The sequence below is a fragment of the Lepeophtheirus salmonis genome, chromosome 6, assembly GCF_016086655.4.
Source record: "Lepeophtheirus salmonis chromosome 6, UVic_Lsal_1.4, whole genome shotgun sequence".
Taxonomy (NCBI): Eukaryota; Metazoa; Arthropoda; class Copepoda; order Siphonostomatoida; family Caligidae; genus Lepeophtheirus; species Lepeophtheirus salmonis.
Genome location: NC_052136.2, coordinates 9,446,819 through 9,506,715, shown reverse-complemented (window position 1 = coordinate 9,506,715; position 59,897 = coordinate 9,446,819). Strand labels below are relative to the sequence as shown.

The following is a 59,897-nucleotide window of genomic DNA, read 5'->3' as shown; positions in this document are numbered from 1 at the left end:
TTCTGTTATTTAAGTCGTAGAACACAAAAATGACCATCAAATCATTTAACTATAACTGGTTTGGATTTTAGATTTTAGATTTTTTTTTCCAAATTACGATATTAGAGTATAATTTCATTTCAGTGTTACATTTCTACGTGAAAGTACGTGAAGTAAAATTAATAATAGAATATATAATTATATGTTGAAGCATTTAATTTAGATCATAACGCGAGTGTAGATAGAATTGAAGCTATAAAACAAAGTGACGTAACGCACATGTTAGCTTGAGTAGATTCCTTGTCATATTAGTCATACTATTAATATTAGTTTATTTCTTACACAAAACTAATGGTTTAAATAAGTTATTGGTTTGAATGAACCATTGGTTGTCTTTAAAAAAATAGAAAATGTTACTAAACTCCTATCTAATAACTTAACAATTTAAGCAGCTGGATTTGGTTACAGATCTGAATTTTCTTTTTTATTTAACCTAATATTAGGTAATTTGAATAAGATAAAATTGAGTGTAAATTTTCCTTCATGTGACCCATAAATGTGAAATTACAAATTTGTACAAGTTGTAACTGATATATGTGGTGTATGCAATACAATAAAAAAATTAAATGAAAAATTACAAATCAAGATTATTATAGTCTTTATCACAAATATTTTAGAATGATGGGGTTTTCAACAAATTATTAATACCTGTATTAAGTGAGTATTATTTTATTTTTTGATGAAGATTACAAATTGATAAGTAATCTGTGACACATTCAAATTTCCAAATGTTCAGATTATAATACTTGTAAATACATCATAAATGCGTAATTTTACTTGACCAAAATAAAATGATAATATTAACTAATAAAAGCTGATTAAAATAATGGATATTATATTTGAATAATACGTATAAATACCAAAATTGGCTACACAACTGGTAAAGATTTTCCAATTAATTGTACAGCACATATCTAAAATAAGCCTTTTTGTCAGTATAAATTAGTATAATTTAGACCAACGTTCGAGTTAGAGTTATGTACATGGCCACTTAGAACAAGTATCCCAAAAAACCATTCCCCCCCCCCAATTACTTTTTGAAAAGTAATAACAATGAGAAATTGCATGAATAGTGCAGTCAATATTATGTAATGGTATGTTTTATGGTTTACAAAATAGAAAAAATTTATGTACGCTATACATTAGTCGTCTCAACATTCGCTTAATATACTTACTCTCTTGTAAGTTACAATGAATCAAACATTCATTATATTATTGTTTATTGATAAAATTTATTAAATTGAATACTATATGAGGAGAGGTCCGAAATATTAAACATGTTTCTGTGTAATGAAAGAACGAATCATATATTATGTTCATATAAGATCCCATCGAGTCTCAGAAATAGATAAATACCGTTAAAAAATTTAGGTCCTATTAGATGTATACTTCAAATTTCAATTAATATCTAATCGGAGGAGATAGGATTCTTAAATTATTGGTGTCATAATTGGGGTCTCCTCCTCACAAGGATCTTTCCACCACCTTTTTTATGGGTCCCTGAACAGTCTGGTGTGAAACCCCTAGATCTCTTGCATGGGCCCTTATGGATTTGAGGGTATTAGCGGGGCTGTATTATTTAACTTTTCCGGGTCCAGTTCGGCCATTTTGACAGATCCCTTCTTCCTTTCCAAAGTTTCAGACTTACTGAAAGTGGAGACAGTGGTCCTAGAGACGCTCAAGTGATTGGAAAAAACTACATGGATGTGGTAGCACTTATACCGGTAGCCAAATTAAAACGCTAAATTCATCTACAGCAAATATACTCTAATTATGAAAACCCTATATCACATCGGATTTATCATTGTGGCCGTATTAGTTGATAACACCCCAGTCAACAGGAAGGTCTTCACTTATTTTCTGTGTGGCTGTATATTTTTGTATTAAATTTTCTTGCAATATACCCAGCCACATAGCTCAGTCCTTGAACATTCCAATCCAACTTTGCATTCTCAGAAATTTCCAATGATTCTGATATCTGACATACTTTTATAAGATCATAATCATTTGAAATTTCCTATGAATCAATCTGGGGATTCAGCTCATCCATATGTTTATTGATGGACTCTGGCGTTAACCAAACACTTTTAAATATCTTGACGGTAAAACAAGGACTATTATAATTTTCGTCTTCCATTTTTACACATAAAACATAGAACTGTACGTTTTTTCCAAGAAATAAGATGTTTATCATTGATTGAACTTCGACTGGTCATGTATGAGAATTGTCACCGGATATATCACAAATTCTGACAAATAGTTAAACCTTCATTACTACTTATTATTAGTATTAAAAATTGAGTTATAGTTATTTTATAAAAAATAGTTAATCAAATAGAGAAAAATTGAGTAAATTAAGAAATATTTTACTTAAAGTATGTACGTGCTAGAGTACATTTGTCTTACACTACGGGCTAAATAAATTCTCCACACAATCTTGGTTTAATCTGGCAGTCAAAATATAATTAAGAGGACCATTTTCCATTAAATTAGTTTATAAGGATTTTAAAGATTTAATTGAAATTGGTAAGCCTTTTTGCTATGGAAGATAACTCTTTAAATGTCCATCACCTGACTTATTTATAATTTTCCTAGAATGAATGAGAACTTCCATTTTCTCTAACATGTATGGCTATTCTTCCAAATGTATTCCAAGCTCACATGACATTTTCTTCTTATCGAATATTCTACGGGAATTTAAAACATCGAACCAAGAGTCAAATGCAATATTTAATTCTTCGTTTAGTTTTGCGTCTTCTTTATCAATTTTCACTAATGTAAAATATATTGCTTCAGCAGTTGTTCTTGATACTAATTGAGCTGCATATGAAACGCGCTGTCTAGCATTTCCCTTGCAATTTAAATAAATGGCATTAAGTTGATGTGCTATCTTAAGCTCACTGCCTACTTGAATTAGAAGTGTTTTTTTAATCCGACTTCTTAAGCTCAGCTGAACGTGTGACATCCCTTGAAAATGTAATAAATCCTTTATCAAATGATGACGAGCTATCTTTAATAAATGGCATGAATGGGAAAGACATAAAAATTAGGGGTCATAATAACAAAAGTCACTTTTGTTATTCAATGACAGTTAAGATATTAGAGATACTTTTCCTTTGTCTATCGTGATTCCTCGATAGCTTAAGTTTTATATACAGAACTTCTATTTTTTTTTCTTCTTGAATATGAATTGAATTAAACATCTAGGAGATTTCATTCAACAAACAAATACAAATATATCTAGATAAACTTTGCTTTAATAATATAGTGATTGATATACCCTCAAATGTATTAAGAATATGTTATTACATCATTATACAATCTTATTTCCATATGCCAGACTAATACAATGGAAAAAGGTTGATATTTTTCTCTAATAATTATTATACTTTTTCATCTTCCTAATAATCGAAAAAAAAATTAAAAATACAAATATAATTATATGATAGGAATTTTTCGTACTTACTACTTTGATTTAATTATAATATCCGCCTTTATCATTGGCATTAAGTAGAATTCAATCTAGGTGTTAGGTTTTAATTAAAACCATTCAATGAAGTTTCATGAAGGTTTATTGAAAATTTGTCAATTTATGTTGTAATAATATCAACCTTGAGCCCCCAAGATGGTGTCGTCACAAATTATATTGTAATGGATGACGTCAATAATTACCCTCCAAAGATGATCCCGATAACTATGTAAACAATATGAGCAACGCCTTCTACCAATTTATCTTATCAGACTAATCGGATCGTAAAATTATTATTGCTACAAAAAGTATATCAAAGATGGTCGTAAAAGCTATAAACTGTCAATCATTGGACTAAATAATTGACAAATATTATCCCACCCACTGCTGGTTCTGGCCTACAGACTATCCTGAAAATAGCCTACGGACGTTTTATTTTAACAATCAGGTACAAGGGCAAAACATGCACCAATATATAGTATCAATCCATAAAAATATAATATATTCTTAAGAGCATATTATAGGAAATTGAATATCAATAAGACTGGAACACACAAAATATTAGTTGACCTCTCTGGACTTATAATTCATCTATGTCAAACTTAAAAGGCGAGTTGCAACCTCTAAGAATGGATCAATATGGTTCAAACTTTATATTTCTTCATATAAGAGCAAAAAAAACAATGCATCAAAACGGTGATAATTAATTTTAATGGTTCTATATTCAAAATATTTAGTTAATTTTTGGAGTGCAAATTATTTATTTATATTACTTTCTACATTCGTTAAAATCATAACTTTCTAGGGAAGCTTTCCAATCCTTCCTTCAACGAGGCTTTCGAATAAGTATATTGAGTATCAGGAGAGCAAAACAAAAAAAGAGCTTTCAGTACACGTGGGCTTTTAGGATCGGAATTGAATTTATTGATATAAATTTATGTTGATATGGTTTTTAACCATTAGTTAATCATGCTCAATATTAAAAAAGATCATTTATTATACTCAACTATGGGCAATGTAAAGTAACATAGTTTCATATATATAAAGAGGTACTAGCAATTACAGTCATATATTACTTTCAAACACATATTACAGATGTCATAGACATCATATTTTGTCAGCAAATCAAACTTATATTAAACATTACTAATTTTCTCACTATCATAAAATAATGAGCTCTTTTTATGTTTAAATGACCTATGTATAGAATCAAATACATGAAAGCACCAATCCACAAGGAAAGGATTTGGAAAGCATCGAAAGAAAGTCGAGGCATTTTCAAAAATAAATGGCTTGAATTTTTATAAAATATAGAAACGTATTTAATGAAGGTGCTCAATCAAAATGGTCTAATTAAGGAAGGTCATCCCTCACGGTTCAGTTTTTTTATCAGCAAAGTGTGATATATATTGAGTTACTTTTGTATATTTGAAGTATTTCTTTTTTAATAAACCTAAGAGTATCCAATAAGATAGAATCTATTTAAAAGATTGAATAGCATAAAATAGGTTCTATAAAAGACAAGAAAAGTTATATTTGAAGATGTTTATAACGGAAGATGACGACTGAAAATAATCTTACATGAGGTGAAAACACGCCTTTTAACAAGGTCAAATACATTTTAAACTTCAACAAGGACAACAATTACCCTATGGATTTGCCTTTTATATTATTAAGGAGATTAATATAAAATACTGATATACTATAATACTTTTGTAATTACGCAATGACATGACGCCACGTAACGTTTTTCAAAATTATATGTCGGGAATCTATTATTAAGATTATGTTATAAATCATATTTATTTGTAGAAGCTAAAATAATCATAAAATAAAATAACTTCAATAATATTCATTTAATCAAAATGAATTTTGTTTGATTTCATGCAATATAAAAGATGTTGTAACGAAGTAATACAATTTTACACTTTTGTTTATATTAAAATATCCTCCAAAAAATAGACTTTGAATAAAATCATATTTGAATTTTCTTTATAAGGATAGTCATATGTCAATTAGTGGGCATTTTGTTTTGGAATAGACAAAATGTGACCATAGGTAGAACTAAAACAGAACTTTCCCAATTAATTGTACAACAAATATATAAGTCAATTTTTCTTATTACATAAATTAGTTTAATTCAACGTTGGAGCTCTAGTGACGTATATGGACACTAGAACAGGTGATCCAATAAACCATTGCCCCTTACTTTTTGAAAAGCAATCATTGTAACAATTTGCGTGAATAATCTTGTAGATATTATGTAAATATATAAGATAAAATAATTTATTCATTGTATGCATTAGTCGTCATTAAATTCCCATTTATTTTCTATAAATTAATATACTTACACTCTTGAATGTACTATTAATGAATAGGTCGATTTATTATAGATCTACTATTTAAAAAAACGATTAGGATTTATTCTTTTATTTTAACTTTAATTTTCTAATGGAATATTTAATACATAATTATTGAATGGTTGCATGGTATTGCGTAATATTTAAATATTAAAATTATATGCTAATGGTCATACGCAATTAATATTTTAGTGGAAAATATATTCTCCCAAATTTAAATATCTTTCATTTTATATATATATAAAACAGTTTGTGTGTGTCTTTTATGGGTGCCCAAACTGTTTGGCTAAGGAGACTAAAACCTTGAATTGGTATCTATTTTGAACCCAGTCAGCGTAGACAGAGTGCCAATTATGGTTTGTGTGTGTGTGGTTGTCATATTCTTACCCAAGAGGAAAAAAAAATGTTTTTGTAGCTCAAGGTGACTAATATCAAAAAGTGATGGTGTCACAGAAAACAACTATTTGGTATAAATATTTTCTAGTACAAAAATGAGCCAATATATGATCTACATTGAGGACAAAACTCTTGCAAGCTCCCAGTCTCGTACTATAAATCCGAAATGACTCCAAACCCCATAGAAATGTGATGAGTTTTATTACATAAAACAATAAAAAGTCTCAAAATAGAACCTACTCTATAAATGTGGCAAGGTATATTGGATATATAAAACAATAATTAAAAAAATATCTACAAATATAATATATTCTAAATAGCACAAATAACAAATCTCATAAAATTTAATTATTATACTATCACAATAGCACTGGAACCCATAAAATAAATATTGACCTTTCTGGACTCCCTGGATGAAAAAAAACAAACAAATGTCATACTATTAAATCTTTGAAACCTTGAAAGGGGAAACGCAACCTCAAAACATTACTCAATATGGCTCAAAATTTATATTTTTTATTCTTTTACGAAGAAGAGCAATGATCAATACGTTTTGATAATTCCTTTTAATGGGATTCAATAGCTTTTTCAAAATCATTCAATTCAAACATTTGGTTCAATTATTTACTTCTATTACTTTCTAAATTCGTTTAAATCGTAACTTTCTAGGGGAAGCTTTCCAATCCCTCCTTCAACAAGGCTTTCGAACAAGTATATTGAGTATCAGGAGAGCAAAACAAGGAAACAACTTTCAGTACATGTGGGCTTTTAGGATCGGAATTACATATTTTTGATGTTTTTTTTGTTTATTTTTTTCGATAGAACAAAAAAATTAATTATAAAAATATATTGATATAGACTTAGATTATCGGTCAATCATGCTCAATATTAAGAAGGCACTCAACTAAGGTTAATCTAAAAATATAGTTTTCTATTAGAGCGTACTAGAATATATAGATATATTACTTTCAAAAACCTATTGCAGATGTCATAGGTATCATATTTGGTCAGCAAATCAAACATGTATTATGCATTATTAATTTTCTCACTATCATATAATAATAAGCTCTTCTTTTGTTTAAATGGCCTACCTATAGAATCAAATATATGAAAGCACCAATCCTGAAGGAAAGGATTTGGAAAGCATCGAAAGAAAGTCGAGTCACATTTTGGATTTTCATAAAGTAAAAAAAACGTGTTTAAGAAAGCCACTTAATGACATTGGTTTGATTAAGAAAGGTTAAAACTAGGGATTTAGTTGTATTTGTTATCAAAATTTGATTTAAAAGACGAGTGTGTGATGAAGTTTATCCATGGGTTACTTAATTCATGTATAAACTTTTGTCTTTTAAAATCACCCAACATCTCTATTAGAAATATTTCTTTTTTGATTCAATAAGGTATATAAATCAAGGACTTATAGAAGTCCTTGTATAAATATATTCTTTTATGGTCAATTATTTGTTAATAAAAATTATTTTGCATATAAATTGATTATTCCTTCTAGACGTCAAATAAAGCTTCAAATTGTGTGGTTCCTTGTTGCCACTCTGGTGAAACATCTGATCTAAAGTTAAAAGATAAAAAAATAAGAACTTTTTTCCATAAAGTTCCAACATCAAACATGAAAATTATTAAAAAATGAAAATCAGTTATAACAATTAATTAGATACCTGATAAGAAAAATACTATATATTTATTTGAGTGATATTTCATATATAATAATTATGGTTTATATAGATGGTAAATTTGTTGAAAGTTAATTTTCTATTCATTTTAAACATAAAGATTTTGAAACAGAAACTAAATGAAAAAATTGGAGAATAAAAAATACAAATATTAAGAAAAAGTGTTTCACTCTCTCTAGGACTAAAATAAAAGTGACAATTAAACAATCAATGTCAATGGCTGAGGTGAGGCATAAACGGAAAAATTATGAAATATAATTAAGGTTGAAAAAGTTTTTAAGGGAAGATGATATCTCAAATTTGTCGGAGGTCAAACAAAAATTATATATCAATTACCTTATATATTATTATAAATTATATTATTTGTGTACCTACGATAATAATAGTAGTTTGAATGGAAGATGAAGTTCAATTTCTTTATATAACACAATCAGATTCAGGTATTTTGCACGACACAAAAGATTAGTTAAATGTAATTCTCTTTTTTGAGAAGATAATTAGTTATTATTTTTATTTAATAACAATATTTTTATTTAATTAATGATTGGTAACTAGTTTTAGTTCATTTTAGGTTGACCAGTTATTGAATTTATTGTAATAATTCAGAGAGGCTTAAAATATCAAATGTGAAATACTGCAAATAAGATTTTAATCAATAAGTTAAGTCAATAGTTGTTGCAAAGCGAATAAATACATTTAGTGATTTTTTAAATCTATTTACTTTTTTAATTGGACTACGAACTACTTATTGATTATTATGATAAGTTTTAGAAACAGGTAGAAATAATTATTTTTTGGTTGTCCTTATCTTATTAATTTTCAAATAGTGACTTAAGCTGACAATAAAACCATTACAAGGGTTGCTGTAAAAAGTATCAGCAACGTTCTTTGCTCAGATTTCCGAGGCAAAAGACTGAAGGTTTTAATTACCGACGGAGCTTCATATTGCATTAAAGAAGTTTTAAAACCTTAAACAACATATTCCAATGATGTTGCATGTCACTTGTCTAGCTCATGGTCTGAACAGAATAGCAATCCTCTGTCCTGATTATTTAGAAAATTCAAATACTCTCATCTCCTTATGACGCCTTGGAAGATCACCGACGACATCCCAGATACCCCGAAGAAAATACCTTGTTCTTCATTTAGACTTCGTTGCTTGCGCTTGTATGTACAGGTCGAGAGAAGTGATGTCCAATTATACCTCCATTCCTGTTGTTTGTATTGATCGGAGGATATGAGTCATGCCTAAGGGTGATTTTCTCGGAATGGTAGTTAATTTCCTTATTCGACCTTTCTTTGCAATAACGGCGTGTCCCATAAGAGACACCCATAGGTCATCACAGTTATAAAAAACGAACTATTTTAAACACAGAAGGTATTTTAAATACAAGACAAGAAGCTCAAGAGGTGCAAGAAACCCCTCACATCAAGGCAAATGGGACAGCTGGCTTGCTTAACAAAAGAAGAGGTCCAAGGGGTTTAAGCATCAAATATATGGCCCAAACCATGGTCCTAGGCGTTTTGGCCTCTTATGGAAAGAAGATACATTTGTTCTTTTTCCAGGTTGGACAGAAAATCGGCCAGGAGGCCTACTATAAGGTGCTTAGGTACACATTCTTACCATGGCTGAAGAACAACTATCTGGAGGGTAACTACGTGTGGACTCAGAACAATATCCCCTCTCAGACGTCGGCCAAGTGCCAAAAGTTCTGTGCAGATAGCATGGCTCGATTCTGGTTCAAAGAAATATGGCCCTTTCTCACCAGATTTGAACCCAATAGAATTTTCTATATAGGGCACTTTGGAGAGGGAAACCAACAGGACCTCACACCCAAATATGGACTAAAGTCCTCCATAGTGGTTGCATGGGACATCTTGTCAGTTGAGTTTGTCATCAACTCCTGCATGGTCTCAAGTACATACTTACATCTATGGAAAATGAACATATCGAGGAGTTTCCTTCGTATTCATAAGTGGACTCTGATTCGCTGTTTGGTATTATAGTGTCCTATCATAGTGAGGAAGAAGCATAACACGAAAACGGGGATAAAATTTTAAGCATAATTACCAAGTAGTCCCATTTAGGATAAACACACATGTGAAACCAAAAAATAGTGCACCTTTTCCGATATTCCCCTTTCACAGAAAGCATTTGCAATATAATTACGGAAAAGAGAGAGGCAGTTTCTATGGAAAGGACGAAGAAAGTATAATTCCAAATTGAGATTGATTGCTTCAACCTCAAAGTGGGGTTTAGGACTTGTCGACCTAGTTTTTTTTTTCTTTTTTTGGAGAACCTTGAAGATTAGCTACCTCGAAAGAATCCGTACAGGGGGTGATTTTTGGACGATATTAATTAAGTCAAAGTACAAAGAAACCAGAGGAAGAAATTTCAAGGAAAATATATTTAAAGGAGCTTTAGGCCTTTTTCAAGTGACCTCGGTACTGAAAAAGAATTTTGTAAGGGTGGTCATAAACCTTTTTATAAGTTAGCAAGATCCAATGCCATGAAGAACCCCTGAATTATAACCCAAGACCGGATACAACGAATGAATATTATTCACTACTCAATATTACCTTTGCTGGAGAACTCCGGCTTTGCAATGAACGAAGAGTTGGCCTTCCAAACTTTATAACTCACAGGAGGACTACTATGTCAGGACATCATGAAAAACCAAGTCTGCCAAAATAAATTTGTTGAGAAATTCGATGTCAATCTATACAAATATAATATATGTTCTAAATACCATTAATAACAAATTACAGAAAATTGAATATCAATAAGACTAGAAGACACAAAATATTAATTGACCTCTCTGGATTTACTTGATGCAAAATCATTTATGTCATAATATTAAACTTGTGAAAACTTAAAAGACGAGTTGCAACCTCTCAAAATTGATCAATATGGCTCACAGTTTATATTTCTTCATATATGAGCAAAATAAACAATACACTAAACGGTTGATAATTAATTTAAATGGTACTTTTCGTATGAAACAATTCAAATATTTAGCTCATTTTCGTAGTGCAAATTATTTCTTTCTACTACATTCTGTATTTGTTATAATCCTAACTTACTAGGGAAGCTTTCCAGTCCTTCTTTCAATAAGGCTTTCGAATAAATGTATTGAGTATCAGGATTGCAGAACAAAAAAGAGCTTTCAGTACACGTGGGCTTTTAGGATCGGAATTGAAATTTTCCGATACTTTTTTAATTGTTAAACATGGGAAAATTTCATAAATTTATATTTTTTTTAATATCGGTTAACCATGCTCAATATTAGAAAAGATCATTTATTGTACTCAACTATGGGCAATGTAAAGACATAGTTTCATATATGTAAAGGGGTACTAGCATATACATACATATATTACTTTCAAAAGTGTCATAGGCATCATATTTGGTCAGCAAATCAAACTTGTATTAAATATTACTAATTACATTACATATTCTCCGAAAATTAATAACAAACTCAGGGAGCAATCAATCTTTAATGACTGCTCCCACAAACCAGCGAATGGAGGTGGATTACATAATATATATAAAATATCAAAAAATACTCACCAATGTTTAAGCCATTTTGGACGTGTGGTTGTTATGTTCAAGTCGTTTGAGTTGATTTAAGTATTTTTGTGAAAAATATTTTAATAATAATTTATTTTTTTTATTAAATAAAATATTTTACATTAATTTTGTTATCCCAGTTTTTTCAGTAAAGAGCATATTATAGGAAATTGAATATCAATAAGACTGGAACACACAAAACCTCTCTTGACTTAAAATTCATCTATGTCAAACTTAAAAGGCGGGTTGCAAATTCTAAGAATTGATCAATAAGTTCAAACTTTATGTTTTTTCGTATAAGAGCAAAAGAAACAATGCATCAAAACGGTTGATAATTAATTTTAATGGTTCTATATTCAAAATATTTAGTTAATTTTTGGAGTGCAAATTATTTATTTCTATTACTTTCTACATTCGTTATAATCCTAACTTTCTACGGAAGCTTTCCAATCCTTCCTTCAACAAGGCTTTCGAATAAGTATATTGAGTATCAGGAGAGCAAAACAAGAAAAGAGCTTTCAGTACACGTGGGCTTTTAGGATCGAAATTGAAGTTTTTTGATATTTTGTTTAATTGTTAAACATACACAAATTTTATAAATTTATGTTGATATGGTTTTTAATCATTAGTTAATCATGCTCAATATTAAAAAAGATCATTTATTATACTCAACTATGGGCAATGTAAAGTAACATAGTTTCATATATATAAAGAGGTACTAGCAATTACATACATATATTACTTTCAAACACATATTACAGATGTCATAGGTATCATATTTGGTCAGCAAATCAAACTTGTATTAAACATTACTAATTTCCTCACTATCATATAATAATGAGCTCTTCTTATGTTTAAATGACCTATGTATAGAATCAAATACATGAAAGCACCAATCCTGAAGGAAAGGATTTGGAAAGCATCGAAAGAAAGTCGAGGCATTTTCAAAAATAAATGGCTTGAATTTTTATAAAATATAGAAACGTATTTAAGGAAGTCGCTCAATCAAAATGGTCTAATTAAGGAAGGTGCATCCCTCAGGATTCTGTTGTTTTTATCAGCAATGCCTGTTATATATTGAGCGACTTTTGGATATTTGAAGTATTATTTTTTTTAATAAACCTAAGAGTATCCAATAAGATAGAATATATTTAAAAGATTGAATAAGATAAAATAGGTTCTATAAAAGACAAGAAAAGTTATATTTGAAGATGTTTATAACGGAAGATGACGACTGAAAATAATGTTTCATGAGGTGAAAACACGCCTTTAAACAAGGTCAAATACATTTTAAACTTCAACAAGGGCATCAATTATCCCATGGATTTGTCTTTTAAACACCTAAATAAATTAATATAAAATACTGATTTACTATATTACTTTTGTAATTACTCAATGACATGGCGCCACGTAACGTTTTTCAAAATTATATGGCGGGAATCTATTATTAAGATTATATTATAAATCCTATTTATTTGTAGAAGCTAAAATAATCGTAAAATAAAATAACTTCAATAATATTCATTTAATCAAAATGTATTTTGTTTGATTTCATGCAATATAAAAGATGTTGTAACGAAGTAATACAATTTTACACTTTTGTTTATATTAAAATATCCTCCAAAAAATAGACTTTGAATAAAATCATAATAAAAATTTTTTATTAAGATAGTCATATGTCAATCAGCATTTAGTTGTTTTGGAATAGCAAATGTGAGCATAGATATAACTGAAACAGAACTTTTTCAATTAATTGTACAACATTTTATAAGTCAATTTTTCTTATTACATTTTTCATTCAAACGTCAAACGTGGGAGTTCTAGTGAGATATATGGGCTATTTAGAAATAATTGAATAAGCCATAAAATACTTTTTTGCAATAAAAGTAACAAGAAAAGTTATGAATAATCTTGAAGATATTTGTAATTATATAAGATAAAAAAATTAATGTTATATTAATCGTCAAAACAATTTATTTTTAAACAATTAATATATTTTGAAAACTATTAATGAATAGATAATTATTAAAGATCTACTATTTGGATTAGATTTATTCTTTCAAGGAGATTAGATAGAAGGTTGAGTTATATATAAAAAAGTGATGGTGTCACAGAAAAGCAACTATTTGTTATAAATATTTGCTAGTACAAAAATGAGACAATATCAGAACTACATTGGAACAAAAACTCTTGCAAGCTCCCAGTCTCAAACTATAAATCCGTAAATCCAAACCAAATAGAAATGTGATGAGTTTTATTACATAAAACAATAAAAGTATATACAAATAAAATATTCTATATATAAAACAATAATATAAAAATATAATATATTCTAAATAGCACAAATAACAAATCTCATAAAATTTAATTTATACTATCACAATAGCACTGGAACACATAAAATAAAACCTTTCTGGACTTCCTGGATGAAAAAAAAAAAAAATTCATACTATTAAATCTTTGAAACCTTAAAAGGGAGACGCAACCCCAAAACATTGCTCTTCAAAATTTATGGATTTTATGAAGAAGCAATGATCAAAACGTTTTGATAGTTCATTTTAATGTAATTCTATAGCTTTTTCAAAATCATTCAATTTCAAATATTTGGTTCAATTATTTATTTCTATTACTTTCTAAATTCGTTTAAATCGTAACTTTCTACGGAAGCTTTCCAATCCCTCCTTCAACAAGGCTTTCGAACAAGTATATTGAGTATCAGGAGAGCAAAACAAGGAAACAACTTTCAGTACATGTGGGCTTTTAGGATCGGAATTACATATTTTTAATGTTTTATTTTTATTTTTTATGATAGAACAAAAAAATTATATATTGATATAGATTTAGATTATCGGTCAATCGTGCTCAATATTAAGAACGTATACAACTAATGGCAATCTAAAAATATAGTTTTCTATTAAGATCGTACTAGAATATATACATATATTACTTTCAAAAACCTATTGCAGATAGGTATCATATTTGGTCAGCAAATCAAACATGTACTAAACAATTATTAATTTTCTCGCTATCATATAATAATAAGCTCTTCTTTTGTTTAAATAGCCTACCTATAGAATCAAATATATGAAAGCACCAATCCTGAAGGAAAGGATTTGGAAAGCATCGAAAGAAAGTCGAGGACATTTTCAAAAATAAATGGCTTGAATTTTTATAAAATATAGAAACCTATTTAAGGAAGTCGCTCAATCAAAATGGTTTAATTAAAAAGGTCATCCCTCAGGATTTAGTTGTTTTTATCAGCAAAGTGTGTTATATATATTGAGCTCCTTTTGGATTTTTGAAGTATTTTTGTTTTTTTAATAAACCTAAGAGTATCCAATAAGATATATTCTATTTAAAATATTGAATAAGATAAAATAGGTTCTATAAAAGACAAGAAAAGTTATATTTGAAGATGTTTATAACGGAAGATAACGACTGAAAATAATGTTATATGAGGCGAAAACAAGCCTTTAAACAAGGCGAATACATTTTAAACTTCAACAAGGGCATCAATTACCCTATGGATTTGGTACTAGATACTAGAAGGAGACTGCATAGAAGGTTGAGTTATATATCAAAAAGTGATGGGGTCACAGAAAAGCAACTATTTGGTATAAATATTTGCTAGTACAAAAGTGAGACAAAATCAGAACTACATTTGGAACAAAACCTTTGCAAGCTCCCAGTCTCAAACTATAAATCCGAAATGAACAAATAGAAATGTGATGAGTTTTATTACATAAAATAATGAAAAGTTTCGAAATAGTATCTACTCAATAAATGTGGCAATGTATATCTGATATATAAAACAATAATTAAAAAAATACATAAAAATATAATATATTCTAAATAGCACAAATAACAAATCTCATAAAATTTAATTATTATACTATCACAATAGCACTGGAACACATAAAATAAATATTAACCTTTCTGGACTTCCTGGATGAAAAAAAAAACAAATGGCATACTATTAAATCTTTGAAACCTTGAAAGGGGAGACGCAACCCCAAAACATTGCTCAATATGGCTCAAAATTTATATTCTTTCATCTTTTATGAAGGGGAGCAATGATCAATACGTTTTGATAGTTCATTTTAATGTAATTCAATAGCTTTTTCAAAATCATTCAATTTCAAATATTTGGTTCAATTACTTCTATTACTTTCTAAATTCGTTTAAATCGTAACTTTCTAGGGAAGCTTTCCAATCCCTCCTTCAACAAGGCTTTCGAACAAGTATATTGAGTATCAGGAGAGCAAAACAAGGAAACAATTTTCTGTACATGAGGGCTTTTAGGATCGGAATTACATTATTTCGTTGTGTTTTTTGTTTATTGTTTTTTATAGAACAAAAAAATTAATTATAAATATATATTGATATAGATTTAGATTATCGGTCAATCATGCTCAATATTAAGAAGGTATCAACTAAGGGCAATCTAAAAATATAGTTTTCTATTAGATCGTACTAGAATATATAAATATATTACTTTCAAAAACCTATTGCAGATGTCATAGGTATCATATTTGGTCAGCAAATCAAACATGTACTAAACAATTATTAATTTTCTCGCTATCATATAATAATAAGCTCTTCTTTTGTTTAAATAGCCTACCTATAGAATCAAATATATGAAAGCACCGATCCTGCAAGAAAGGATTTGGAAAGCATCGAAAGAAAGTCGAGGCACATTTTCAAACGTAAATGGCTTGGATTTTCATAAAGAATAGAAACGTGTTTAAGAAAGCCACTTAATGACATTGGTTTGATTAAGAAAGGTTCAAACTAGGGATTTAGTTGTATTTGTTATCAAAATTGGATTTAAAAGACGAGTGTGTGATGAAGGTTATCCATGGGTTACTTAATTCATGGATAAACTTTTGTCTTTTAAAATCACCCAACATCTTTATTAGAAATAGTTCTTTTTTGATTAATAAGGTATTTAAATCAAGGACTTCTAGAAGTCCTTGTATAAATATATTCTGTTATGGTCAATTAGTTGTTAATAAAAATTAATTTTGCCTATAAATTGATTATTCCTTCTAGACGTGAAATAAAACTTCAAATTGTGTGGTTTCTAGTTCCCACTCTGATGAAACATCTGATCTTAAGTTCAAAGATAATAAAATCAAACCTGAAAATTATTAAAAAATTCAAATCAGCTATAACAATTAATTAGATACCTGATAAAAAAAATATTATATATTTATTTGAGTGATATTTCATGGGTGCTTATATATAATAATTTTTTTATATAGATGGTAAATTTGTTGAAAGTTAATTTTCTCTTCATTTTAAACATAAAGATTTTGAAACAGAAACTAAATGAAAAAATGGAGAATAAAAAATACAAATCTTAAGAAAAAGTGTTTCACTCTCTCTAGGACTAAAAACAAAAGTGACAATTAAACAATCAATGCCAATGGCTGAAGTGAGGCATAAACGGACAAATTATGAAATAGAATTAAGGGTGAAAAAGTTTTAAGGGAAGATGATATCTCAAATTTGTCGGAGGTCAAACAAAAATTAGATATCAATTACCGTATATATTATTATAAATTAAATCAATTATATTATTTGTGTACCTACGATAATTATAGTAGATTGAATGGAAGATGAAGTTCAGTTTTTGTATATAACGCAATCAGATTCAGATAAAATGCACGACACAAAAGATTAGTTAAATGTAATTCTCTTTCTGAGAAGATAATTAATTATTAATTTTATTTAATAACTATATATTTTTTAATTTATGATTGGTAACTAGTTTTAGTTCATTTTAGGTTGTCCAGTTATTGAATTTATTGTAATAATTCAGAGAGGCTTAAAATATCAAATGTGAAATACTGCAAATAAGATTTTTATCAATGAATTAAGTCAATGGTTGTTGGAAAGCGAATAAATAGATGTAGTGAAGTTTTAAATTTATTTACTTTTTTGAGGACTAAGTATGAGGTGGTAAAAGAAATATCTGGAAGTAAAAGTTGAACGTGCTGTCAGAATAAATTATCAGAATCAATTTATACTGAAATAAATATCGACCCAACTTCATTATGTACCATGTCTTTAGTTTGAGTATTGGCAATAATAACGATTTCTTGAATTAAAACAGGCAAAATATGGACCTACTCATCCTTAACATGTTGAATAATCCACACTTATGTTCTGTATAAGTAATGTAATTTAAAACTCTGGAATTAAAGGTACATATTCAAGAAGATATGTATATACAGGGGAAGATGATGTATCTTCCATATTAAACTCTTCAAAAAATGGACCACAAAGATAATCATATAGGAAATAAAATCAGATACATTATTTTAACACTTTTAATGAATTAGAAAAGGGAGATCAAATCCAAACACAGGCGGTGGGACAAGAATTACTTAATGTGAAGTCATCTATAGATGAAAACAGGTTCATTAATAGACGTTCTTCTCCAATACAAGAGAAATATGATGAACTACCAAGTAACTGACAATCTCATAACCAGACATAAATAATGTATGTTCTCAAAAGCGTGACCGACTTTTTCCAGGTGTTAATCCTTATGATACTAGATGTTGCCATCTTAATTTTTTCATCCTTGAGGAGAAAACATATCAAAATTCATAATCGTTAATCATATATAATAAGTAACCTGTAACTACAAACTACTTATTGATTATTATGATAAGTTTTAGAAACGGGTAGAAATGGTTATTTTTTGGTGTTCCTTATCTTATTAATTTGGAAATTGTGACGTAAGCCGACAATAAAACCATTACAAAAAAGTAAAAAAGTATCAGCAATGTTCTTTGTTCAGACTTCAAAGGCAAAAGACTGAAGGTTTTAATTACCGATGGAGCTTCATATTGCATTAAATAAATTTTAAAACCTTGTACAACATATTCCAATGATATTGCATGTCACTTGTCTAGCTCATGGTCTGAACAGAATAGCAATCCTCTGTCCTGATTATTTAGAAAATTCAAATACTCTCATCTCCTTATGACGCCTTGGAAGATCACCGACGCCATCCCAGATACACCGAAGAAAATACCTTGTTCTTCATTTAGACTTCCTTGCTTGCGCTTGTATGTACAGGTCGAGAGGAGGGATGCCCAATACTACCTCCATTCCTGTTGTTGGTTTTGATCAGAGGATATGAGTCATGCCTAAGAGTGATTTTCTCTGCATGGTGGTTCATTTCCTTATTCGACCTTTCTTTGCAATAACAGTGTGTCCCATAACAGACACCCATAGGTCATCACAGTTATCAAAAACAAACTATTGTACTAACAGAACGTATTTTAAATACGAATTAAAAATTGGAATTACGACTTACATGTTGCTCCTAGGCTAATCAAAGGGCATGAAAGACAAGAAGCTCAAGAGGTGCAAGAAACCCCACACATGGATCAAGGCAAATGAGTCAGGTGAAAATTTTATTGGACAAGAAGTTTTTACATTTGATCAATTCCACAACCGTCAGAACGACCGCTGGCTTGCTAAACAAAAGAAAAGCTCCAAGGGGTTGACGCATCAAATATCCGGCCCAAACAATGGTCCGAGGCGTTTTGGCTCTTATGGAAAGAAGATGCATTCGTTTTTTTCAAAGCTGGACAGGAAATATTTCAGGAGGCCTACTATAAAAAAAAAGTTCCTTTTAAAATACATTGTTCATATTTTATCCATGGAAAAAGAGAAAATCTATTTAAAGGCTTTAGGTACTTTGGAGAGCGAAACCAACAGGACCTCACACCCAAATGTGGACTAAAGTCCTCCATATTTGTTGCATTGGACATCCTGTCAGTTGAGTTTGTCATCAACTCCTGCATGGCTAAAGTACATACTTACATCTATGGAAAATGAACATATCCTTGAGTTTCCTTCGTATTCATAAGTTGACTTTACATCGCCGTTGGGTAGTATAGTGTCCTATTATAGTGATGAAGAAGCCATACACGAAAACGGGGATAAAATTTTAAGCATAATTACCAAGCAGTCGAGGGGTTAGTCCCATTTAGCATAAACACACTTGATAAATTATACATATGAAACCAAAAAATAGTACATCTTTTGCGATATTCCCCATTCACAGAAAGCATTTGCAATATAATCACGGAAAAGAGAGAGGCAGTTATGAAATAACAAATTAAAGAAAATTGAATATCAATAAGACTAGAAGACACAAAATATTAATTGAACTCTCTGGATTTACATGATGCAAAATCATCTATATCATAATATTAAACCTGTGAAAACTTAAAAGACGAATTGCAACCTCTCAAAATTGATCAATATATAGTTTATATTTCTTCATATATGAGCAAAATAAACAATACACTAAACGGTTAATAATTAATTTAAATGGTACTTTTGGTATGAACCAATTCAAATATTTAGCTCATTTCCGTAGTGCAAATTATTTCTTTTCTACTACTTTCTGTATTTGTTATAATCCTAACTTTCTACGGAAGCTTTCCAGTCCTTCCTTCAATAAGGCTTTCGAATAAGTGTATTGAGTATCAGGATTGCAGAACAAAAAAGAGCTTTCAGTACACGTGGGCTTTTAGGATCGGAATTAAAGTTTTTTGATACTTTGTTAATTGTTAAACATACACAAATTTTATAAATTATTGTTGATATGGTTTTTAATTGTTAGTTAATCATGCTCAATATTAAAAAAATAATTTATTATACTCAACTATGGCAATGTAAAGTAACATAGTTTCATATATATATAAAGAGGTACAGGCAATTACATACAAATATTACTTTCAAACACATATTACAGATGTCATAGGCATCATATTTGGTCTGCAAATCAAATTTGTATTAAACATTACTAATTTCCTCACTATCATATAATAATAAGCTCTTCTTATGTTTAGATGACCTATCTATAGAATAAAATACATGAAAGCACCAATCCTGAAGGAAAGGATTTGGAAAGCATCGAAAGAAAGTCGAGGCATTTTCAAAAATAAATGGCTTGAATTTTTATAAATATAGAAACGTATTTAAGGAAGTCTTTTAATCAAAATGGTATTATTAAGGAAGGTACATCCCTCACGATTCAGTTGTTTTTATCAGCAAAGCGTGTTATATATTGAGCTACTTTTGGATATTTGAAGTATTTTTTTTTAATAAACCTAAGATTATCCATTAAGATACAATATATTTAAAAGATTGTATAAGATAAAATAGGTTCTATAAAAGACAAGAAAAGTTATATTTGAAGATGTTTATAACGGAAGATGACGACTGAAAATAATGTTACATGAGGTGAAAACAAGACTTTAAACAAGATCAAATACACTTTAAACATCAACAAGGGCATCAATTATCCCATGGATTTGTCTTTTAAGCCCCTAAGGAAATTAATATAAAATACTGATGTACTATATTACTTTTGTTATTACTCAATGACATGGCGCCACGTAACGTTTTTCAAAATTATATGCGGGGAATCTATTATTAAGATTATGTTATAAATCATATTTATTCGTAGAAGCTAAAATAATCGTAAAATAAAATTAACTTCAATAATATTCATTTAATTAAAATGTATTTTGTTTGATTTCATGCAATATAAAAGATGCTGTAACGAAGTAATACAATTTTGCACTTTTGTTTATATTAAAATATCCCCCTAAAAATAGACATTGAATAAAATCATATTTCAATTTTTTTTAATAATTATATGTTGAGGCATTTCATTTTAGAATAGTCAAAGTAAGAGCATAGATATAACTAAAAAAAACTTTCCCAATTAATTGTACAACACATTTATACGTCAATTTTCCTTATTATGTAAATTAGTCTCATTCAAACGTTGGAGCTCTAGTGACATACATGGGCACTAGAACAGGTGGCCAATAAGCCATTGCCCCCCTCCACTCTTTGAAAAACAATAATAGTAAAAAGTTGCGTGAATAATCTTGTCGATATTATGTAATTACACAAGATAGTGTAATAATGTATTCGTGTTATACATTAGTCGTCATAGCATTCACATATATTTTCTATTAATTAATATACTTACTCTCTTGAATGCACTATGAATGAATAGGTTTTGATTTATTCTTTTAGGTTAACTTTTATTTTCCAATGGAATATTTAGTACGAAAGTATTGTATGGTTTCATGAAAATATTTCTAAATTAAAAATAATTACTTCGATTATTTGCTAATAGTAATAAGTAATTAATTCTTTAGCCGCAAAGATATTAGCCAAAATTTAAATATTCTTCACAGAGTGCCAATTATTTTTTTTTTTATGTGTGTAGAGGTCATATTCTTACCCAAGAGGGGAAAAAAGTTTTTAGATCTCATGGAGGCTAGATGGAAGGTTGAGTTATCAAAAAGTGATGGTGTCACAGAAAAGCAATTATTTGGTATAAATATTTGTTAGTACATAATTGAAAGATAAGTCCAAGGTTATTTAATTAAATATTTTCTATAAATTTTGTTTTCTCTGTTTTTAGTCATCCATATTTGTTTATTTATTTTTTGTCAAAATATGTTTTTCTTGCCCAGCAGTCGGTACGATACATTAGATTAAGAATTCCAGCAAGCCAGATTATATAATGGTCTAACCTATTAGCTATCTATTAATCTATTAGTCTTGTAGCAGTGTACTAGTTATAAGCACAAGCCTGTAATTTTTTATTAATACGACTATATTATTATTTATTATATCAAAAGTATTTATATGATTTACATCAAAGACCACTCTATATAGTGCACCCTGTATACATGTTGGATGGACTATCCACACACCTGCAATATTATGTAAATACGACTACATTGTTATTTCTTATTTCAAAATATGTCTACAATATATGCACATCATGGAGTACTATATAAAGCACACCCAGTAACTTTTTGTGTAATATAAAAACAATCATACATTCAAACAGACGGAAAGACAATCTTTGCTTTATTAGGCGGTTATACATTTCAGCGTGATTTTTTCAGCAGGGTTCTTTTGGGTGCACTTCTTAGAGTACAGCTTCTTTTCAGAATAAAAGAGCACGCCTTTGTTGATTTTTTTTTTCTGAGAACAAACTTAATCTCCGTCAAAAGTTCCTAAGTATTTTTCGAACATATTGCATCAATCATCAAATCCAAGAAGAGTCAGAATTAGAAATAAATTCTTATTGTGTTTAAGTATGATATAAAAATAAAAATGATAATAAAAAATTATTGATGTTATTACACAAAGTGGAAATGGCTGCTCTTGCCTAGTATTTTGCAAATGATTGTCCGTCAATCCAAGAATCTTGTCCAATATGAATAGTCCATTATGTCTTCTAATGATATGGTAATTAATAATGGAGAATTAAGTGATTAGCACTCCTTCCATTGGAATCACTGTCGTGTTTGTTTATTTTTCTTTTCTCTTATTATATATTATATTGGTGATAGATATTATATCAATTTAAAAGAATCTTGCCATTTTTTCCATTAAGACACTTTTCCTTTTTTTTATCTTGCCATTTTTTCCGCTGCCATTTTTTCCTAAAATCAATTAGGTGTCGACAAACATACACTTTTTCCTGAGTTAAATAAAAGATAACTCCCAACGAATGATTGATGTTATTCTACATTTATTCATGAGGACACTCACACGTAGCTACTCAATTTATACTTCGACATTCTCTCCTCAAGAATAAAATTAAAATAATAACAGCTTACAAAAATGATTTAACATGATTGGATAAGCCTCCGCCCTTTAGCTTGTTACTAGATCTCATCTAAAGTCACATTTATTCTTTAAATATTATATAGAGAATTTTTTTTTTTCTTTTTAAATAAGAGTTGAATTCAACGTCTTAGAGATTTCATTTATTTTATTCATTTATATTGTCCTTATTTATTTATTACCCAAAACCAATTTGTTATGTATTTCATATTTCCTTTCATGTTTTTATCTTCTTGTATATTCGTTTATGTATTAAAGTACTATGTTTTACGTATTATAAATAGTCTCGTATTTTGTAAATAAATTATAGTATAGTTAGAATACACATGATCTTTTAATAAGAGTAGTCTTATTCCTCCACGCCATTTCTTTTTCTCATTTGTCTCTCGGTCATCCCGGATCTCTCCTACTATAAATAAGATTGTGTCTCTCCCTCGTCAAGACACAACACAATTATTTCAAATAAACCATGACAAAGCCTCCAAGTATGTTCCAATTTATGACGTCAGTGAAAACGGCTCATGGAAAATCCCATTAGCAATGTAAAATTTGGGAGCAACGCCATCTACCAAATTTCGAATAAGCTTGATGGGCGTTTAAGTTATGATGAATGCAAAAAAAAAAAACTCAAACATTATCTTTAAGGTTTTATGTTTTACATTTTAATTTTTTTACAAGGTCGATTTTGATTGATATTGTAATATATTGTCATGCAACCTAATTAGCTTATTTTATAAAAATTTATTAATAAATATTAAAACAAAATAGACTAAAACTCAATCAAAGTTGACCTTTTTTAAATGTAATTTAAAAAAAATTAAAATGTCAGATCTATTCTATAACTTCAGCTAGAATATAAAGCTCTTGAAGAAAAAGTAGAAAAGCTATTCGTTTCTAAGCAAGATACTTTATTTAATCGATTTTTTAGTGGTTAGTGGTTATATACATTTTTTATTAGTTGTAATCAAGATAAGTTAACAAATAATTCATTTCTTAAATACTCAATGTCTGTATTATTTTGTTATTTACTTTGATTTTCATCAATATAAGTATTTTATGTCAAAATATGGCACTGAATTGTAGTTATAACCTAAAAACTTGATTTGATTTTTTTTGGTATACACATAATTCCTCTACAACCTTTTTGTTACATTTTGGAATTATACTAGATAAAAGGCAGGGCAATTTATACTTTGGACGCTTTAAATCAGGAACATCATTTTTATGGAAGATACCCTTAAACAATGCATCTTCTTGCATAATTGCAGATTCTGATAGAGAATGAAAGCTGATAGAGAATGAAAGCACTGTATAACACAAGAGGAACAATTCTCAAATTGTATAAATCAATACGTTTTTGTAGAGATAAATGACACCATTTTTGGATCTGTTTGTTGACCATCATATTTAATTGTACCCAATTACCTCCAGATACGATATATATTATTATAGGACTATCCAGCTTCCAAGATCCAAGGGGAAGGATGGCGGTTTTCCTTAGATTAATTTCTAATCCAGAATTGACCTTAAATTTGTTAAAAAAAGTCAAAAGAACTTTGATCCTATATCGAAGTTGAATTCCCGAATTGGCTTCAATCATTAACGTTACATCATCAGCATATAGATGTGGAGTCCCACAAAAAAAGACACCAAATCTCAAATACTTTTTCGAAATGGTCCTTGTTAGTTCATCGATGACAGATATAAATAACAAGGGGGCGACTGGACAACCTTGTCTAAAGCTCTTTTCTAATAAAATGGGTTCACTCATTTTATCATCCAACGAAATTATAGAAGAGCCGTTAGCGAGTAAAGCTCTGATAGAATTTTTTTAAAAAACGTTTGGGGAGTAACCTTTTAACAGATCTCATAATGTGGCAGTGGTGTACAGAGTCAAGTGCTTTGCAAAAATCAATTGCAATCAATACACCAAACTTGCTCCTCCTATTAAGAGATTCAATTGCTGTAGCTATATTTCGTGAAATATCCGTAATTTTTCTATTTCTCAGGAAACCTTTTTGTTCATCTTTAATGTTTTGGTTTCAAATGGGTTCAATTTGCTTAGCTAAAACACCAGACAATATTCTGTAAGTTTCATTTCAAACTGTGATGGGCCACCACTATTGAAATCAGTGTTATCGCCCTTTTTAGGTATCAGAGGTGTAAGAGAAAGGGACATTTTTCTAGACTTCTCCATGGATTTTCCTATATTTCAAAGGTATGGAGCAATTTCTTCAGGAGCAAGAGAGAAAATTCGCTCACATAGGTCATCTGTACCCGATGCTTTGGAGTCCTTGAAATCATTCTTTATATATTTTACGATGTTAGCCTAACTAAATATAACATCAAAATAGCGAGTTTTTTCAGAAGATATTTTTAAGATGAAGAAGCGATCCCTATACGAAGGGAGTTGACTTTGCAGAAAGGTTCGAGTATAGCCCTAAATGCTTTCTCACAAATTTTTCCATACCCATATTTTAAAGTCAAATCAAACACATGATCGCCATCTCTAGCTAGCATGAGTTTATGACAATCTATCAAAACTTTGAAATATTGATTATCTTCATCCTTTAAGTCACCTTCAATTGGAAGAACAATGTCATTCGTGATTCTCTCAATAGGAACTTTATTACGAGTTATTATAAGAGGGAGATGAGGTCTATCCCAATTAATACTGTGAACCTCGTTGGGATTTAATTTTAAAATATCCGTAGCAATCAAAGCAAGATTGCCAGGATGCATGTGACTTTTACTCGAAGGACTACGTTTGTCAATTCTTTGTACAAATAAACAGAAATTTTTCAACCATTCGAGTCATTAACAGTCCCATCAGACACATAATTAAATGAAGGGATATAATCTTTGTTTAAATTTGATTTCACAACTCCACTATATGACCTTGATTTTGGTGTATTGGACGTTTCCATTTTGAAGGCAGGAATTATTGACGAAGATTCAAGGAAAACAGTGTCCTTATTCTTAACATTAGGATTGGTACTATTTGCTCCAAGAATAACCGTGTTCTCACAAGCAACGGAGCCCAAATATTCATCCATTTACAATGGATAAGGTTGTCTAAAGGAGATCCCAGTTGGCATTTCTACTTTTTTATTTATTTATTCTTTCTTTCACCGGGCGTCAAGAATAATATGTGAATATAACAACAATAACGACAAAAGAGGAAGAATTAGACATTAAAGGTGAATTTACTCACCCTGAATAAACTACACCACCGAGAGAGAACTCCCGGAATTATAAACAGGTATTAAAATAGACTAGGTAAAAAAAAGAATAGAAATTCCCTTTACATGCTCCGTGACGAATCCAAAAAAGAGTCTTAAAACCTCATACAATGATAATTACGAAGGAGGAAATAAAAAAACTTCTGCACTAGTCGAATACATAAACTTTTTTTTAAAATGGCTTTAAAGACCAAGCCTGTAGAGGTTGAAAGTTTTAATGGTCAATTTCGTGTTCTACGGCTTTAATAACAACAATAATAAATACGGGTTTGAGCCTGCACACAAAAATGTTGTTGCATGGTGTTATCTTTGAATTCTATCTACCTATATAACGTAGATGAGTTCGTTCATATTTTGCCTATATATTCACCTAATAAAAGTGTCTAATTTTACAAAGGGGAGTGTCTAGAAAGTATTTCATTTGATACCTGAACTTAAAACTTTTAGTTATTATCTATTCAACAAGCTTGCAATAAAAAACGTTACTGAATAAATTTTGATTATGTTCCATTTCTTCAAATTTACAGTATTAACATGACCAGATTAAAAATCAAGTAAATAACCTATAAAGATTAAATTTTACTAGTATTATTGTCTGATGTACATTATTTTAAATAATTTATGATGAATAAAGTGTTTTTATTGTCCTAACCATACTTTATAAAAAAAAGTGAAAAGTGGAGTTTGAAAAATAATTTATCCCGTTTTACAGGTTTTAGTACTAAAAAAATCCCCGAACAACGCAGAATCCATATAACGTACATTTTTCTTGTTCCAAAAAACTGCAATAAGTGGAGACCCTCTGTACTTTATATTCTAGGATCGACAGATACACGAAGCTTTGCACATTGATTTTTATCTAGAGAATCATTTTTCCCTAGCTCATAATTGATTAATCCATTGTTTCATTTATTTTTCTGAAACAGCTATATTTGTTATTAAGCTTGGAATGCCGTACATTAATCATTTCAGTGTGATACCATGTGAAAAATTGCTCATGTGATTTCACTTTTAAATTTCGTTATTTACAACAAATTGAATGAGTCAATGGCAGTTCTACATTCAATTACTCCCAGGACATGACCCACTACAAATTCCAAGTCCCTAACATACATTAGTAATGCCTCAAAACCTCACAAAAACAGATTTGTTTTATTACACAAAACGGTGTAAGTTATAAATGAAATCTACTTTATAAATTTGGCAAAATTTATCAGATATATAAAATATACAGGTATAAATAAAAAAATTATATAGAAATATAACCTATTCAATACAGCACAAATAAAACATCAGAGAAAATTAAATTATATGTTATATAATTATTTTATAAAGTAATTATATAAAGTTTATAAAACCCTCCTCTGTATCAAAAAGGTAGAATATAGCTGAAAAGAAGTAAGTAAACCTGACAATTCCTAATTGTGTTTCGAAATATAAAAAAAGGGTGTAGAAAGAGTTGATCTCTTGGACGCAACTTCAGCTGTGTATGGGGGAATAATAATATGATGTTTAAACCTTGCAATCTATGAGAGTTAAAACAAACGTATATGCCCCTTATTAATAATTCCTTCGTCATATGAAATAATAGACACTAATAAATCATGAAACATAGAGACAAAGGCCCAGTTCCCATCTATTTTTGAGAGGATCATTGATCGAAAGTTGACAAAAGGTAACAAAGATATCCACTTCATTCTATATATTTCTTAGCTAAGACGTTGCAAACGTCCAATGTGTAAGAAAAATCAAAATTCAAGTGTCCCAGATGCATTATTAGGCTACATCTATATTACTTCTATATAATTGTCTCAATTAAGAATAGCAATATATGGGGAAATAAATAATATATCAAAACGGTTGATAATTAACTTTAATGGTACTCAATATCTATCTTTTTCGGAATTAAACCATTCAAATATTTTGTTCATTTTCGTAATGCGAATTATTTTCTTTCTACAACTTTCTACATTCGTTAAAATCGTAACTTTCTACGGAAGCTTTCCAATCCTTTCTTCAACAAGGCTTTCGAATGAGTATATTGAGTATCAGGAGAGCAAAACAAGAAAAGAACTTTCCATACACGTGGGATTTTAAGATCGGAATTGAATGTTTTTGATTTTTTGTTATAGTAAATGAATTAAAATTTAATATACTTATATTTATTATAGATTAGATTATTTGGTAACACTTCTCGGTAGTAAAAAAAACATATTTTGTACTCAACTATGAGCAATGTAAAGTAACATAGTTTCATATATATAAAGAGGTACTAGCAATTACATACATATAGTACTTTCATAAACCTATGACAGATGCCATAGGCATCATATTTGGTCAGCAAATCAAACTTGTATTAAACATTACCAATTTTCTCGCTATCATATAAGCTCTTCTTTTGTTTAAATCGCCTATCTATAGAATCAAATACATGAAAGCACTAATCCTGAAGGAAAGGATTTGGAAAGCATCGAAAGAAAGTCGAGGCACATTTTCAAACGTAAATGGCTTGGATTTTCATAAAGTATAGAAACGCGTTTAAGAAAGTCACTTAATGACATTGGTTTGATTAAGGAAGGTGCATACTCAGGATTTAGTTTTTATCGGCAAAATTGGATTTAAAAGACGATTCTGTTTATATACTGAGCTGTTTTTACATATTTTTAAGTATTTGTTTGAATAGACGTAAGTGAATCTAGCATGGATGAATTTATTTAAAAGTTTTTTTATTGTGCTACATCGAAGAACATAATATGGTTTCTATAGAAGACAAGACGACGCTTTATTTGAAGATGTTTATAATGGGAGATTGACGACTCAAAATAATGTCACATTCAACGGAGAAGAAACAATCATTTTTACAAGGTCAAATGTTAAAAACTAAACAACAAAAACTTCATGAAGGACAACTATTGTCAGATGGATTTCCCTTTTCGTTTGATTTTGATTGAAGAAAACACAGTATACTGATATATTATTTTATTACTTGTGTATAAATATTCAATGAAATAGGGCCATGTCATGTTTTACAACATAATTTACCGGGAATATTTTTTTGGATTATATTATATATTATCATTTTTTTTTTTAAGTAATCTTAAAATAAAGTCACTTCAATAAAATTGTTATCATTATTTTTTTAGTTTGCATTTAATTTGGATTTATGCTATGTGAAAGATGATTTCTTAACGATATTGCATTTTTAAAGTTTCCTTTATTTTTAAAAATACCCCCTATAAATAGACATTGAGTAAACAATTTGACATATAAAGGAGTTATGTGTTGAAGCATTTTTCAAAAAGGGGGGACTAATGCAATAAAACAACGTAATTAAACTAGTAGATAACTGGTCATATTAGTGTTAACTTGTCTGTTTGTCGACGCTTAATAATTCCATGTAATACCTAGTGCTACCGCCAGTATGTAATATATTCAACCTCGAAGAGGTTTTTATTTTCTCTAAAAATATATTTTGTGGTAATAGAATAGAGCTTATTTATTTACACTCTAGATTTGTACATTATATTCATTCATTTATTTATTATAACATTTCAGTTAACGTGTCCTAGTTAAATTAGCTAAAAGCTAATTACAAACATCTTAATTTGTAGTAGAAAGAAGTCCATTAGTTTTAAGTGAAATCAAAGGCTTTATTTAACATATTGAAAATCATTCGATTGAATTGGGCATAGTTGAGACTTGAAGAAATTAAGAAACTCCATTGACAGAAATAAAAGAATATTTATGGATGAATCATAGTTTCCTTAATTTTGAACTCAATCAATTTTTTTGGCATTTCAAATATTATCTCAAAATTGAAGAGTTGCTTAAAATACAATATGGTGTTAATATAAAATTATAACTACGACAAATGTTATAGTTTTATAATAGTACAAAGTTCAAGAATTTGACCAGCTGGAATTTCTCATAAAAAGAGATGCTTTTCCCCACATCATATTGCGTAATTGGTTGTTTGTGCTCCCCCAGATTGTATTGGAACTCATTGACTATTCCTGTTTTATTATTAATTATTTCATTACTATTTTCCTTTTCTATTTTTCTTCTATCTAAATAATGAATATGATTCAGGAAAAATTACCAGCGGTGAAAATGTTGATGGCAAATTACCAGCCACGCACAAAACATCCTACCTGCAACAGCTGACTCCGTTTACTTTCATAGTTTTCTTCACTTTGCAGCAGTATCTTCCTCTTTCATGGCGTTTCCTCGCTAATACACAAAATACAGAGTATTTTGTGTTCAGTTGTCAATGTTTTCAGTTTCTTTTGTCCTTATCAGTTTTGTGAACATTTATAGGTTAAACTCTATGTAACTCTTGATACGCTGTGAAAATGTTTGATAAATGATTGAATATTTCTTCCATAGTTGGGAATGGTTCACAGTCCAAAATCAATCATTCTATTTGAACCAATCAACGTTCTGAACACTAATGAGGCGAAAATTAAGGTAACGGTGTTAGTTGTCAATCTAATGATTTTATTTGAGGTTGAATAAAAAATTGTAAAGTATTTACAGACTCCTTCGATTTGAACAATAACATAGATTTGCATCAATATTACAGATCCAGTTTTATAGTACATACAATATATGTAAGACATGTTTGACCTTTACTTTCTCTCTTCTTCTGATACGATCAAAATATGAAGATCAAGCAGTACTGAGCAAGTAGTTATGAGTAGTGCTGTGTCAGTTCTTATTCATTCGGTCCAGTTCCGTCTTAGAATCCTTCGAACCGGTACCCCAGTTGAGCGATGTCGTCAAGGTCTGAACTTTATAATTTTTTAGGACTGATATACATCAAGACTGAGTTGGAAGGGCCTGCAGTCTTCAGTCGTAAATAAAACGGAGACAATATTAGTTATCTGGACCGGAGTCAGCATATTTGATTTATCTATAGGGAGAAATCCTAATTGATATAAAATGTTAAAAGAGCTAAGATAAAAAACAATATTGTTGTTCGAGTGAGCACTAAATCAATGAGTTGGGTTGTTTTTGAGTGTGTGTGTGTCACAGATGATTGATAACAACGTGTTTATATACTGTTCATTACTTATTTAAGAAATATCAAGCAGATTAATTTACTCGATAATAGAAAAAAGATTAACACTAAAACAATTGTGAAGTTAAATCAAGAGAAGTTTCATGATATTTTCAAACTGCCTAATGTTTCATAGACATATTTTTTTCAATTACAGCCTTTGTATTCAAATTTATGGAATGAGTTGAAATATACAAGAATGTTTACTATACTTAAAACGTTATTTGACTTTATTCGGCACCGATATAATCTAATAAATAATATTTTTTAATTATTTACTTAGTGCGATACATTTTTGGTACTTTAAGTGCAATTTGCGTGTCACCAAAGAATTAGTTAAACTAATTTGTTGATTGAATACATACGTTAAAATAATTCTTACTTTGATGAATGCACATAGTATTAGAATATATTCGGATAAATTTTCTACCTTAAGGTACTAGCCTTCGAATCTTGATAAGAGAGTACGCATGAATAAATTATATTTATTTTCCCTATTTTGAATATCATTTGTAAACTTTTCGGACAAAATATATTAAACACAGCATCAACTTGGTTTGATCTTATCGTATTAACATATTAAATCAGAGAATCTAAAATCTTGTGAATATAGTTAGCTGAATATTTTTACAAAATGTAGTGGCATACAAAAAGTATGCTTGAAAAAAGTTATAACAGAAAATCTGAATGTATAAAATTTGAAAAGAACTCTTTCTTTAGAAATTATATAATTTAACAAGAAAAAAAATTATTGTAAATATGGTACCGATTGCATTTGTAACTTTTGTAGCATTAAAACATTTCTTTCTAATATACTTTTCTGCTGAAACAGCTTAAGCCATATCGAAAATAAATTCATCAAATCTCAAAAGTTTCGATTTTAAGTAAAAAATCGAATTAAATTAATTTCATGACATAATTTCATATACAATAGTTCTTACCAATTATTTACAAAAAGACTGTAGTTTGTTAAGGGGTGTCCAAAGAGGAGGCTTGGAGGGGCTATATATCCCCAAATTTAGGAATTTTTGATTTTTACTGGAAAATTAAATATTTAAAATTTAATTTAATTTCCAAATTTTTTGCCAAAAAATTTAAATGTCTGTGAATAGCTATGGATTTTTAGAATTTTCCTCCGAAAAATTTAATATTTGAAATTTCATTTAAGAAATATTTTCTGCATCTTTGAAAAACAATTTATATTTTGAAATTTTTTTGAAAAAAAGATTTTTGAATTTTTTTTTACATAAAAAGCTATAGATTTTGAATTTTTTTTTTCCATAAAATTTAATTTTTTGAAAGTATATATAGATTTTTGAAATTTTTCTCCGAAAATTTAATATTTGAAATTTAATTATGGATTTTTGAAATTTGTATCTATAAAGTTTGTTCCTTTGAGAAAAGTCTGGATTTTAGAAAAATTTTGGAAAAAAATTTAATTTTTTTTTCAGGAAAATTTTGTTTTTCTCTATAAAAAATAATCCAAAAACCAAAGAACTTGTTTTAATTCCCTTACATATAAATTATGCAATTGTATAGACTTATAGGTAATTAAAAATTTTCGTCCACGCAACCTTACCAGATTATTATATCTACATTTTTTAACAAAAATTTTAAACTTAATTGACCATAAATCAAACAAAATTGACCTATTTTTTAAAGGCAATTTAAAAAAAAAATTAAAATATAAGGTATATTCTATACATAAGTTCAGCTATGAAATAAAGCATTTGAAGATATTTTATTAGATTTTTTGGTGGTTATATACATTTTTTATTACATGTAATTGATATAACGTATTAAATAGTTTATTTTTTAAATGCTAAAATGTTTTTATTAATATATTATTTACTTTGATTTTCAGATATATTGTTTTTTCATGTCGAAATATGGCACTGAATCTTAGGTATACCCTAAAAATTTGATTAAAAAAAAGGTTTTAAAGACCAAACCTTCATGGATTGAAATTTGTATGGTCATATTCATTTTCCACGACTTAAATAACATTAATAAGTTTGGGTTTCAGTCAGTAGACATTCCGAAACCTTCATTTGTTGCATAGTGTAATTGTTAGTAAATCTACACGCTAAGTATTTGGTATTCGGGAAAAACAAAAATCAAAAACATTAAATATTCATGGCGATAAACAAGTTTGAATATTGGGATGTTCTAACACCTCAACGACCCTTATGGGGGAGTTCGTAGAACATTTATTCTTCCTTCAACTGCATGATAGTATGTATTTTGTGTTTGTTTTTTATATCCCAAGAAGAATAACCGGTCCATGACCTTCATAGGGAAAAGAAAAATATATAAAATATTGTCTTAAAAAATTTCCTATCGATATGTAAAACAGTCAGTGTCTGCCTTTCATAAGTTTCACATTCACATACCAGTCTAATAAATAATACCAATTATGTGAGTTAAGAACGAAATAATATATATCTAAATATTTATTTAGTACTATTGAATTAAAAAGTATATCTATAATTCATATAATAATTATATATGTATATATATTTCCCCCTTAGAATGAACGAAAGTATACCTGAAAAAAATGCCAAGAGTTCAAAAGAATTTAAGATCCTGGATAGACGTTATGGAAAATCTTATGTTAAATTACTCCACGTCACAAGAAATAAGAATATCCACACTGTCAAGGAATATGAAGTGAATACGTTTTTGACCCTTGAGACGGAGGATGACTATACCGTTGTGAGAAGTTTTTTTTTATTATTTTGTATGTAAATGTTGTGGAGAGTTGAAAAATTATTTACTTGGTTCGACCCGACTTGAGTCAATGCTTTTTTTACTCAACTTACGTAGTGTGTTGATTTTTCAACTTGAAAAAAACAAACAAAAAAACGACGAGTCTACTTATTAATTGATTTAGTCGATAAGAATTAATCGCTAAGCTTCATGAAATTGATATTTTGAGTTTTGTGGCTATGTTTCCCTTTAAATCAAAATTTCTAATTAGATTTCTATAATCCCTGAGTTGAGAGATTAGACATTTGATACCACAGTTTTGTAAGGAATTGCACAATCTAATAGTTACATAAGTGTGCATAAACCAAAGGTAAAAAATAAGAAATTGGCACAAAAGTTGTACACAAACTAACTACCTACACATCTAAAGTTGTTCATTAAATGTAAATTAATACATTTGATTGGGTAACTAGTTGTGTTGAGACTCGGTTCGAGACCGAATTTAATTTTCGGCTCTGTCTTAACTGATTTTTTCAAGACGACCCAAATTAAAATATAAAAATGTTCATCAATCTCTTTTCTATTAAAAAAAAAGGAATGACGCAGAACCGCATAAAGTCCGATTTTGACTACAACATCCGTCCAAACTGATGTTGGACCGAATTAGTTAAAATTATAAAAGTCTCAGATCGGTCCAAGATTTCCAGACCAAAACCCATTACCAGTAAATACTTCATTTTTCTCTTTTTTTTTTTTTTCATTTTTATTTAAAAAGTCGAGGTGATCCTTAAATAGTCGTTTGTGACGACTCAAGTCGACACAACACTATTTTTTTTGTTTCTTTATGTACTCACTCTCATTTTCACCTTCTCCTAGGGTAACAATAAACATGTTGTGGCCACAGATTCTCAAAAGAATACGGTGTACTTATTGGCAAAGCAATTTGGAATTGAATCTCCAGAAAAATTCGCCTTGCTCCTTGTCAAGCATTTCCTCACTAAGTATGCTGGAAATGTTATTGAAGCTACAGCTGAAGTGGAAGAGTCTTTTAAGTGGAAGAGAATGCGTGGAGATCATTGTCATGCATTTAGTGCAGACTCAAGTCTAACGCGCACCTGCAAAGTGACCCAAAAGTCTGGAGAAGTTCCCCAAATATTTGTTGGGCTAAAAAATTTCCGAATTCTCAAATCCACACAGTCTTCTTTTGTCAAATTTGTGGATGATGAGTACCGTACTTTACCCTGTATGGAGGATAGAGTATTCTCAACAGTCGTTGAAGCTGAATGGAAGTACTTTCCTTCCGTTGACATGAGTGGAAAAGATTATGACAGTAAATTTGAAGAGGTAAGTTAATTCTTATCTACTATTAATAGGAGTGTGTCGGTCCATAATTTTTTGGTCCTGTCCTGTCTAGTACCAGTCTTTAAATACAATATATTGAAATAATATTAATTCATTAGGGGGAAACAACTCAATGACGTCAGGACTGATGGAGTTTTTCTTTTTTAAGGACTAAAAAGTGGGACTGGTCTTGACCGGACTGAACTAAACTACAGTCCTTGGCCCGAGATAAGGACCGACACAACACTAATTGTATATGCATCGGTTATTTTATAGATGAAATAAAAGAGAAATTTGAATTTTAAAAATCCTGTGTTGATTGTCTTAATGAATTAAAATAACTTTTATTTGAATAACTATTATTAAGATAACATAAAAACAAATAGATTAACTCAAAAAATTATTTTAATTCCTTAAGACATTTATTACAGGATTTTTTCAATTCAATTCCTTATTTTTTTCATGACTAAACTACTCTAACACAAATATATCATTAGTCGGTTAAAAAATCGAAAGAGAAAAAAGAGTAGGCTTTCCATCTAAAGAGTAATTATTAATATATGTATGTATTTTGAACTAATATCCAATTTTACATAGATAATTGAGCATATTATTGATTGGTTTGCTGGAGATTCAAAGATAGGAATTCATTCTCCGAGTGTACAAATGACAATGTATCAATGTCTTACTTCAATTTTATCAAGTATTCTTCAGATCGACTACATATATATGAAAATGCCAAACAAGCATTATTTTTCTATTGATTTATCGAAATTCCCAGAGTCCGTTGGAGGAGCAGAAAGTAATTATGATGTATTTTTACCTGTTGACAAACCCTCTGGTATCATTGAAGCCACAGTGGGAAGAAAGGACTTGAAAAAATCATGATAAACCTATCAATTCTAAGACCTGAAATTCTTAAAATTATGTTACAATTTATTATGTATATACCATTATTTAAAAAAAAAAAGTAATAAATACAAATTTAAATACTAAATAGAGTTTTGATAAATTATTATAATAATATATTATTTTGCCTATATAAAATGGAAAAATAATTGTTATTGTTCTGAACTACACCCAGGAATATATAAGGTTGTAAATCATAATCATTTTCAGTATGTTAAAAAAAGGAAATAAACCAAAAGTGAACATGATAACCATGACAATTAAAAACAAAGCCCCACTCTGTATCAAGCAAGGACATCGGTAAGAGTTGCTTCGTTCTCGATCCTCAATTCTACTCTGAGTAAAACAAAGAATTACACTTATAATGATTCAAAGCGTCCCCTGGATGGGGGACTGGATGGGAATGTAGCCCCCCAAAAAAAAAAAAGCAGCTTTTTACTAGAAAATTTAATATTTGAAATTTAATTTAATTTTTTCCCAAAAGAATTTCACTTTTCAAAAAAAAGCAGACTTTTGAAATTTTTACTGAACAGAAAATTTTAATTTTTTTCTTTGAAATTTCAAGTTCAGTTTTTGAAACTTTTTTCTAAAAATTAAAATTTTTGGATTTCTAAGAACCAAGTCTCCCAAAAAAAAAAAAAAAAGTATATATATATATATAATTCTGTGTTTGCCCCTCCAATTATTGCCAACTACAACAAAACTCGCCTTAAGAACAATCTTAGGATTTACAAGCCTATCTATACATGAGTTCCCAGTACTTTCGCCTTAAGCTATTTTTTCTTAGGACATTTTGCCTTAACATAGGAATAAATGAAGTTTATATGTCATTAATTTTTATTTTTGGTTGAAATTGATATTCTGTTTGAATTTTTAAATCAAAATATCTATTGTTTATTACTAAAAAAACGCAATAAATTCTTGTTGTTTCTTGAATTTTTAAAAAAAAAATAACACACAACTGCGTCATATGTCATAAAAATAATTTTTATGATGAAATAGTTATATTTTCATTTAAAAAAATTAGTTTAAAACCAGTTTTTTTTTTTTTTTTTTTTTTAAATAAAACTCTATAAATCTAACTAGCTATGGATTACCCCGACGTTGCTTGGCCTAAGTAGAAAGAGGGAAATCATATTGAAAATTGTCAAATTAAAAAAAGAAAATAAAAATAATATTAAGAAAATACTACTATATACTAATAATTATAATATGAATAAGATCCTGATAGCTCTAATTCTATTTCTCTTGGATTCTTCACACAAAATCAATCCAGTTAAATAAGGTAAATAGCAACTACCCCCCCTAAATACTCTTATTATTGCATCTTCTAACCTTTGCATTTTATATGCAATTTATATGCAAAACAATCTACAGACAAATTTCTACAAACTTTATTCCATTTAATTACCCCATTGTCCGTTGGAAGTTCATTTTTTTGCACCTGAAATAAACAAAATTGCAATTTTTAGTTCGTACCTTTTTTGATTTTGAAAACGTAGTAATTCCTATAGTTTCTTTCGAAACACCAATCACTTATTGGTAAATAACTTAACCCCCTATCTAGTTTCCTTGAGCTGCAAAAAAGGTTTTTGAGTTTTGGGTAAAGAATAGTCCCCCCTTATATCAGTTCCCCAAAAATCGACACTCCCGTTTTAGCCTGTCCCAGCTCAAAATAGGGACCCATGCAAAATTTCAGCTTCCTAGGTTCAATGGTTTGGTAACGTATAAAGGACATCTACAGCCACACACAATCTCTCTTTTATATATAAACAGATGATTCGTTTAGAAAAAAACAACATTTTTTATTTTATTTATTCTTTTATATTTGAGCAGTTTCCCTTTTTTTATAAATTACAAGAGATGGTAAAAATATGTTCTATAGTGAGACCTTGTTATTTGCAGTTGATATAGACAGAGCTAGGCAGCCACAAATCTTTTTCGTTTCCGTACATTTTTTTCAGAATATGGTTCCGAACCAAGTAATAAAAGATATTCTAGTCATAAATATTCAAAAAACCCTCAAATAAGAAGGCTTCAGCTAGCCAACAAAGTACTAGCTGGACGAGAAAAAGGTGTTTTTGCACAGTCCTCCATATATCCACGATTCCCAGCGGTATTTCCCCACATGGAAATTAGAATAATAAAAGAAATCATACGTACGAGAACTAAAACTAATTGAGTTAAATTTGATTCGATTTAATAGAGAAAAAAGATTTGAAATATCTGTGTGTCGGCGCCAAAATAGATTGAAGAGTGTGAGAGTTCATTAACCCGTTATGGCCAATGAGTAAATTTTTCTACGTCACTATTTAGACTAGTTAATATATTGAATATCTCTGTGAATATTTAATTTATTTGATCTTTTGTTTTTGCTTAGGATGCTCATGATGATCTAGATCAGTGCTTTTTAACTGTGGAGAATGGCGGAATTGGCAAGTGAGGAATGACATTTCAAACAAAAAAAAACATTCCTTCAAAAATTCAAACTATATTTTCAGCCAAATTTCAAATCACAACCATTTACAGACGGTTAAAATAACAAAATCAACCAATATATGAGGTATTGTAAGCTATGTTTGGGTAAAACTGACAACACTGTTGGGCTAGATATGTCAGCAGCGACTCCCCGCAAACTCTCTCCTGTCTCGTCTCTCTTAGGTGTAATAGGTGGATAACAGATCTCTCATTATTAAGTAATTACTCATACTTGAATATACTCTTATGGTTATTTTATTTAGTGTGTATGTGTTGTGATGATATTGCATGTTAAGGGTTAATATTTGTGAATGTGCAGGAAAAGCGAAGCCATTTCGAGACTGGCTGCAACAAAATGGCTTTTTCAACGTTGGTGCGAATCAGCGAGACTGCAGGTGGCGTAGGCGATGTTCTAAAGAGTGAAACTATCATCACCCTCAACACACTGCTCGACGAGTTTCAGCAACGTTTTCTAGACTTCAAAAGCAACAGCCCAATGATGGAGTTCACGAGGGGTCCCTTCAGCTTTCGAGTTGAAAACTTCCCAAAGGAAGCAGAAGGCATCGAACACCAGTTGCATTTCCCTTCATGCACCTGTATGAGTCGGTTGTTGAATTTTTGTATGTTTTTTATGGACCAACTAAATTGAGAAATAAAATAATTTAAAAAATAATAATTAATGGTCGTAAAATGGCACAAAAAAGCAAAGCTTGTATTTATTTACTAAACACTGCATGGGTTAAAATCGAATTTGTCAAAGACCGTTGCTATGGTTGGAAATAAAGAGTTGGCTCACTAAAATATAGGGAATTGGAGAGAAAAAAGGTTAAGAATCCCTTTTCTATATAATAAATAATTAATACATTTTTTAGATATGAAGTACTTTAAGAATAAATATTCGTAGCTATATTAATAAGAACAAGTTTAAAAATGTGGAGCTTGACAATAGGGCATGAACAAACTAAAAAATACATATTAGCTGCAAGGTTTAATAATAATAATTTAAGGTTAATAAAAATACAAGATTATAGTACCTAAACGCTTTTCCGATGGATATTTGACTTCCACCGCACTGACGTCATAGAGAATAACTGTTACTATGAGCTATATATCGCCATCCTTGACTATTATTATTAGAGTACCACTGATATTCTCTATGACGTCAAAACCTCCATGTCTTGCCTAGCAGTCGGTATGATATATGGAATTGAAAATAGTGAAGTAATTTTAAAGTTGTTATGAACTCAGATACAACTGTATTACCCTAGTGATGTAAAAATAAATCATTGTAAAACGCTGGAATTGCACAAAAAAAAAAAAAGACTCATTAATTAAAGTTTTTTTTTTTTAATATATATTGTATATTCTATAAAGGAACAGAAGCACAAGAACCGAGACCGATAAGCAATATATTGTGGTCTCGATTCGACTTTGTCGGTTCTGGTTATAGTGTTCTGTGTGAATGTACCATCGAACATGGATACAGGATAAACTGTATTTAGTGAGTTTTCTAGAGACATCAGTCATCACATCATATAAAAAAAATATGAACAAATATGAATTGACATAAGTATTGATAAGTTACGTCAGTGAGCTCATGAAAAATGGAGGGTTAAACAGATGATTTATTGGCGAGTTATCTTCTATATTAATAAGGCAAAATTTTGTCTTTTGACAAACACATACGCTACTAATTGATAAAAATAATATATACGTAATAAAAAAGCTCTAAATGAGTTAATCTTATTCAAATAATGAGTATTTATATTCCAAAAAATTCAACCTAGAATAACAAAGCGGAATGGACTGAGGGCTCACTGTATAATATGTACAAGTTTTCTGGTCTCAAGTCTTTGTTCCCAAGTCTTAGTTCTTGAATATTTACATTCGAATTAATGTTCAATTCCTTGAATATTTACATTCGAGTACTTTTCAAGTTCATAATTATTATTTTTTAATAGCCCATTAAGATTTTTCTTGAGTTCAGTATAAATTAATTAATACACACATATATATAAAGCATAAGTAAAGCTCAGATAAATAATTTCATAGTTAGAGGAGGTGGATGTTACATAGTAAAATATTTATAGACTAATTATAAAGAAGGTGGACAAGTTTTTTTCAGATTGAATTGACTTGACAAGACTACTTTTCGTTACTTATTCATCTGTTGTATTTTAAATCCTTAAATATACCCAAATCCAAGGGTAAAAGAATTTGACTGGCAATAAGTTAGTGCACGAAATATATTTCAAATACAGGGGATCCCTCATAACTCTGTTTTTTAGGAACAAGATAATTTTGAGTTATATGAAATCCGTGTTGTATGGAAACTTTTTTAGTACTAGAACACTTTAAATGATATATTCCTTTTTTTTTATAGTTCACATTCGAAAACTCTTTCTTGGATTTTTTTAGCATAGTTGAATCAACAAAAGTATTTTGTTTATGAATAAAAAGTTCAAAAATGTATACTATATATATGCATAAAGACATAAATTATAAGGGTAAAGGTATAAAGTACGTTTGCAGGTAGGATGGGCGGATTTTAGAAACTGCGAACACAACCCAGATTCAAAAAGTGCATTTAGTATACCAAATAGGCCCATGAGTTAGGGAAGGGTTACTGGACCGACTCAGCACTCATAAATAAATGAATAGATTATAAATTAATGAGCCCCATAAAAAATAATCAAATATATGGTTATGCTTTTTCGGCGAAATATCCTTGAGCTGTACCTAAGGATGTGATTGAAATTATTATAGAACATCAACATGTGTAATGTGTAAGTAAGCTTTTCCCAGTCCCTCTTAAAACATATCGAATATTTATTTATTTAATGATTTGCATGAACGAACAGGGAATTTTCATAACATTTAAATTATATAAGATTAGCTTATTACGCATAATAACTAAACTGACACCTTATTTCTATGTAAAATATACGCATTGCTCTCCCCTTTTTCTTATAAAACGAAAAACGAGTGTTGGATGCAATAAAAGTAATATTCTCTGCAGTTTTTTTTTTAAAGAGAGGGAAGCCTGTTCCATCCATTTCAAAACGTTTGAACCTATTTACATTAAAATTCCAATTTTTTAAGATTCCACTTTAAAGTTTGAATCCATGACAAAAGTGTAGGTTACACATTATCTTTTACACACACTAATATAAAGTTTATCAAATTATGGGAAAGGAAGAAGATCAAAAATTGTTTAAGGTGCCTTATCCAAAGGATGTCAAGGTTAAGAAAGAACCAAATCAACAGTGGATTAACGGTAAGTCACTGTTATTATTGTTAAATTAGGCAACTGACACATTGATCTCATATATTAATGAATAATATATATCTAAACCTAAATCACGTGTATAATTAGATTTGTACCCATACATTACATAGTTACGACTCCTTTGTTATGAAATTATATAATGTTAATTTATACATAATTGTCTTTAACAGACTTTGTTTGTACTTTTTGTGACTCGAGAGAGAGAGAGAGAATACTTATAAAGGTTTCGAGATAATACCATTTTGAAACTATCGTAGATACACTTTCATTGTATTTTGCAAACAGACAAAAGGTCAAAAGGATGTTATAGTTATCTACTTTTTCACTACTACAGTAGAATTCCAGAACTTGACACTAATAAGTTTAGGAAGGAACGCCAAGAAGTGATATACTCGAGTTCCGAATCAATTTTCATCATAAAAAATAATTGAAAATTTATTCATCTGTTCTTAATCATCAAGTTTTTGGTAAACTAACGTTGCATTTACGGGTCTGTGTACCTTCTATGTCATTATAAGTGGCTTTAAATACTTCTCCAACGAATGAAAGTTCACCAATTCAGTGCGATTTTATGTTGATATTTACATTGTTAATGTTCCGAGATATTTTATACTACAAAACAATGAAATTATGTAAGCCGCAATACTTCTATAATAAATCTTTATTCTGTATAAAACTCAAGGAAAAATTCATTATTAAAAACAATAATAAGAAGTACAAACAGATCTAAATAAGACAAAAATTTGCTTTATAGCAATATTGTCTCACATACAAGTCCATTACTTAATCAACTACTTCGCAAAAACGCAACATGATACTACAAAAAAATCTAGATAAGTACAACTTTTGGGTGTATTTTTTTGCTAGAAAATTCTTAAAAATTCAAAGATAGAAAGATCCAAATATATTTCGAATTCCTATGAGATATTCCATTCTGTTACAGTAATGGAAGAAAATTAGTTCAATATAATAATGGGTTTGACAATCCACCATTGAGGAAATTCAAAAAGGGATAACCAATCTTCTTAAAAAAACATAACTGACTATATTTTTGAAGTAAATATACTTTAAAATTAATAGTAAATACTAAATTGGCATTGCATTGGTTAAGAATATACTTAAGTAATCAAAAATGTTTTTTTAATTTCTGATAAGACCAACATTTTTGTTGGAATGGAAGGATTGCTTTTATCAAGATTTGACTGTATTCTTAATTTTCTCAGTAAATGATAAATTCATTTATGTTTAATATAATAATTTGTCCATTGGTGTGATACTCTTATGACAACAAAACAGCGTACAAAACGATTGGTTTATTGTTTCAATTTAAAATACCTACATTTTTAGAGTTTATAAAACATAATGTTGTAAACAGAGAAAGTAATTATCATAAAACTCTCAAAACCTTTTAAATTTCCCTTTGTTTTGAATTGGAAGAAATAAAATACAAATGTGCGTACAAGCTACACCTTCCTATTAGCTTCATGTTCACCCTATAACAAAGAAAACCATCAAGAAGATTATTTCTTCCTCTAGCTATAGCTCAGAAAATAGAGGAAAAGAAGAATATTTTAGTTATATATGGATTATATAAACGGAATAATATAATATATAATAATTAATATCGATATAAATAAACAGATTGGAAGATGTATAATTCTTTAAGGTTATGCTTTGTTATAGTATATTTTGTATTTGTTCTGTACAAGTTGTAACTTGTACAAACCAAACTGTACAAGTTGCAACCAAGAAATAATTTTAGATGAAGGATTTACAGTGCTTGCGAGGGGATGATTGAAATATTAATGATTAAATTTTTCTATTTTAATAGAAGTTACATAAATATAAGTATTCTGTGGTACATTATATTCTACTAATTAATAATTGGCCATTAGAATGATCTATGTTGTAATTAAATAATTATTTTAAAAGGAATAAATTGTAACTTGTACAGAAATCGCAACTTGTACGCAACAAAGAAGAAGAATTGAACTAGCCAATAGACAATACTACCAGACTATGAAGCTGCTGGAAGGTGGCGCCCTCTGAGGGCAAAATACTGTCATGACAATAACATCTTTTTAGTTTTAATATTTTATATATACTCACGGCGAAGGAGAATGCTGAATGAAGAAGAATGAGAATGTCTTCCTTTCCGAGGCGTGTCGTTATTACAGGGCTTGGAGTTATTTCTCCCCTCGGGATTGGTCTAGCATCCAACTGGACCCGACTTCTCAATCCCTTAGATTCTGGAATCTCTCCCAATGTCTTCCCTAATCTTCCGTCAAAAGTTGCCGGTCGTGTCAGCGATTTCCCATTCGAGTCCATCAAAAGGGGCTCCCAAATGTGTGAACTATCTACAGAGGAAGCCTTGAAGGATGCGTCCCTGGATATGTGGGATAAAGAGCGTGTTGGAGTGTCAATAGGAATGGCCATGTCAGATCTCCAATACATTGGTCAAATGTTTGATCGACTCTCAGAAGGGAAGTCCCACAAAATAAGTCCGTACTTCATCCCTAATATACTCCCAAACTATGCAGGACTCATATCCATGAAATATGGATGTATGGGGCCTCTACACTCCGTTTCCACAGCTTGTGCTACAGGCTCACACGCCATTGGAGACGCCTTTCGGTTAATTCAATCCGGCGACGTAAGCAGATATCTACAAAAATCCTTCCTAAGGTCTTCTTCATTCATTATTTCCATTAGTCTAATTGAAGCATAGAAAGGATTTTTGTGATAACTCATTAACTTTAAAAGGCAGATGTGATGATTGCGGGTGGTGTGGATACATCATTAAATGAATTATCAGTCGTTGGCTTTTGTCGATTAAGAGCATTGAGTACGAAACATAACAATTCAACTGCTTCCAGACCCTTTGATAGGGATCGTGACGGCTTTGTTATCAGTGAAGGAGCAGGTGTACTTGTTCTTGAAGATTTAGAACACGCTTTGAAAAGGAATGCACCTAAAATATACTGTGAAATCCTTGGTTATGGACTCTCAGGGGATGCAAACCATGTGACAGCTTCTAGGGAGGACGGAAAAGGTTCTGCATTAGCCATACAGGCTTCTTTGAAAGGTCTTGATCCATCAAAGGTAGCATATGTTAATGCTCACGCTACATCTACTCCTCTTGGTGATAAGGCTGAGATGAAAGCCATCAAGAGGGTTTTCAAGGATTCCATTATTAAGATTACAGCTAACAAAGGCCATATTGGACATTTACTTGGGGCTGCAGGAGCAGTTGAATCTGCTTTTGTTTCAGCATCTATTAAGTCTAACACGATTCCTCCTACCGCCAATATTCAAAATCTAGACAGTGAAATACTAGGTGAATCCCTTGAAGTAATTCAAAAACCAGAAAAATTCAATTCAGACAAAAAACCCTATGTTTTAAAGAACTCTTTTGGATTTGGTGGATACAATGTTTCTCTTCTATTTTCCAAATATTTTGAGTGATCAAAATAAGTATTTTAGTGACTAGTTCATAGAAATTTGTATTTATTTTAAGTGATATTCACTCTTTGAATAAAGAGGCCCTTATACGTCCGTTTTGAAGATTTAGTTTCAACTTATTGATAGTGGTTTTTTTTTCTTCTAAGTTTTTTCCAGTTATATTCTGTAAACTATGATTCCAAAATCGGACTTCATGGATTTACAAAAACAACTCCAAGAGAACAATGAAGATCTTAATAGCTATATTAGAGACTTGGATTCATGGCAGGATGAAATGCATGCCAAGGACACTCAACTCTCCGATAACGCTGTTTTTAACAAAAAAGTATCCTCTACCGATAGCTCAGTGAATGTGCTAAATCAACCTGAGTCTAAATCATCAAAAAAGTCCATTGATAGTAACAAAAATAACGATTTGAATTCTTTGCATCTTATTCAAAAGGCTGTTGTCGAAAAGGATAAGGGAAATGAGTTTTTCAAGAAAGGAGAATACCAACGAGCAGTAGATTGCTACACAGAAGGTCTGAAATGTGATCCTAAAAGTGCTATACTTGCTGCTAATCGTGGAATGGCACTACTCAAACTAAATCGAGAAAAAGAGGCAGAAAAGGATTGTACTCTTGCTATAATGTTGGATCCAAATTATGCTAAGGCGTATATTCGCAGAGCCTACGCTAGGTCAGGTTTGAAACGTTACTCTGACGCCATCAACGATTATGAAAAAGTACTTCAAATTGAACCTAAAAACAAAATGGCAAAAACTGAAATCGAAAAGCTTATTCGCAAAAAAGATGAAGCTAAAAACAATAATAGTAACAAGGAAAAAACTACGAAATCAAAATCATCGTTTGAAGAAAACATGAAGAATGCATTTCTTAAAGGGAACAAGATGCCTGCGAAGGAAGTTTCTTCTAAAAGTGAAGTCATTCATTCTCAAGACACAAACTCAACTTTATTGAAAGAAGTTTCGACCAAAAGAATCGACTCCAATATCATTTATCCTGTTGAAATTCCTCCCCATCTACGTTCAAAAAAACCTCTGAAACGAATTAACATCGTGGATGTATTAGACAAACAAATTTCTAATGATGTAGGGACACAATCTAATAAGCAGGATATAAATTCTAACGAAACCGTCGACAATGATCTTAGTAAAAGTTTAGAAGAGATTGTACAACTATCAGAGTCCGAATACATTCCCAAAAAGTTGGTAAAACCAAAAACAGCCCTCCAATTCTATTCTACATGGAGATCACTACGAAATGAATCTGAACAGGGACGATTTTTGGCACTTATTCCTCCCAAGGATTTTATTTCACTCTTTAAGCATTCATTAGAATCTGATGTCTTCTCAAGTATGATTCAGGTGATGGAGTCTCAATTTCTTACAAATGCTGAGCTAAAAACCATGTTCCTGATATATTACTCGGACTTTCGCAAGTTCAAAGAATGTCAGTGTTGTTAATGTTCTTGGGCAAGGAAGAAAAACAATCCTTGGATAATATCATCAGCTCCATCAAAGATGTTTGTGATCCACTCAAAATGAAGAAGTTGGTTGCTTGCTTTATTTGAATATCTACTTATACTGATTGTTTGACGAATAATAAATTCAGTTAGAAAAATCAAATATAATAAATAGCATTCTTAAAATAACAATATGTACAGTAATTATACAGAATAAAATTCTTACAATTTATATCTTTCAGGTTTGATGAGTTCACTTTTAAACATGAAGGAAGGAGTTCCGTCTACTTCTACCAACGAAGATGGAGGAGGTGGGCCATTTCTGCATCTGGAGGAACATGAAGAGCTTGACGAAGATGAGGAAGGTTCCGAAAGTCCCCAGAGTAAGGAAGAGAGTGGTAGTGAGGAACCTTCCCCAAATAATAAGAAAAAAAGGAAACTCAGTCGCAAAGATCGAAATCGGCGAAAAAACATATCAACTGTTTTAAAAGATGAAGATTTAGATGAACGCACTAAGGATGCGAGAGCTGAAGAAGCAGATCGCTTAAAACGTCTTCATGAGTTTCAAATGCGAGCTAGAATGGAGCAGCATCAAAGACAAATATTAAATGATGGATACTCTGACTTAAACGGAATATACCACAAACCTCCATCGTTGTCAATTAAATCAGAAACCACCGATATTATCAATCTAGTGAGTACGAGTGGATCGGAGAATGAGAATATCAAGAGATTGGGCCAAAGTGATGACGACGTTGAAGTGATCTCTATTAAAAAAGATGATGCTAAGATCGAAGACCCTTCTAATTCTGGCATGCATGTGGATGATAGATTTAATGTTGCTGATGAAAATGGTCGAATTCTTATTAATATTGGACACCCCAAAGAAGATTCAGATGTGTTTCTTATTCCTCAGTTAGAAAAAATCGTAAAACCTCATCAGGTATACTCATTTCTTGTTCACCAAAGTTTTGTCTTTAAATGTATCATTGTTCTTTTTTAGATTGGAGGTATTCGATTTCTCTATGATAATATAATAGAATCTCTTTCAAATTATAACAGTATTGGCTATGGTTGTATTCTAGCTCATTCAATGGGCTTAGGAAAAACAATCCAAGTAGTTTGCTTTACGGATATATTTCTCCGATATACTCCAGGAAAGCGTGTATTAATTATAGTTCCTATAAATACCATACAAAATTGGCTTAATGAATATAACCAATGGATCCCTAGTTCTAGTTCCTCTACTTATTCTTGGTCGAAAGAAATTGAGCCTCGTGACTACGAGGTTTTTATTTTAAATGATAATTGTAAAAACCTGGATCAAAGAGGTCGTCTTATTGAGAATTGGTATAGTAAAGGCGGAGTCTTACTCATGGGATATGAACTTTATCGACAGCTTGCTAATAAGAAACCGAGAAAAAAACGAAAGAGAAAAGGTCCTGAATGTATAGATATTGAAGAAGAAGATAAAGAAAAAGTTACCTTGGATAGTGTTCAGTCAGCTCTGGTAGATCCAGGCCCTGATTTAATTATTTGTGATGAAGGGCATAGAATAAAAAATTCTCATGCTTCTATTTCAAGTGCTCTCAAGGCTGTTAAAACCCGTCGTCGGGTAGTTCTGACGGGTTATCCTCTTCAGAATAATCTTATGGAATATTGGTGTATGGTAGACTTTGTTAGACCTAACTTTTTGGGAACAAAAACGGAATTTGCTAATATGTTTGAAAGGCCAATTCAGAATGGGCAGTGTGCAGACTCTCTTCCTAAAGATGTGAGACTAATGAAACATAGAGCACATGTTCTACATAATCAACTGAAAGGATTTGTACAGAGGTATTTTACATGATTTTTTTTTTTTTAATTTTCTGTACTTATAAATTTTCTTCTTTATTTTTCAGACGAAGCCATGTCGTTTTGACCAAGAGTTTACCACCAAAGGAAGAGCATATTATCATGCTAAGAATGACTCCTTTCCAAAGATATTTATATACAGCATTTATGAAAGATCTTTTGGGAGCGAACTCAGTTACCAATCCTCTCAAGGCTTTCGCAGTGGCTTTGAAGATTTATAATCATCCTGATGTATTGTATCATTTCTTAAGTAAGCTTAAGAAGGGTTTTTTTTTTCTTCAATCATTTCTAATTGAGTTTTTTTATTTTTTTACCAGAAAAAAGAGAAATTAATAATGCTATGGATTTGGATTTTGACTTTGATGAATTTGGAGTTGCAATCAATCCTAAGAATGGTAAGGTATCTTTCAAAAAAGAAGAAATTGATTATGACTGGGTATGTGTTTTTAGCTTGGTATTTGATAGTAACTTTTTACTTTTATTAATCTTGTATTTTAGATCAATGACTCTATGGATAATTACGAAACTGGATTGATAGAGAATTCTCCGAAAATGTGTGTCTTTTTTTCACTTCTTCGTAAAACTCTTCAAGAAAACGATCGAATGTTACTTTTTAGTCAGTCTCTTTTGAGTTTAAATCTAATAGAAGAATTTTTAAAAAAAGAAGAGCCTGAACTGAAATATTTTCGCCTGGATGGAAGTACTTCTGGCCTTGAGCGTGAAAAACTGATATCAACGTTCAACAAAGATGACTCTATCAAATTATTTCTCATATCAACTAAGGCTGGCAGCCTGGGAATTAATTTGATAGGTGCTAATAGGGTTGTTGTTTTTGATGCTTCTTGGAATCCTTGTCATGATTCTCAAGCTGTATGCAGGGTTTATCGTTATGGTCAAAAGAAGACTTCCTTCATTTATCGTCTAATTGTTGATAATTGCCTTGAAAGAACAATTTACGATCGACAGATTAACAAGCAGGGCATGTCCAATCGAATTGTAGATGAACTTAATCCGGAGCTACGTTTCCAAACCAAAGAGATCCAGACACTTCTCCGATCTAATGAAGAGGATCCTCCTCTTAATGGATTCAAAATTGAAATGAAAACTGAGGATAGCGTACTTGCCAACACTGTGAGAAACTATTATGATTTGTTGACTTGTAATCCCTTTACGCATGAGAGTCTACTGATCGATCGTGGGGATCAGAAACTTTCAAAAGCTGAAAAGCGTTTGGCTGAGAGGAGCTATCAAATTGAGAAGAAGGCCAAAATATCTTATGGAAGACCTTCATACTCAGCATTTTATCCTAAAACTGATGTAGACTACTCTAAAAATGTAAGATGGCCTCCTTCTCCGTCCATAGAAGGAGCTGAAGGAGGACATGCAAACAGTGGTACATCTTCATCTTTTGATCTCCTTTGAGAGGGGGAACCTCCTCCTATCCTCCTCTTCATTCTCCCTCCTATCCCATTCCTTCTCAGCAATACCATAATAACATTAATAATCAGACTACACAACAGCTACCAGTACCCACTAGTCCCCTTTCAGAGTTCCAAAAAAGAATGACCCCTTCTGTAGCTAATCAAGCAGCTATGGATCCTTCTTCCTCTTCTTTTCCAGCTGAAGCCCTTTCTCGCCAAGGAGTTACATTTAAGCATTTAGTAGTACAAAATGATCTCTTGATTCCTACCAATATTCCAGACTCTCCTTTAATTGCTCTCAAGAGAGGGCAAAAAGTAATGATCATTCGAACATCGAAAGGAATTTATATTCGAATGGGAGACCAAGTTATTAAAATTAAATTACCGCCTGAGCTCCTTAAAGAAATTTTGAAGCCATCGCCCTCCTCCTCTACTGAGGTAGTGACTCTCTCAGACTCTGATAGTGAACATAATAATACCACTGGCCCTGGGAGTCTCGCAATCACATGAGCTACTGGAACACACAAATATATTATATATTTTATAATCATATATATAATATACTAAATAATTACATTACATGCATATACTACGAACGAACTAACTGCACACACACACATAATGTTGTGCCGTTTAAAATAGTCTTATGAAAGAAATGTTGTCAGACTTTTTCTGTATTAATCATTTGTTTGTCAATACTTATACTACTACTGTCTACATACATACATACACACACACAATATCGTCTATCAATAACTACTATCTCATTATTATTATTATGATTTGTACAGTTTTGTTATGTTATACCTACTCAATTTTTAGAAATTAATTTTAAGTTGTGTTATAATCTGGTTTTCTTTGTTTGTTTTTTTTTGTGTTTTTTCTCTCTATTTTTGATGTTCGACCAGTTAGCCAATCTCACACGGATAAAGTTATATATAAATAAATTATATATATGTAATATATACAATATACATTCTCTTTCCCATTTCCTTTAGTTAAAACGTGTCAAAACTTGAGATGATGAATTAATTATTTAGATTATAATAAAGTGCTATAATGTTATTATAATCCCATTGTTAAATTAACTTATACGTGTCTATTATATATTTATACTTTGATAATTATTACTATATCGGATGTGGGGAAATTGTTTAAAACTTACTAAAGCTTGGACTAGGTCAGTGACGGTAAAACTATAACAGGGTGTTAAAAAGCTGATTGGAAATTTTTATCATGGATTCTTTGTGTATAGTTATGTACCTTGGCTTTCGGGCCTTACTAAAGATGTTTAGTCTAAAATTTTCATAAAAGGTATTTTGTCTCTGTTACAATATAAGGCTTCCTCAAGATAAAATCCTACGGATGCCACAGAAAATATATTAGGTGGACAACCCGTCCTCTTTTCCCTAGACATGCCTTCATTCAGGGGTGCCTGCGTCCCGCAGGGTTGTTGCTGTTTTTTTGGGCTGGGATTTTTAAAATTTCCGGCCCTGAATTGGACCAAATTACCTTTTTTTTAAATAAATCTTTTCAAATTTTTTCCCAGTATTTAATTTTTTCCCCTATAGAGCTATCATTTTTGTATGATAAATACAAAAGAAAAGAAAAACCAAGATTTTGGGTGGGGGGAAGCAACAGCCCCTCTGCCCTACCTCCTGCGTTCGCCCCTGTTTTTCTATCCGGGAACTTTTTAATAAATTAATGAAATGTATGGTTTTATGATGGAAATATGGCACATGCGTTAAAAATCCCCTTAAACTATTTTTGAAAAACAAACAAAACTAGAATGGGCACTCCGTAGAGCGCAAATTTCCCCATATAGCCATTTTTCCTAAATTGGATTTTTTGTTATATGAAGCAGTTTTACTACAATTACATTCGGACTCCAATTTGAGCTATGTACCTTGTTATGTTCCAAAGTTATGGTCAACTATCCATTTTTAATTAATCTCTAGCGTTACTTTGACCTCTCGAAATTTTATGGGCTTTTACAGTGACCATATTTAATCTTCATAGCAAGTTTGATAAAAATCGACATGTAACTTTTACCTTAATCCTGGTGACTGACAAACAAATAAACAGAGAAAAAAACATAACCTCCGCTCAATTTCGTTGGCGGAGGTACTAAAGAAGAATAAACTATTCGTGGAAAATTGTAGCAGTTGATGCAACTGTACCCTTCATACTTAGTGGTCAAATATCAAGAATTTTTCCTGACTATTTGAGTTTTTAATTTTAATAAAATCATATCGAGTATAATTTCGATTCAAAGCCATATTTCGAAATGAAATAACTATATACCTAGATCAAAATTAAAGTTAATGACTATTAATAGCAAGAATGAACACTTGGTAGAAATCAAAACTTCCGCCTAAAATCAAATTGAGTTCTGTATCTTAATTTGTTTCAAAGTTATGTTCGATTATGCATTTTTTACTTTTTGTGCTACCTCGACCTCTCAAAACTTAATGGCATCCTACATGGGAACATTTATAATCTTCGTACCAAGTTTGACCAAAATCGATCCGTAATCCTAGTGACTATCAAACAAATAGAGGCAAAAACATAAACTTCGTTGGCAGAGGTAAAAAGCATTCAAGCATTCGAAAGATAAAATATTTATTAAGTTATCTTGAGTATAGTTCCTTCAAAATTTGTCTAATCATACAAAAATCAAGTAAAATGAAGGGGTTATTCGGAAGCTATAATTATTTTTTTGATTGAAAGAATAAAACTTATATTACAATTTAAAAAGATTTGCCGTTAATAAAAAAAAATTGTGTGAAAATGTTTGAAAATAAACATAATTCAAAGTGCGTCCACAGGATTATATTTCGGGAGGGGGCTCGATTTTTCCGTGGAAAAAAATTGAAATATTAAATTTTTACTAATTTCATTACTAATATTAATGATCTCAAAAACTCTATCAATAAGTGATCTGACGTTTTATCTCTAAATAGTTCATATTGCTTCATTTTTTATAGATAATAAAGGAGGGTACATTAAGGGCCGGCTTTAGGGAGGAGGCACTTGCCCCAACCCTGCACTTTATTATTAAAAGATAGGTACCCTAAACGAGTAGATTTTATAAAGTTATATCTAATTAGAATGGGCACTCGTTAGAGTCCTAAACCTCGCCCTATAATGAAATTTAGTTATGTAGCTCATTTTTTTAGAAAGTTATGGTCGATTATACATTTTTTCTCAAAATTTAATGGCCTTTCGTAGCAAGTTTCATCAAAATTAACCAGTATCCTTTGGGGTAATCCTGGTTACTAATAATCAAACGGAGGGAAAAAATATAACATACTTTCAACTTTGTTAGCTGAGGAAATTACATTAATAAAAACATTTTTCTAAGTAAAAAAATAGGATTGTGGGTTTCTTCTAAAAAAAAGCATCAAATATTATGTTTTCTAAAAAAAAAAGTCGTTTGAAAAATTGAGAACAAAATCTTGGAAATAAATTCAAAGTTAGAAATGATAAAATAGGGCCCTCACCTTCCCCTTGCCCTAAGCCAGGCTCACGGTACAACCAACCCTGGTTATATTGAAAAAAATATATTAATATGTATTATCTTATGTTTTTATTTTTGTATAATTGTAATAAAAATGGCGATAGTCTAAAAATATCTTGTATGTGCTTCAAGTTTCATGTGTCAAAGTATAAGAACAATTTATCCGTATCCTGAATAGGGAGGATTCACTGATGATTTTTTCAAAAGTGAAACGATACATCTTCTCTTTTTGTCTCTGTAATATAAATGGTCAAGAATAGAATGGAGAGCACAATCAATGGTGATAGTGCATCAAGATGATGTCTCACATGTGCAGCAACATTGGCAAACTTTTATAGATATTGATTGAGTTTGGGTCGAAGCGTCTTTTGTGTTGTTCATTTCACTTGAACGTTTCAATCGTGGAGGTATGGAAGGCACTACTGAGAGAGAATTCGAAATAACGTTCTCTTTTAGCTTTTCCAGTATATTATTATGATCAGATTTGGCTTCTTTGGAATCTTTTTCATTTGTCAAAGGTTGTTCATTATCATTTGTGGCCTTTAATACACTACTAAGTTTTGATTTCAGAAAGTCTTGAAACTTTTGTTCTTCAGAGTTCAATGAAGTCAGAGATGGATCTTTGAGGGGCTTTTCGAGTTTAAGTAGTAGATCAAGCGATGATTCTGGATCTACGTAAGTAGAATCAGCTGCTTTTTGATCAACTGAAGTAGAATTAGATAACTTTAGATCTAATGGAGTAGAACCAGACGATTTTTGATCAACTGAAGTGGAATTAGACGATTTTTGATCAACTGAAGTAGAATTAGACAATTTTTCATTTGGCAAAAGAGAACCAGATGATTTTTGTTCTGGTAAGAGCGAACCGGATGATTTTTGATCGAATTGAATAGAGTATGACGTTTTTGTTTCACTGAGTATGGACTTAGACTCCTGTTTCAGTGAAATACCTACTGAATAAACCCCAATATCCTTATTTGTCGTCTCTTTGATGACATGGTCTTCAGATATCTTGGTACATGTCGAGGCTACTCTTTCCTCTACCTTGATCAAATCAGAGTATGAACCATTTTGCACTATTTCCACTTGGTGCAAACCTTCATCGCCTTCTTTATTTCTATTGACCACATCGAAAATAGTGACATCCTTTTCTACTGGTAATATTTTTTTTACATCATCCTTACTAATATATTTTATAGGTATCTTATCTGGGGTTAAGGATGTATTTTCCTTGATATCACCATTTGTATCTTTTGACTCCTCCATGGTAACGGAGTTGTTTTTCTTCGTCGAATCTACCACTTTTTTTGTTTTAGTTTCTAATTCATATGGGCTTTTTTGTTTACTATCCACAACCTCCTCGACACCCTTTTTCGTGACAAGAGGTGCAGAGGTCGAAATAGGTTTTTTCTTTTTCACAAATTGATAATACTTTGTGTATTCGGATATGACTTCATCAAGGACAGGAGCCCTGATTAACTTCCCTGCCTCTATTTGTTTTTTAATGCAAGCACTTCCTCCATCTCTACCTTGGACCATGGTGGGGCCATGCATTTCCCTTTCTCGCTCGAGAAGAGTTTTAACCAAGCTCCAGAGAGACTCACATTTCTTTTTACATTCTTCAGCTAATACTCTTTGTTTTTTCATAGTATGCGTTTGTACTTGTCTCGTTAGTTTAACATGTGCTGTAAGAATGGAAGTTAAGGGTGAGAACCCTGTCTTTGGCACAATTACATGAACATCAATCACACCCTCTGTTTCTTCTTCTCCAATTTTGTTTCTGAGATTAGGATGGCTTAAAAGGATCGAAACAACGTCCCAATTCTCTTTTTGAATAGCGATTGTAATAGGATATTCTGACGAGCTGTTAGGCTGATTTGCAATTGTTTTAAGATCTACCGAGAATAGAAAAGAGGCGAGGGAATGTTTGTCCGGTATATTTTTTATAAAGAGGGATAGTAGTGTATCTCCTTCTGTATTAGAAGCAGACAAATCAACTGAATCTGAGACTTTGGAGGTAGAACTGAACCAAGATTCTAACATTTTTGAGCTTCCTCTAATAGCTGCAGTCATTAAAGGAGTATTTCCTTCAGGATCACGAGCATTTAAGTCACAGCTGGGATGAGAAACTGCAATATTCCACAAAAGAGTATTACCTTGCTCGGCTACCAAATGGAGTGGAGAGAGTCCACCTTTGTTATAAGCTAAATTAAATTTTGTACTTGCAGTAGGATGTTGAAGAATATCTCTGACCATATGCGGGGATCCTCTAATTAGGCACACAATCAAACACGTATTTCCTTCTGCATTATTTAAATTGGCTATTTCTGAAGTGATTATACCATTGTAGTCATTTAAAATCGTGCTAAAGTTGGCCTCGTCCTTATTTTCTGCAAGATAATGCAATAAAGAATTTCCAAACTTGTTCCTTAAACTTAAGTCTAATAGTTGCCTCTCCTTAACAGCTTTAGAACGAAGAAGTCTTTTTAATGAAAATTTATTATTTCTCATGGCACAATGAAGAAAAGGAGAGTTTCCGTTGCGAGATTCCTGGGCGTTAAGGACCTCAAAGGTCAAGTCTTTTCGTTTTAAAATAAACTTGGGATGAACGTCGGGTAAATACTGGATAAGTAAATGAGCAATATTTTCACCTGATGAATGTATTTTAGCACTCAAATCAATGTTGATTTTGGAATACTTATTCATAAAAAACTCTTCAACAGATTGGATCTGTCCATTGATGATGGCAAGAGCTAAGGGAGTAGCTCCATTATCATTTTGTACACTACATAATTTTCTTCCTCTTGGGCTATCAAAAAACCATCTGCAAAGTTCTAAATTTCCATTCCAGGCAGCTAAATGTAGCAAAGAATTTTGGTTATCGTCCCTCCAGTTTGTATACTTTTCTTTCATTTTTATCTTTTGGTAATCATCCTTTCTTTTGTAAGTAAGAAGGGACATGATATCAGCTTCAACATCCTTCTCAGAGGGCACAATGGGGATATGATCCTTCCTCGGACTTGATAATAAGATATATAATTATTCAAAAATCTGTTTTAATATATATTTACCTATTCAATAAATCCGAAAGAGCATGAAACCGATATTTACGAGCAATTTCCTGGGGCTTATTACCCTCATTGTCCTTTAGTTCAGGATTTGCTCCGTTTTTAAGCAAAATCCCTACAAGATCTGACCTTCCGAACATGGCTGCAAGATGCAACGCTGTCCAACCATCACTTTTTCTTTGAACATTGATATGAGCTCCTTCCGCCAATAAAATCGGTATAAGAGTCTTTGCAAGACTAGGATTTGAGATGGCATAATGTAATGGAGTTTGTCCTATGGAGTCCGTTTCATTAATGGGGGCACCGTCCTGTAGAGAAAAAAAGAAGATATATTTGGATTTCTTCATAACACAAACCATCAAAATTTAACTTACCTAAAAACTTTTAACCTCTATATCTAATTCTAATATGTATTACTAAACTAATCTGTAATTTGGTTTTTTGTATCAAATCTGGGGTTCAAGATTTTTCTTTGTATTTTTATCTTTTGACTAAGAAAAAAAATGATGATTTACACAAATATAAAACTTTTCTCTGCAATGGCTTATTTCATTTTATATATAGTTGAAACCAATTTTTTAAGGGCTTTGTTATGTAAGGAATAACGTCTCAGTTTTTTATTTGTTTTTGAGCAAAAGTAATTCATTTGAAGAGTAAATAGTTAACTGTTCTTTCATTACAAATAAAGTATTTGTTTTTAATAGGCTACTCAAAAGCTTTTTCAAGAACCATCAAATAAAAAATCCTCAAAAAACATTCTTGATACAAGAGTTTTGGATCACAATTGGTCATTTTTTTTCATATTGTACCGTCCTAACTATATTGTGTCAAAAACTGTACTTATTACATTTTTTAGTGTTTGGTATATCAGTAAAAAATATTGCACATCTTTTTTGTTATAATTTAAGGGGATTTTGTGAATGATTTGAAGTTTCCCTGTTTCATCAAAGATAGAGAGAAGTAACGTAGGAAAAAATAGCTCTATTTGAATTGATTAAAGTCGTAGAACAAAATGGAGGATCTTTGATAAAACAGAGAAATTGCAAATCATTGAGAGCCGATAAACTATGCCAAAGTCAGTTTTTTGGGGGATATAAACCCCAAAATGAGACTATCCAATGTACTGTTTAAATTGTTGTTTTATTTTTAGACTTTGCCTGAGTTAAGTAGGTAAGTACTAGAGATATCCAAACTAAGAAGTAGGTTACCTTAATTAGATGTTTAAGAATGTCCTCTGAAATGTTTTGAATTCCTCTGAGTGTACATGCAGAATGGATGACCGTTGTATCATAGTTTTGTACTTTACGTACAACATGAAATTCCGCATCCTCTCCCAGTAGTTTAAGAACTGTTGGCATATGGCATTGATCCACAGCGGCATGAAGAGGAAAACGCTTGGCCAGAACAAGTCGTGGATCAATACGCGGCATCTTTAGAAGGAGTTCCTAAGCACTGAGTCAACTTTTGAGATCATTTAACAAATGCCTACACAATAGCAGGGGAGAACCCTGGGTTTGAAAGCTTGCCAAGAATAAAGCAATGAAGTGAGATGACACATGTAAGAGTTCATTTGAACACACAAAGCAAGGCAGTTTATAGTACATAATAATCATTATTATATATATATATATATATCATGTATGTACATATATTAGTTACACTTGATAAAAAGCCGGGTTTATTTTTGTCCATCTTATTAGGAATTAAAATTTCTTTTGTTCTGAGAAAATAGATTTTGAATTCGCATACTTTTACAACAAAAGGCGATGGGGTAGGATATCATTACAGGGGCCTCCGCAGAATTATATATATGTATTTTTGTAAAAAAAAATTAAGGGGGAAATTCTCAAGAAATTCAATTTTTCGAATTTTTTTTTCAAAAATCCACAGCTGTTAACAAAAAATGAAATTTTAACTATTAAATTTCTTGGAAACAAATTTCAAAAATCCATATCTATTCAGAAGAAATTAAATTTTTGGAACAAAAATTCAAAAATATATAGCTGTTAACAAAAAATTAAATTTTTTGGAAAAAAATTTCAAAAATTAATTTTTCAAAATTCCTTAATTTGGTGTGGGGGATACAACCCCTCCTGCCCACACACTTCGTCCTATCCTACTGCCTGATATTTTATGAAATTTGAAAAATATTATTATTATTATTGCCTATTGCACAGAAATAGTTTTTACCTTCATTAGATAGCAAAGGAAATGAAAATTATTTATGCCTTAATTTTTTCCCCATATAATTTACCGCCAATCAAAATGACAATATTATTATAACACATTAAAATGATATCTACATACATTTATATTTCCTTGAGTCAATTTTTCAATTAAAGGTACGTATTCAGGGGCAAGGGGGCTTGGTTTTTGAATTTTTTTTGAAAAAATTTAAAAACTTAATTTTTTGTAAAAAAATTTAAATAATAATTTTTTGGCATAATTTCAAATATTGATTTTTTTTTGGAAAAAAATTTCAAAAATCTAGTTATTCAAAAATTTTAATTTAAAATATTACATTTTTTTGAAAAGAAATTTCAAAAATGTGTAGCTATTCCCAAAAATTATAGTTTGCCGCAATGACGAAATTTTTTTATAGTAAAAAGCAATACTTTCTTAATATGGGAGGGGCTACAGCCTAAGTTGGTCACTATTCAGGTAATTACAATAAATTTAAGCACCTATCTATTTGTGTTGAGACTCGGTTTAAGACCTATTTTTTTTGGTGCGGTCTCAAGAGATCTCTACTAAACCGATTTTGACCAGTATTTCGGTAGAAACCGCTATCTCGTTCGGTAGAAATTATTCTCTAGACCTCAATCTGCGTAGATTTGATACTCAGTTGCACCGGGGATGGA

General features: G+C 30.5%; 5 protein-coding genes and 1 long non-coding RNA gene across 7 annotated transcripts; 5 read left to right on the top strand and 1 right to left on the bottom strand.

Moving 5' to 3' along the window:
- Positions 1-33,779: 33,779 nt before the first annotated feature.
- On the top strand, positions 33,780-36,568 carry Uro (Urate oxidase). The gene is made up of 4 exons (XM_040714596.2): positions 33,780-33,939; positions 34,053-34,236; positions 35,107-35,574; positions 36,169-36,568. Exons 2-4 carry the CDS (start codon positions 34,054-34,056, stop codon positions 36,457-36,459), a joined length of 942 nt encoding a protein of 313 aa, XP_040570530.1. The 5' UTR covers positions 33,780-33,939; position 34,053; the 3' UTR covers positions 36,460-36,568.
- A 1,225-nt stretch (positions 36,569-37,793) lies between these two features.
- LOC121121025 (uncharacterized) lies at positions 37,794-39,634 on the top strand. 2 transcript variants are annotated; one of them, XR_011780875.1, is made up of 3 exons: positions 37,794-38,800; positions 38,861-38,919; positions 38,982-39,634. It is a non-coding gene; the product is annotated as an uncharacterized lncRNA (long non-coding RNA). The 2 variants fall into 2 exon arrangements; XR_011780874.1 differs by having other exon boundaries at positions 38,861-39,634.
- A 2,339-nt stretch (positions 39,635-41,973) lies between these two features.
- Positions 41,974-50,987, top strand: LOC121120957 (helicase ARIP4). The gene is given in 7 exon segments (XM_040715832.2): positions 41,974-42,235; positions 47,416-48,116; positions 48,177-49,009; positions 49,075-49,277; positions 49,345-49,463; positions 49,526-50,443; positions 50,446-50,987. Coding segments are annotated over 7 exon segments (3,378 nt in total). The 5' UTR covers positions 41,974-42,144; the 3' UTR covers positions 50,959-50,987.
- On the top strand, positions 44,277-47,415 carry LOC121120956 (uncharacterized). The gene is made up of 2 exons (XM_040715831.2): positions 44,277-44,900; positions 45,011-47,415. Exons 1-2 carry the CDS (start codon positions 44,385-44,387, stop codon positions 45,710-45,712), a joined length of 1,218 nt encoding a protein of 405 aa, XP_040571765.1. The 5' UTR covers positions 44,277-44,384; the 3' UTR covers positions 45,713-47,415.
- Positions 45,882-47,415, top strand: LOC121120954 (uncharacterized). Its single transcript, XM_040715830.2, has one exon. It carries the CDS (start codon positions 45,882-45,884, stop codon positions 47,172-47,174), a length of 1,293 nt encoding a protein of 430 aa, XP_040571764.1. The 3' UTR covers positions 47,175-47,415.
- Positions 50,988-53,646: 2,659 nt separating the features above from the next.
- Positions 53,647-58,533, bottom strand: LOC121120316 (uncharacterized). The gene is made up of 3 exons (XM_040715170.2): positions 58,245-58,533; positions 57,040-57,344; positions 53,647-56,987 (listed from the first exon to the last, which is right to left on the bottom strand). Exons 1-3 carry the CDS (start codon positions 58,464-58,466, stop codon positions 54,260-54,262), a joined length of 3,255 nt encoding a protein of 1,084 aa, XP_040571104.1. The 5' UTR covers positions 58,467-58,533; the 3' UTR covers positions 53,647-54,259.
- Positions 58,534-59,897: the final 1,364 nt, after the last annotated feature.

Bases quoted from the DNA above. Each gene is read 5' to 3' on its own strand.
- LOC121120956 (XM_040715831.2), top strand. From the start codon at position 44,385: ATGAGAATGTCTTCCTTTCCGAGGCGTGTCGTTATTACAGGGCTTGGA. The intron at 44,901-45,010 runs GTAAGCAGATAT...TAACTTTAAAAG, and splicing joins GGTTAATTCAATCCGGCGAC to GCAGATGTGATGATTGCGGG.
- LOC121120316 (XM_040715170.2), bottom strand. From the start codon at position 58,466: ATGCCGCGTATTGATCCACGACTTGTTCTGGCCAAGCGTTTTCCTCTT. The intron at 57,345-58,244 runs GTAACCTACTTC...TTTTCTCTACAG, and splicing joins TTCTTAAACATCTAATTAAG to GACGGTGCCCCCATTAATGA. The intron at 56,988-57,039 runs GTAAATATATAT...CTTATTATCAAG, and splicing joins CTTTCGGATTTATTGAATAG to TCCGAGGAAGGATCATATCC.
- LOC121120954 (XM_040715830.2), top strand. From the start codon at position 45,882: ATGATTCCAAAATCGGACTTCATGGATTTACAAAAACAACTCCAAGAG.
- Uro (XM_040714596.2), top strand. From the start codon at position 34,054: ATGAACGAAAGTATACCTGAAAAAAATGCCAAGAGTTCAAAAGAATTT. The intron at 34,237-35,106 runs GTGAGAAGTTTT...ACCTTCTCCTAG, and splicing joins CGGAGGATGACTATACCGTT to GGTAACAATAAACATGTTGT. The intron at 35,575-36,168 runs GTAAGTTAATTC...AATTTTACATAG, and splicing joins ATGACAGTAAATTTGAAGAG to ATAATTGAGCATATTATTGA.